The following is a 72,089-nucleotide window of genomic DNA, read 5'->3' on the forward strand; positions in this document are numbered from 1 at the left end:
TTACCATCTCCTTTATATAATTTAACACTGTAATAGATGAAAGAGCAAATGCAATGAAACAAAAGACATCATTGAAGATATAATAAATTGAAAAAAGAAAGCAAAGCAATCTTTATTTGTAGATATTAAGGTAGTATATCTGGAAAGCATTAAGCATCAATGAAAAAATAAAACAATTTAGTAAGATTTCAGGGTATTAAATTAGCATACAGGAATCAAATGCTTTCATAGACTTAAAAACAATTTATATGGTATAATGGTAGAGAAAATGCCATGTACAATAACCACAAAGATGATGAAATATGTAGGGATTAACTTTAAAACTAATGTGAAAAATCTATTATGAAGAAAAGCATAAAACACTCATAAAAGATACTAATTAGACTTGAACAAATGGAACGGCATCTCTTGTTTTCAGATAGATTCAACATAATAAGTAAGTCATTTGCCCCTAAGTCAGGTTATAAATTTAATATGATTTTCCCCTCAAAAGCAAACAAGCAATTTCTTTTAATGATATTAGACAGGCTGACAGTAATATTAATATGAAAAATAAATATTCAAGAATATCTATAGAAATATTGAAAATAAAAACTACGTTGGGTGAGCAGTCCTTTTGGATATTAAAACATACCATGAAGACTATAATTACACAATGTGATAATTAAGCATGATTAGACAGAGACCTGTGGCATCAAGTCAGCTATAAAAATACAGACATAAGTAGGGAACACAGTATACAATACTATGATATGATAAAGGTAGCCTCTGAAATCACCAGGCTCTTTCTTTCCACATCTATGAAATGATAAAAATAGTACTTGCCCCTCCCAGCCCGGATTGTTGTGAGAATTGAATGATGTATTTTAGAGCAAGTCACCTGAAAATAATAAATTATTATCATAATTATTATTATGAATTGGAAAACCTCAGCAGGAAGTCCTCTTGCATTTTCTGCATTTCACAAACTCATTGGACACCACAACAAAATTATCTGTGCCATAGTCCACAAAGTAAACTATGGCTTTCTGCAGGATAGATTAGCTAACAGGTTACAATAAACCAGCGTTGATGATCTTGGTGAAACTGACATTGCAGTATCTTCTAGATTTTTGAAAATATTCTTTCTATTCAAATAGAGAAACCCTTTAGTGAAAGTGCCTTTGTTTACCATAAAACTAAATGGGATGCATTTTTTCCTCACAGGTAGTCTTCTTGGACTGCCATAACAAAACACTGTACACTGGGTGGCTTAAGAGAAACTGGTTTCCTAACAGTTCTGGAAGCTGAAAATTTGAGATTGGGGTGCCAGCATGGTTGGGTTCTGGTAAGAGCTCTCTTTCTGGCTTGCAGATGGCCACCTTCTCTCTGTTTCCTCACATGGCACAGAGAGGGGACATGCTCTCTGGTGTCTTATAAGGGCACTAGTGTTATCACGAGGACCTCAACCTCATGACTTCATCTAAATCTAATTACCTCCCAAAGACCCATCTCCTAATGTTATCACATTGGGCATTAGGTTTCAACGTATAAATTTGGGGAAGATAAAATTCAGTACATAGCATAGTCTATTGCAAATCCTCCACATACTAACAAAACTGGTAAAAAACTGGGACAAAAGGATGGATGTAAGGATGCCTCATCAATTTTTCATAAATCAAGGTTATAACATACCACTGTAAAGCAATTATACTCCAACAAAGATGTTAAAAAAAAAGGTTAAACAGTGTTTCTTCCTTTGACAAACAGAAGAAAATAGATATCATTTTCCCTAAAGATCAATTTTGATAGAGTATATTTTAATGCCATCCTATCAACAATTTTGTATTAATTTTGACCCTTTATGTACATTGTTTTTGAAAATATCTTCTTAATTTATAGTATGGGTAGCTCAGAATATTAAACATGCTATACTGCAAAATAATATTTGTCTCATTACTTTTGATTATATTTGCATCCCTATGGTTAATCCAATAGAAATCCACCTCACCACAAATTCCCGGTGTCTACAAAAGTTCTTTCCTCTTCATGCCATTAGAGAAATCCATTTTTTAAATCTCCACCTAAATATTCATTTTCTTATCAACAAAATTTCTCACGTAACTTTCAGAAATATGCTAATTATTTGAGTCATTATCTACATTTTAGAAATCTCATGTGCATATAAATGAATTTCATTCATTTTTTCACTATTTTCTTGTTGAGAATAATAGAGAGAAGAAATTAAAATTTACTGAGTTTTAATGTCAGAAAAAGAGCATGAAGCAAACCTAAGCTTCACAAAGAGTCAAATCTTTTCAAAGATATGCTACGTCGTGAGCCTGACTCATACTTACATGGTTAAATTTGTTTCATTATAATGATTAAATATAAAACTGGAAGATTTGGTATTATTGATATTATTGATGTATTCTAAAATATATGCTACTTATCACATCGGGTGTATTTTTACTTTTCTTACTGCTGGTAAAATAATTCTCATGAATCATGCCTTTTATTGTATAAAATATATCCAAAATTCAATTTGCTTAATGTAAAAGTGTTCGGTATTCTGGAAAAATGGTATTTGCATAAAGACTGAACAAGCTAGACTTCTATCATGAGCTACATAACCCCTAATAACAGTGATTACAAGGATTTACTTACAGCATATAGTTCATATGCTTTTGCAATTTAATAAGAGTATTGAATATCTTAAAGCTTTTGAGTAAATGCTATTTTTAAAGTGTTATAGAAGATTGTAATGTAGTTTACTTAATTGTCTTTCAAGTATCAATTTTCTGCATCTTGCTTAAACAGAACCAAAATGAAGAGTTTTTTTAATATCATCAATGCAAGTTCAGTGATGGCTACCACCAAACTTCTTATATATGTAGGAAAGATGAGTCATGTTTTAGAAAGGGTTCAGAACTAGCTTGAATAAACCAAAAAGTAAAATAGAAAACAGGAATCTTTCACATTTATACAATCTAAAGGGTCACCACATTTTATGCATATTTAAAAAGCCAAGTATCTGTACTGAGATTATATTTATGCACTATATTTGAGTACCTTTTCTGAAGGACAATAGCTTTGCAAGAGAATAATTTCCTATTTTACCCTTAAACTGCTCTCTTGAAGTCACTACTCAGGTGGCCAGGAGATCTAATTATACTCAGACAGTACCTGTGTCCCAGTCCCTAACTGTCACCCTCTAACCTTAACTGAGGAACATTCCTTTGTCTTTTGTGACATCACATCCACTAATTTAATAGAGAGGGATGTTCAGAGCAGATGAAATTACTAGATTAAATGCTTTTCTGCTGTTTTTATTTTTTTCCTTTAAACACTCTTCTGCTGTTTTTTCCTTGGCATTTCTAAGGATCTCCCCCCATTCATGAGGATATTAGATAATTTAGATGTTGGCTTCTTAATACCTTTATAAATTGAGCCAAAATTGAAGATCTCAAGGATCAGGAGCACGAAAATTTTACCATACTATGTGACAGTCCTTAGGGATATTTTGGCTGAAACCCGATCGGTGGGTGATGCCCAATGACTAGTATTGGATTTGTGGCTCTAAAGCGTAATTGCTACTACCTGGAAGTTATACAAGGATTTGCTACCTTGGTAAACTGACTTCACGCAGTGTCCTTTTTGACATATCAGTTTTCCCTCTTGGATGAAAGAAATCACTGGATAAATTAATTCAAGAAGGAGAAAAACTGAGCCTCAGTTGGGAACCAGGAGCCTAACTACTCATGAAGAATTCTGAACCGGGGTCTTCTCTCCTCAAGTCTCTTCTATTTGATGCTTTACAACAAGCCAAGGAAATAGGAAGACATGCAATGGCTTAGAGAATAGCATAAAGAGCTAGAGAATGCCCCCAATACTACAGATCTTTTTGCCTGATAGGATCACAAATTGGACAGGCACATGTGCTATTGAGGGGATCATGTGATATTTTAGGGAAAGAGTCTTAAGAAAGCTGTGGCTACATCCATGAACTCCTTTCTTGAGTATTACTATTCTCAAATATTACTAAAAACATCTGAGAAATAAACAAACAATAAAATTAGAAAGTTGGGCTAATCACCCACATCTGGTTCTGTAGATGCTTTAGACTGAGCATGAGATCTTGTTATGTAGCTTAATATGGGTACTCTTGGCTCTTGATTTGGAAATGTACTACAGACTCCAATTATAATCTTCCTTGTATTATTTGTCCACATTGCAATGTTCAGATGTGTTATCTCAAGAGTCTTAAATTCTGTTGTGAAATTACTGCTGTACCATCATGTGATCCAACAAACAACCTTCAAACAAACAGAACGAAAAAACCTGGGATCTTACAACTACCCCTGGAAAATGTACATACGTGAATATCACACAATAAATATCTGTGAAGATCTGGATTGATCACATTCTCAGCTGTTAATGGTCTATTCTTTAGATCAAGATGAAGAATGATCATGGGAGGAATTGGGGGTAGAATTGATGGGAAGGGGCATTGGAAGCAGGGAGACACTTAGAACCTAAATCATCTACCCTTATATAGTTTGCTATGTACATTAACACAACTTCACTATTCTAAAAAAAATCTTGCCCTTTGTCTGGTAGGAGCAACAATGGAAATTATTATTCTTTTAGGAAATTTTAGCAAACCTATTTAAACAAACATCAGACAACTTTACTTTTCAATAGATAGCAGCAAATAACAATCAGAGTTGCTGGAAAATCTCACCTTGAAAGTCTCACCACACTGAGTCTACCAATTCAAAATTATTAAATCAGGAGGCTTACAAATCCTAATCATGCCCCTGCATGAAAGACCTGCCTTAAACATGACCCCTAACAAAAGCTTCATAAATATCCCAAACTTGCTCTCATCTCATTCTGAGATGCTACTAAGACTCTGTTAAATAATTGACCCCATTTACGCTATAAGTGATGCACTGAGCTTTACTTACCAACAGATCATTTTGGTGGTAATTTTGAGAACTTAGCATTTGACATATTCCAAGATAGATCATTTATGGAAAACTAAAGGAATGTAAATTTTAAAAATATACAGTTGAAATATGTTTTCTAACAGTGGATTGATGCTTCTTCATGAATATATAGCAAGAAAAAGTTAAATAAACTATCTTTTTTAATTTTTCACTTTTTTAAAGTTTTGAATAAAATTTGGTCAGCCTCAGGGAAATATATTTAGTGTTTGTTTCTACATATTTATATAATTAAAATCATTTAAGTCTATTAATAGACTTTTCAAAGCCAACTTATTCTCACATATTTGGGTCCTACCCAAAGACAAGAAAATGGTTTTGTTAAATGATGAAAATTAACTCATTTCAGTAATAATAAAAAGGAGAGTCTATAAAATTTTAAATGTACAAATAAAAGGAGAAAGGAATTTTGGTGCCTACTCAAAAGCCTTACTTATTTGAAATGAAGGAATTAAAATGTAAATGAAAGCACTTTAAACACAAAATGCTACAAAAATAAACTTCAGAGATGCAAGATAGCTACTGCTATTTCTCAAATTACAAATTTCTGTTTCAGCATCATGCTGGGTCCTGAGACTGCGGCAGTAGATAATAATGTGTTAGAGTGAAGGAAAAGAGGTTGATAGCAAAATAGATTGTCCTCCCAAAAAGTGAAAGGACATCAAACTTAATTTAGTCATTTGTTTTGAGCCCAGAAGCTGTTATGTGTGTACTTTCAGGATCTAGGGAAAAAAATATTGAGGGTAGTGAGATGCTCCTGTGACCACATTAACTCCAAATATGTACAGAAGTCTATGCTGGCTTATTTGGTCATGAGAACTTACTAAATGTTCTTAGCCACTGAAGGAAAATTATTTCAAAGTTTTTTTTTTTTCTCAAAATGTTTGTTTCCGAGATTATACAGTCTATATACTCTATACATTCTTGTGTGGCTATACTTTAGATATCTTTTACTTTTAGATAACACTGTGTATAATTAAAGCTATACAAAATGAGTCTTAAATATGTTGTAAGTAAATAAAATTAAGTATTCCAGGATATTAAGCCCATGATTTGGTCAAGGAACTGAGCTAATATTGTCATTAAAATGATCAAGCCATTGTCTTCATTTTATGAAAAGTTTAATGAGTTCCTAGTAAAGTGTTATCTCATGCAAATAGGTGATTTAGTTTATTTATACGATGCAATGAATGTCACTAAAGTTGAACATTTTTGTGGCCTTTATTGAATCAAAATAATTATATAAGGCAAAACTGTCCAAATGATGAACTAAAATTTTTTCCTAGATTTGCTGATCAAGTTTAATTCACACAAGGGAAATATCAGCAAACGTGAGCATTTTATATAGAGTCTATTGAAACTTCTTTTAGCTACTTAATTAAAGAAAAGCTGAACAGTATGGAGATAAACACATTGACATTATATGCCTCCGCTTCTCTTGAGGGCACTGAAGTACTTATCTCTAGAACACAAATTGCAGCAGTTAGAATTCTGTTAAAAATGAACTAATACTAACTAAAAGTTCAGATATGACAGATGTGAGAAATGAAAGAATTGAACAATATTTAACTAGGCCAACAAATCCCAATGCTTAATTGCCAGTGTATTGTTCTATTAACAATGAGTCAAAGATTCATCACACAAATAAATCCCTGTAAAATGAGGCCACATCTGTAAATGATGATTTGATAACTTGCCATATTAAAACCATTTTCTCTAATTTAAAGTTATTTCTGTGAGCCTAAATTTAACGGAAGGAAAAATTGGTATCTCACACATGATCCTCATCTCTAAATTACTGAAATTATACACAGGAGAATTACAAAGAATTCGGTTTTAAATATGCAAAATGACAATGTAGAGAAATTGCACTCTGTTAAAGACATGACTAAAGCTTGTCACATTGAGAATGTCAAGAGACAGCCTGGTGCCCTATTCCTCGGATCACAAAAAGGAAGTTAGAAAAGGACATATATATTTTAAGCATCTAATGAACCCTTTCACTTCCTTTTACAGATACTCTTACTGAAGCTCATGGAGTCACAAACCACAGGGATACCAGAAAATTAATGGCACTCTTGGGATTGATCTTAGCCTTCTGAGACCCTTACAGATAAGTTTCCACTAGGTCATGTAACCTCACAAGCTGAGAAAGATTTACATACGCTATTGTCAATATCCGTACTTTCTCTTTCAGTTGAATATCATGGTACATCATGTTCACCTTCCTTCACACCCCATAGGTTGGTTCTCATTAGAAGTAAAAGCAATAATTGAGAACTTTATTCTCATGAAGAACAATATTACAAAGTTTCAAGATCTCATTCCGTTACAGAAATGCTGACACATCTGTGAAAATTATATAATTAAGACTAACCTCAGCAGTTTCCAAAATAGATTTCAAGAACATGATAATTGTGATAATTGTATGATTAACAAATATCCAAAAATATTGGCAATGCAAGACAAATGGTTAACATTTTAAGGTGCAAAAGTATTAAATGATAGTGAATTTGCTTCATTTCTCTGGGTCCTTATGTTTAAAATCATTAAGTTGGTCTAAATGTTTTCTAACTTTCCCTTGGTATATCAGTTGGTTCACGATTTATCCCCTAAATTAAAAATTTAATGAGAACAGCACTAACTTTATTTACCAGGTTTGTTGACATTGAGCTGTTGTATATTTTGTGATATCACATGTTACTCCTGCTGTTTATTTCCATTTCCTTTATAATTCAAAGAAAAGTAAGAGAAAAGTGAAATAAAACTAGATTCAGTTTGCTGTTAAACTGGTTTACCAAGCAATGGAAATCAATTTAGCTTCTGTTACAAGCAGCAACAAACATCCACACATTTCTCTGGATTTAACTTTTCTGAGAGAAAATCTGGTGTTCAGAAATTTGTTGCTACCACAGATATAATCCTTTTTTAATTTGATTATCACAGATATATTCGTGGGAAGCAAAGTTTACCCCTTGGAGTAATACAAGTTGTATTCATGTGTGTGTCGCTTCATGAATAAAGAGAAAACTTTGCTTCAGAAACCCATGAGTTTGAAGCAAAAACCCATTGTAACAAAAGTTAAATTGTTGCATTAACATTCTCTGTCTTATTCATTGCTGAGCATAAATAGAAAACTAAATGATTATTTGTGATAACAGTTGAAAATCATCCTCTGTAAAAGAACACAGTTGCTCATTACATGACACACTTCAGATATAACTGGATGATCTTGTATTTCTGACTACTGTGTAGTTTTACATGAGTCCTGTTGTGTAATTCTTTAGAATTATTTTAAAAGACACAACACTTTAGAACATCTTGGCGGAATAGTAAATAATAATATCTTTTGAAGATTTGAATTCAATCTTCTAAAATACTTGGTCATCATTATTAGTATTATAGGTTTTGTTAAAGCCAATCGTATTAATAATAGCACTTAATGCACTAGTGCATGAAATGGCAGTCATATTATCGGGTAAACAAAATTATCACAAAATTAATATGTTAAATAATAGACTAATATTTTCTTGGCTTTCCCAATAAAAGTAGTCCTTGTCCAAATTTCAGATGCTGTAATGGATCAAAGAATAAATCAAGGACTTAGTTTCAGGTAAGTCTACATATTTTTTTTTCTTTTTTATTAGACTTGCTATGCCACTTGCCTATTTTTCCATCTTTATTGAGATATAATTGAAATATGACATTGTATAATTTTAAGGTATACTATGTAGAGATTTGGTATATTTATATATTGTGAAATGATTACCACCATAAGCTTAGTTGACACATTAATCACTTCACATAATTACAAATCTTTTGTAGTGAAAACTTTTAAGGTCTATTCCCTTAGCTACTCTCAAATATACAACACAGTATTATTAACTATAGTCATCTTGTACATTACACCCTAATAACACATACATACTAAAAAAGGAAGTTTGTAACCTTTGACTATATTCATTCATTTCCCCCACAGAGGAACTAATCACTATGTGAAGAGCAGAAGAGTGGATGAAACAAGTTTATGTAGACTAGAAATTTTCAAGAGAATCAATTTTGTATTCTCATTTTTCTGCTCAATTTTTTCTTTCTTTATAGGCTTTTTTTTTTTTTTTTTTTTTTGCGGTACGCGGGCCTCTCACTGTTGTGGCCTCTCCTGTTGCGGAGCACAGGCTCCAGACGCGCAGGCTCAGCGGCCATGGCTCACGGGCCCAGCCGCTCTGCGGCATGTGGGATCTTCCCGGACCGGGGCACGAACCTGTGTCCCCTGCATCGGCAGGCGGACTCTCAACCACTGCGCCACCAGGGAAGCCCCTATAGGCTATTTTTGATTAGAAAAATTCAGGTCTTTCTTAGTAGGATTATGGGATCTATATTATTATTTTAACAGGAAAAATAGACATATTGCTAGAACTAATCAGTCTGAGGAGATGATAAAGACTTGTTTAGAAAACACCTCCACCATTCCAAATTAGATTTACTATCATGGTAGTCATCATTTTCGATTCACAAATAATCCTTTTATGAACTATATTTATTCTGTTCATTTTTCAACTACTATCATATATCTGATCTAACTTTATTGGTTTCCTCACAGGGATTGAACTAAGTTTTATTTGTTTATTACTTTTTTTAGAATTTGAAAAGTTCCACTCTAATATAGCATTTCTTTAGTGCAGTGGTTCTCAAAGTGTGATCCCCCCAGGTGGCAGGAACAGAGTTAGAAACTCAAATTCTTAGGCTCTACCCAGCAAACTGAATCAGAAACTCTGGGATAGGGGGCCAGCAATCTGCAGTTTAACAAGCTCTCCAGGTGATTCTGATGCATGTTCAACTTTGAGAACCACTACAAATAATTCATCCATACACACAAAAATACTCTGAGAAACAATATGGGGGTGTTTATGAAATTTAAAACTCCTTTAACTTAGTGCATTGATATAAATGAGGGAAAAGGAAAACAATAATTTGTGTTGATACTTATGTTGGGGAAACATAAGCTTATCCAAATTCAAGAGAACTTCAAAAATAATTTAATGATAGTAAGGTCATCAGTAGACAAAATAAATAAACAAAATTCTAGAAGACCCATAGTTTATGAAGGAGTGAGAAAAGATTAAGCAAGGAAATGGAGAAGGTTTTAAGTTAGGGTAGTTCTACAGGAAAATACATGTGAGAGGGGAGTCAGGTTACCCTCCAATCCTGGAAGAACTTCATGCTTAGATAACTCACAGGATGAGAGTAAGATATGGATTTGAAAGAGGGAGGCAATTTAAAGATCTTCATATGAAATGACTGACTTTCAATCCATTTTTCCCATTTCTTAAGAATATATGAGCCCATATGTGTCTCATATATTGTTTTAAATATTAAGTCAATGCCACATCCTATAAGCATTCTATAATTCTGAACTCACATGTCATTTTAGTATGCTTCTATTATAACTTTTCCATAGTCCAATAATTATTTTCTTCCATGCTTATTTTCCCTAATGCTCCATGAAGTACAAAATATGTGTTTTAATTATTTATTTCCTCCTATCCTAGCACAGTGGTTAAGATTTAAATGGTATTTAATAATTCTTCAATGAAAGTGGGAAGAACAAAGCGAATGTAGAAAGGATGAGTACGTGTTTACAAAACAGACAAGACAGAGCCTGTGTATATACTTGCTGCTCTCAAGTGAGAACAAAAAATGCCAATAGCCATTGTCAATTCAAGGTCTTGCAAGGTCTGTAGAGTGGAACGTAGGATTCAGCCCATTTAATGGTGACCAAGTGACTTAGACTCACAAGTTAAAAGTAAGCCTGGGCAGACAATGTTAGCAACATAAGATTAGGTATTTAAATGAATGTACATGGGTGTATTAAACATACGTACATACACATGCACATATATGCATATTTCTAGTTCTCCTTTCTTCTTGTGACTACTCTAACTGAAGTCATAATCATTTCTACAGCCACTAACTGTGGAAAATAAAGGCCATAATCAACAGTTGCAGATATGAATACAATAAATAGAAGCTAATTGTAATGCAAATATCCTTGTATAAAGGCTGAGAATAACAGATGGCAACATGATCTCTAGGATTTATTTCTACTGAAAAGCAAATCCTAACGGTGCCTCTCCTGGACATCTTCTTTTTTCATACTAAATGGGATTAAGCAAATTTCATTAGCTGATTATATCAGTCTCTAAAAAAAAAAGAAAGGATAGGAATGTACTTTATGCATTTTTTGATGAACTTTGATTTTAACAGGCCATTCATAAGCAAAATACAAGTGCACTTATGTTTTAGAACTTGCGTATGTATATCTATCCTAATCCGTCCTATTTTTTCTATCCAATTAAATTGCTTAACCAGGAGTGAAAGAATTCTAAGTTCTTTCTAGTGTGGATCATTCATCACTTTTCTATTAACGATAATAGGATAATTCATAACAATCAAAGAAAAAATATACTACTCATTTTTTTATCTTTTGTGTTTAAAAATAAAAACCACTTTTAAATTTATTATAGCTCAAAATTTTTCCAAAATTGAAAAATCTGTTTAAAATTGTACATGTATATCATAATGAAATATGTATATTTAGTTTCTCTGCCTCTATGTGTGTATGTGTATAGGTAAATAGATAGATAGATGATTGATAGATTTCTCTCTGCCTCTATGTGTGTACACATACCCAGACACACACACACACACACACACACACACACACAGACACAAATGAAGAAGGAAGGAAGAAATAAAGCCTGATGCGGGAAAAAGAAAAAAAGAGAGAGAGGAAGGAGGAGAGAGAAAAGTGAAAAGGAGATCTCTTTTTTATAGTACTGCAGAACGGGAGAATTTTGTTACTGGCAGAGATTCTAGAGTGAATCTTCTCATCATACAGAGAAGGACGTTGAAACTTTGAATCTTAAATAATTTGTCCAGGGACTTGCAGAGTCAGTGGCAGTCCAGGTGCAGGAAGCTTCTTTGTTTTTAGCTTCCATTCTGCATCCACAAAGATGAAGTTACATTTTTTTATGTGTGCATCAGTTTGTTTTTCTGGAACAGTACTGTTTAATTACTGTCTACCTAGTCTGTATTTATCAATTGTTGAAGTCATTAACAGTATATCAATGTCATATTCCATAAAGTCTCTCAGTTGCATCACTGTACAAGCCACATTCTGACTTGAATTGGAAAAAAATTACTTAATTTCTGTAATTTTCAAAAAAGCCTTTATTAGCCATTTTCAAAATATGACTGATTTTTTAAAAAAAATCATAAATGATCAGATCTGTCATTTTAAATGTTTCCTATTTTAGAATCCCACTCTAGTTTTAAATGTTTATTTTTAAGCTCTATCTCTCTTTTCATAAGTGCTCCTTTTGTTTTATTTTGAAGTGATACTGGGTCTCAAGATATTGGACCGGCTTCACCAGAGAACATTTTCAAGGTCTCTTGAAACTGTATCCCCTGGATAAAATTATTATTACTGGATACATTTGTGTATAATAAGGGGAGACAGATGTATATGGCATCTGACAGTAGTAATTCCTTGAACTCAAAGTTATATCATTTTCCAGATTTAAATTATAGGAAGGAGAGATGGACAGCCAGCTAATAAATGGCCTGTTCTTGCATTTATTGTCCTACAAATCACAGTGAACTCATAAATAATTTAAATTTATAATTCTTGGAGTGATAGCTAAATTATCATTGATTTATCCATTTGTTACTAATACAGTTGTTTATATGTACTATACAATTCAGACAAGAACAAAAATGCATAAAGTACAAAAGTAGTGCAGTTTCAAAAGAAAATTACGTTGCTATATTTTATGCCTGAAATAAAATGATAAATAAGTTAATTAATATTTGGGTACATATGACATAAAATATCTCAACTTGCTTTACAGAAACACCTCTGTACATCCAAAGCATTCACACTTGAAAAACATGTTACTAGTCTCTGTTTATCTGCCCCAGGAAATTTGTCTTTTATTATTAGCTGATTAAAAAGCAATGTGTGTAGTATATAGTACTTATTGTAAAAGAAAAAGTAAATAATTTGAGGGGATGTATTAACAAACTCAAACTTAAATTCTAATATCTGTTTATATCAACCATTTAAATTTTATATCTTTTTCTTAATCTTTATCTCTTTGTCTTTTAATTTTCATGAAAATCATATGTGCCAAATAATGACCATATGCTAGTGAACAATTTCTTTATTAGAGCTCTGTGGCCTCTTTAAATTCATTAATATAATATTTTCACATAGACAGCAATTCCTGCATTATTTGTATGTCCAACTGTATCAAATTCATATAGAATTACCCATTATGAAGTCATCATGATGTCTTGGTGTTGGTCTGTTTGGGTTCATCTTGTTTCAGATCCTTTGTGCTTCCTGTACCTAAATATCTTGCCTTCTTTAGGTCTGGGAAGTTTTCAGCCATAATTTCCTCAAATACATTTTCGATCCCCTTCTCTCTCTTTTCTCCTTCTGGGACCCCTCTAATGCAAATGTGTGGGGTATGTTTAATGTTATCTCAGAGATCTCTTAAACTGTTTTCATTTTTTTAAATTTGTTTTGCTTTTTGCTATTCTGATTGGGTGATTTCCATTATTCTATCTTCCAGATCACTTACATGTTCTTCTATATCACTTAGTCTACTAATCATTCCTTCTAGTGTTTTTTTTTAATTTCAGTTCATGAATTCTTCATTTTTGATTTTTTAAAAAATATTTTCTACTTCCTTGTTAAAATTCTCACTGTGTTCATCTATTCTTTTCTTTAATTCAGTTAACATTTTTATTACCAATGCTTTGAATTCTTTACCTTTTAAATTGTTTATTTTTGTTTGATTATTTATTTTTTAGAGGTTTTCTCTTGTTCTTTCAATTGAGAGCAGTTCCTCTGCATATTTATTTTGCTTAACTTTCTCTGCCTCTATAAATTTAGTTGAAACTTTTACCTATTGCAGTCTTGAAAAGGTGTTTTTATGTGAGAGCATCCCTGTGCTGACTGCATGTGTCCAGTGGTTTTGGTGGGACAGCTGGATTTGACATGTATTCAAGTCATGTCTTTCCTCAGTCTGTGCTGGCAGCTATCACCTTGGTAGGAGATGGGGCTGGTGATGAAGGGGCTAGAGCTGGAACTGGGTGGGATGCAGGGCTTCCCCTCTGCTCAGTGGCCATTGCTGCCATATCAGGTGTGTGTCTAATCCCTAGTTGCGGGATCAGAAGCCCTGATGGTTGGGCCTGGGCTGGCTCTGTTCCCTTTAAGTGTGTGCCTTTCCCTCTCCCAGCACCTGAATCCTTGCCTCAGAGGGAACAAGTGTTGAAGTAAGGGCGGCCCATGTGGGCTCTTGGCTTGCATTGGCCCTAGACAGAATTGACCTGTCTTCCCATGGCCGGGTTTTCTCCCCAGTCGTGGTAGCCCTAGATCCTGTGTTGTATTGTGCAGGGCTGAAGCATTTGCTCGGCCATGGCTGGAGCTTGTGCCGAGGCAGTCATGGGGAATCTGGCAGCCACTAGAGCAGTCCTCTAACCACCCTCTCTGCCCTGCCCCTGGGGCAAGCCAGTGTGTGTGTGCTCCTCACAGGCAGAGTCAAGGCTTCCCGCAGCCTTCTTGTTAATCCCAGCAGTCCTCCAAGCAGCCAAGGAGGCTCCTCTCCCCTGTAGGACCCCACTACTGGGGTGCCCAATCTGTGACTCTTGCTGCTTATTCCCCAGGGCAGGTCTCTGTCCATGTGTTCTCCCTTTTTCTCTGAGTCCCCTCCAAGCGGCACAGGTCCTGACCCAGTTCCTTTTCTTCCCTTCCTAACCAATTACATGTGGATCTTTTTTTTACAGCCATGGCTGTTCAGGAGTCTTTCCGCCAGTTTCCAGTTAGTTTTCAGTAAGAATTATTCCACGTGTAGATGTATTTTTGTTGTGTACATGGGGGGAGGTGAGTTCCATGTCCTCCTACACTGCCATCTTGATCTATACGTCTTTGTCTCTTTCCCATCTTCTTGCTATGACTAAGCTAATCTTCATGAACTGCTTTTTACAAACTATTTCTCTTGAAATAATTAGTCTTGCAGATGTTAATAGAATTCTAGGATTCAGTAATTTTGTGAAACACTACCTGGTAATGTTTTTTTTTTTTTAGTTTTTATTGAATTTGTTACAATATTGCTTCTGCTTTATGTTCTGGTTTTTTGGCCATGTGGAATCTTAGTTCCCCGACCAGGGATCAAACCCAAATCCCCTGCACTGGAAGGTGAAGTCTTAACTACTGGACCACCAGGGAAGTCCCTACCTGGTAATTCTTTATCCTAGAGTTTAACATTGTACAATCTTCCGTTATGGGTATGAGAAATCCTTCAGTGAAGATGCCGATTTATCTTTGTCTAACTTCACATTTCTGAAACTCTTTCTCAATCCTTGTCTTGGAAATCTGTTAGCATTGTCTTGGATTTGAAGACATCAATACGAAAACATATAGCTTATTTTGCATTTTATTGATCTCATAGGAGAAGAGAATGAATGGCATTTAAAAGTTTCAAAATATTTGTGCTATTAGAGATGAAATATTTGAAAATATAAACTTATGAAGAAGTAAATGCTGCAGTTGCTATTACTATTTATGTTGAAATCTCATAGTGTTTGATGCATAAATTTTTAAGTTGCAAATAACAAGTATAGAAATAAATATGCCTATTGGCTTCCAAAGTTACTAATAAAAATTTGACTATATGTGAATGATTAAAGAAAATAGCAGCTGATGACTGCATAAAGCAAATGAATCTGCAGAGCCATTAATCTGTATTCTACTTATGCTTTTGTTTTTCTTTGTGATAATTTACTAGCTTCTACGTGATCATAGTTTACAATTTTCTATCAGTACAGAGAATTGAAAGAAAAGCACAGCAAATGCAAGGCACAATAAATTTAAGCTGTGTATTTTTAGTTTTTTAAGGAACCTCCATACTGTTCTCCATAGTGGCTGTATCAATTTACATTCCCACCAACAGTGCAAGAGGGTTCCCTTTTCGCCACACCCTCTCCAGCATTTATTGTTTGTAGATTTTTTGATGATGGCCATTCTGACTGGTGTGAGATGATATCTCATTGTAGTTGTTTTGACTTGCATTTCTCTAATGATTAATGACGTTGAGCATTCTTTCATGTGTTTGTTGGTGATCTGTATATCTTCTTTGGAGAAATGTAGGGGGAAGGGTAAACTGGGACAAAGTGAGAGAGTGGCGTGGACATATATACACTACCAAATGTAAAATAGATAGCTAGTGGGAAGCAGCTGCATGGCACAGGGAGATCAGCTCAGTGCTTTGTGACCACCTAGAGGGGTGGGATAGGGAGGGTGGGAGGGAGACGCAAGAGGGAGGAGATATGGGGATATATATATATATATGTATAGCTGATTCACTTTGTTATAAAGCAGAAACTAACACACCATTGTAAAGCAGTTATACTCCAATAAAGATGTTAAAAAAAATTTAAGTTGTCTTACGTAGAGTGTAGGAAACAATAAATAATTATGAATTCAAATTATAAAATGTAAGTACATTTTTATTTAGCAATTCATTTTCAATGTGAGTAAAACAGTCTGCCTAATAAAAAAAAACATTTCCTGAGACAGGTGTAAACAGCTCCTAGCTCAGTACACAAATGTAGCATTTGTGTTCAACAAACATGTTTAAGATTTTGAAAGAGTTTTCTAATTAATGGACTTCTGTTTGTAAAAATAGCAAAAGCATTGTCTTCAAAAAGGTGATAGCTCAATTTCAGGAACTAAAATAGTTTGTCTCTTAATCTTTTCACAATGCTTATATACACAGTGTTTATTGATGTTGACAGTTAGACTTTAATTGGAACTTACAAAAAATCTTCCTCTTCATATAGTAAATAAAGTTCTTTCATAGCTCTGTTAAGAGTTGTAGGTAAACCTATACAAGTCTTTCAGTTAATTATTCTTGATTGCCTCATATTTTTGAAATGTCCATCTTCTAAGAATGATAGAAATGAATACTGTGTATTTGCTTGTCCCCCCAAAATAACAGTTTCCTAATCTGCCTAATTAAACTTTCATTTTTATTAAATCAATGAAACAATCATCTATCAATTTTCTTTGGAATCTCTTCATAATAATGAGCTATTACAAAATTTTAAAAGCTTTTTTCATTGTGAATTATACACCCAGACATACATGCCAGAAGCACAATTTTTTTTGTAAAGAAAAACTATCAATTCTTTATCTCAAATATCAGCATTCAGAATATACAATAAATATTTAAAATATTAACAGTAAGTATTTTTATATATTGATTCAATGTGAAACCTTACATAGGGTACCAAATTCGTTGGTAAAATGAAGGTAATAATTCTTTTTTTTTTTTTTTTTTTTTTTTGCGGTACGCAGGCCTCTCACTGTTGTGGCCTTTCCCGTTGCAGAGCACAAGCTCCAGACGCACAGGCTCAGCGGCCATGGCTCACGGGCCCAGCCACTCCGCAGCATGTGGGATCTTCCCGGACCAGGGCACGAACCCATATCCCCTGCATCGGCAGGCGGACTCTCAACCACTGCACCACCAGGGAAGCCCGAAGGTAATAATTCTTAATTCAAAGGACATTTATGTGGAGAAGATAGGGTCCATACACAACATATCAAAGTGCCTAATACATAGAGGGGCTCAATTAATGCTAGTTTCCTTTCCCCTTCTAATGCATAGCATAATTTTGAAAATAAACTGCTCATGATTTTTTTCCCACATCCCTTCTTTGCATGTTAATAGTGGCTTTGATCTTATTACCCATTTTGGACAGTTATTGCAACTACAGAATTACAAGCCATTTAATCAATTCAGGTAATCATCTGGATAAGTTGTGTACAGGATTCTTATAAAATAAATAACTGACTTTGACTTGATTTTTTTGTTAGTGAGAGGATCAAAATGCCTCAGAAGTAATTCAGGATTCCAATACCACTGATTTGGCATTTAAATTAGGTGAGAATTCAGGTACAGGATGCTCTGACACAGAGGAGATTTTGCATTGTAAAATGCAAGTTCCGTTAGAAAACTTGTGTTAGAGGAGACTCCACAAACACGGTCTGGCCAGGATTTTTTCAAATGCTTTCCATTCTTTCACTGTCAATTCAAATCCCACATTTTTTTCAATTTTAGATGGTGAAAAAGAGGATGCCCTGCAGGGATTTAGAGGAAGAAAATGGGAAAGTGGAAATGGGCAAAGATCCTTCTAAATGAGATGACCTCAGGTCTCAGTTCACTCTTCCCTTCACTCTCCCTTCTTCCCCAAATACTTTGATGGAGGATTGGTCAATAGTAAGGCTGGAAGGGGAAGCAAGTAACCAGAACAAAAAGGATATAAAGGATCTTGTCCATTACATTAAAGAACACAGAATTTCTAACAAAGAGCAATGAGATGAAGGGTTTATAAGCAATAGACTTACATAATCAAAATTGTGCTTTAGGAAGTCCACTTTTTATGGAGAGAGGAAAATGGTTTGAAGAGGACGATACTGGGGAATCAGAGAGAGGTTACCACACTAACACAGGGATTAATGTCAGTTGCCTGCCCTTAGTGGCATGATGTATGGAAAAAAAGTGTCACCAATTGATGTTTAGGTCAAAGAGGTAAATGGTTGTTTAGGTGGGGCTTTTGGTAAACCTTTGGCTTTTTAGAAAAAAAAGAGAAAGACTTATAAACTGTTGGCAGCTCTTTTACCTGCATTCTTCTGAGGGAATGAAGACTTCCCTGGAGGCATAGGAATTAAGCTGAGATCATGATGATATAACAGATACACTTAGGATGGCAGATCTTAAAGATGGGAGGAGTCTGGGTTCCCAATGTCAGTGTTGAGCCATTGTGTCAGTGCTGACTGCCTACTTCCTGATTTTTAGTGATGTGAGACCAACTAAACCCCCATTTGTCTATGTCACTATAACTGGGCTTTTGTTTCTTATAGCTGAAATGATTTGATACAATCATCTAGATGTTTGATTGTACCATTCCTTGACATGAGCAAGACAGGAGAAGCAATGCCTAGCTTCACCTCTGTATGCTACACCAGAATGAGTCTAAATACACTTTCTGTAGAATGGTAATTTAGGAAGAAGAGGAATGGATGGTTTTTCAGTGCCAAGCTTGTTCATACCAGCTCATGAAAGCTTATTTTAAATTTTGGGGAATATTGTAAGTTGTTAGTAAAATGCAGTCATTGTTAAAACTTAAATTTTATTAAGTTATATCAGAAACAAATACAATAAATACTTAAAATGCATCACCTTCACATTATTTTACTCTCTTCTACTGCTCTCTGTTGAGGTTATGCACATCTATGGAATATATATGGTAGACATGTAGTGAACTGCTTGCCACCTCTTCCCAGCTCCACATTCAGTGACACCACATTGCTGGCTTGAAATTGGTCAGGGAGGGAGTATTTACACCATGGAAATCAGAAGAAACTAAATATCAGAGACTGCTTTATTGGGTTTTTTTTTTTCTGATTGTCTCTATTTAAGAAACAAAATGTTAATAATACAGATTAAATTAAAAATTATGTTGCATCTATAGCATTACATGATGAATAGCACACAAAATTGAGGAAATATTCTTTCAGAATTTGAACACTACTATCCAATTCAGCAAAGCAGTCACTCCTATCATTGACAAATGGGTGAACTTCTGACGCGTTTTAGTTGTTTCTTAGTTGTTTCATTTTCATCTTACTTGTTAAGAAACAAAAATATCAACCATCGATTCATGTCAGAACTACACACAAAGATTTGGTTGTTAAACCTTTACCAACATGCTACTGTTTCCTTTCCACAGTTAAACTTTACAGGCTGAAATTTGATAAGTGTTGCAATCCACATAGACTTTACAATTTTTCTTCTTACTAGACTGTGTTTCAAAGAATGAAATGCCTCCAGGAAATTTACACTGCAGTCTGTAAACAATAAGATGGCCTCCATTTACATTTGTCAGTGTTGGATAGACAAGCTGACATTCAGGTTTATTCTCCTTAGAAGCGGAGATCCATGTTTCTACAAACCATCCTTTTTCTGCATAGTGTTAGGCCCTGTGAATTGTAGAGACCATTGTAATTATTAATGTATATGTCCTGAAATCAATAATTTAATCAATTTTATTTACCCTATACCAATCTTAGCTTCACACTTTGGAACATGTCTTGAACTCACCACCCTTTTGCCTGAGCCTGAACTTTTTTTATAGCTTAAATCATTCAAGATTGTATTCTACTTCTGCTGTACAATGTGAGGTTCTGAGAGAGGTTGCTGATTTTTTTTAATCTTGGAAGTGATACTATTTTTGAAATTGGGAAGGTAAAGCAGAAGAGAATAGAGATAGCAAGAGCATGGCAGAGAGAATATCAAAGAGGAAACCATAGTAAATATATATATATATATATATATTTTTTTTTTTTTTTTTTCCGGAAGCCCCTAGAGTATTAAAAAAAAGTTTAGGAAACCTGGAGGATAACTGCTTTTCTAGTAGGGTAAACCTCATTTTTATTATCACACTGTGGCTGGAAACAGAAATCTTGTTTATTAACTTTTACATTTAAAAATTGTATTTATTCTGTTGTCCCAGACATTTTTGCATGTGTGCCTGTGTGTGTGTGCTCTAGTGGTATCTCAATAAGAGTCTCAATTTCTGGTTCTCTTTTAACTCTTCCATCAGTTCTCTTTCAAGGAAACCACCTGGTCTATATCAGTTTCCATCATCAGAGTCTGAGTCTTTTACATCAATATTTTGGTGTTCATTGTTTTCTTTCACTTTTGCCTATCCCTGATTTTAAGTGATTCAGTGTTCTTTCAACCCCAGAACAAATCAGGCCATTAACGTTTCTCATGCTATGGCAAACCAGCAGGCAGTGGATGACATAAGGCATTCATAAGTAGATGAAGCAAAAATAACAAAATTATAGCAAGTGTTGAACTTAGTGGTAGACACATGGGTATTCACTATACTTTTCTTAGAAGAGCTCTGAAAATTTTTTTTAAAGATTTTGGAAAACTATAGCATCACTTATTTACTCTCTTACTGTCTTCTGGGATATGTATATATAGGTGCCCATTGTTACCGATCAGCACTTCAATTAAGAATCCAAACAATGCCTTTAAAAAACAAGTTTTTAAAAAAAGTAGCAATTTCTATTGTGATTTATGAATGAATGATCAGAAAAGGATTGCAGGATTAAACCTTTAGCCTTCTTCTTAGAAATGGAATAGAGCTTCTTTGCCCTCAGGTTTCTGGGAGTGCAAGCAACTGTTTAGATTCAAGTGTACGGTGGAGAGCAACCTCTGACAGCAGCCCGTTGCCGCCTCACCCAGAGAAAATGGCAAAGAAGCAGAATTAATCACAACCACTTTGGACAAACTCTGGGTGCAAGCAGGTGTAATCTGACTCTAAAGGACCTCACAGGTTCTACTTTCTGAGGCTTCCTCAAGGACTCAAATTTTTCTCTCTGAGACTTGAAGAGAGGCCCCTCTGCTGCCTCCTCCTGGCTTGATCTAGACTTGCAGCTCCTGTCACTGGATGAGAACCCTCTACCTCAAATACACGGATTACTCCACCAGCTTGACTTCCTTCAAGTGGTAGCTTTCCAGATTGGGACTGAAAAAGGGGGAGGGGTCAGAGATGTATCTTCAAACCAGTATATTCCCAATATTCCCTGAATTTTCTAGAAACATTTTACAACTGATTTGTTTTTCTCTATTATAAAGAATATCTTATGAACCCAATGTGTCTTTTAAAACGTTACCTTTCTCAATACTATTATTTTTACTACAATGATTATGATTAAAGTTTCCTTATGCAGATGCTCCCTGGAATATTTACCACAGTCCAACCCAAGAGAAAATAGAAAATCGCTGACAATATTTTTAAATTAACTCCCTTTACCTGGCTTTAGTGTTTGAAAGCAGTTGCCTGAAGCTCTTGAAAAGGGAAAGTGAGATAAGTGAGTAATAGCTAAAGAAGTAATCTTATTTAAAACTGAGGAAGCTAATTGAAGTTATTTGCCTCTTAGATTTCTGAATATTTCTTTTGTGTTAAAATAAACAACATATTCACAGGGATGGAAAACCAACAGATTCTTGTGTTCATAAAAACAGTACAAGGATATTGGATTTTGAGGCAAAGATCCTAATGTACAAGAGAGACTAAAGTCATCATACCCTTGAAGTTTCACTGATTTAAAGTGTCTACTTTAAAGTTTTCACATTCTCTCCATTAAGTAAGTAAATGAACAAGTTAGCCAATATGACTTCATGGTACAATTTCTGTACTTCAGGGTAAATAAAGTCTTTCTACTCATAGGCACCATTACTTTCCTAACCAATAATTCCTTTATTCATTATTTGAGTTGGTAACATAAAATAAAATTTAACCTTTTATCATTTGAAAATTTTCATTTCAAGCAGTTATTATATACCAAGACACTTAAAATAATATGAAGTTTAATTTTTTTCAAAAATTCATTCTTAAGGCTTCCCTGGTGACGCAGTGGTTGAGAGTCTGCCTGCCGATGCAGGGGACACGGGTTCATGCCCTGGTCCAGGAAGATCCCACGTGCCACGGAGCGGCTGGGCCCGTGAGCCATGGCCGCCGAACCTGCGCGTCCAGAGCCGGGAGAGGCCACAACAGTGAGAGGCCCAGTACCGCAAAAAAAAAAAAAAAAATCATTCTTTTCAAGAACAATTCAAACTTTTAGAAGTCTTTACCTCTTCATTTTTTGCTTGGAATTCTTTTCAAGTATGTTTATATATATATATATATATATATATTGGCAGACATATTAGAGATAATCTGGTGCAGTACTTCTCAAAATTTACCATGCGTAAGGATCACCTAAGGATCTTGGTAAATGTAGATCCTAATTCAGTAGGTCTGAGATGGAGCTTCGGATTCAGCATTTCCAACCAGTTCCCAGGAGATTCTTATTCTGCTAATTGTCAGAACATACCATGAATAGCAAGGATTGATTTAGTACAGTAATTCTCTACCTTGGCTACACACTCAAATTACCAGGGGAGTCTTTTTAATTGGATCTCAGGTGCATAGTATTAAATTTAAAATAACCCGTGGTTCAAGACGTGATAATATCAATCCAATTTTGGTCCATTATTATTAATTTATTCCTGAACTCACCACTCAACCCAAGGACTAGAACAGTGCTTATTATTTACACTTGTATATGTAATGCCTCCCTTATGCCAATTCCTCCAAACCTCAGAGAGAATCACCGTTTTGAATTTTGTGTTTAATCACTCTTTTGCTGTTTTTCTCTTACACACACACCCCTAAACAATTATTTAAATTTGCCAATTTAAAACCTAAAGTTGTAATCCCATTACAGATAACCTCTAGGTTCTTGCATTTTTTGACTTAATATTATGCTCTAGTTTCATCCCTGTTGACTGTAGTTCATTCTCTCATATCGCTGTAACATTCATTGTGTGCGTAGGACACAACTTGGTCATTTTCTCTCTTGCTAACAAACATGTGGATTGTGCCTAGATAGCTTTTTTACTATTAAATTAGTTCTGCTATGAATATTCCTGAAAATACCTATGTGCAGATTTCTTAGGAGTTGAACTGCTAAATTCTAGAATACACGCATGTTCAACTTTAAAAATTAATGCCAAATTGTTTTCCAAAGCGGGTGATGAACTTACACTACCAGCAGAACTGTATAATTTACTGAGTTGAACCACAAACTAGCCAATGCTCATTTTTTCAGATAGTTTAATTAATCTCATTGAGCTATTTAAAAATTGCACCTGATTATGGTCTCAGTTTTCATTTCCCTAGTTTTTAGGGAGACTGAGTATCTCACTTTGTGTTTCCTTTTTAATTAAATGTTAATTTTTATATCTGCTTTATTTTCTTAGCACTTTTTAAAATAAAATTTCACTTCATATGTTTGTGACATTAATTCTTTGTTAGTGATAGGTGTATCAAATACTTCCTGTTTATAGCTTGGACTTGTAGCTGCTCTAAGATGTATTTTGGGGACATGTACTTAACTTTAATGTAGTCAAATACAATAAGCAATAATTTTTGTTAGCACTTTTTTAATCTTATTTGAGAAATTATTTGCTCATCCATCTAAATTTTAATATAAACTTGTCAACTAAGTCCCCCCAAAATGCTGTTGGCATCTTCATTCAAATACCATTCAGTCTATAAGTTACTTGGGGAGAAAGGCTAATAATGATTGTATCGGTCAGGTTAAACTAGACTTTGCCCAAGAAATAAGGATAACAACACAACAAAATTTCATTTTTCTGCTGTAGGCTCAGATATCTCTTCAGGGCTACTGACCTCTACCAGGGATTCAGAATTCTTGGCTGCATTAATCTTGTGGCATCTAGACCCTAAGATGAGGTTTCAGGGTTTATCAGAGCAAGAAAGTAAGTAAATAAAATGAGAATAGAAAATTGAAGACCAGTGCTTAAGCATTTGATCCCCAAAATGATACATGTCACCTCTTGTCTTTCACAGTATCTTGTCACATAGATCTATCCAACGTTAAAAGGGAAGGAAAATAGCATTCTGTATTTTCGGTAACTGGGGAAAAAAGGAAATATTAATGAACACCAATACTATCTAATAGTATCATATTAAGGTATACTATAAATAAGTATGGTTTATGACCATTAATTTTTGTTTCTCTTTAATATCATTCTTTAAATTAAATCAGAATTTCTGCAGGTTTGGGCTAGGTATTGATAATTTTATATTTTTATTTCAAGTTATTGAAATGTGTACTGGTGAGACATAAGAAATACTAGTATAGATGTGTAACTATGGAATGGCAATTTGAGGCACTCCATGAACGTTTATCCCAACAAAGCAGCTGTAAATGGTGAAAAACAGTAATGACAATAACAACAATGCAACAAAGTCTCTGGAAATTACCCTATGGGCATATAGCAAATAAAGAAGCATTTACTCAAGAAAAATAGTGAATCTAGTTAAGAACAGAGAATTATGCTAGTTGAGTCACAACATGTTCCTTCTTCCCTGGCTCACTGTAATGTAAGTTCCACTCTACCCAGGAATTGACAAGAAGATGGAACTCTGGCCTCTCCCAGCCACTGGTTATGAGCTATGGTATCTCCCCAGGAAGGACATACTGCCATCATTTCTCATCCTCCCCTCTCCTTTCAGAAGTTAAATTCCAGGCAAGTGAGAGTAAAAAGTTGGGTCTCCCCTTCCTCCACTCTGCCCCCACTGGTAAGGTAGAGGCTCTACCCTAGTCAACTGAAAATACTGGGGCCCCAATTTCCCTTTCTCCAGTTTGCTCGTAGGGTAGAGATCCCCACCATGAGAAGTAAGCCAAGAAAACCACACACTACTGCTCTTGCCCAGCTCCCTGTTTTGTAAAGTTAGTGTCAATCCAAAACAGAGGACCACTATTTCTGTCCCCAACTCCACAGCAGTGGCAGAGATTTTGCAGGGGGAAGGAGGCTAACCATAAGAACAGAGAGATTCAAAGCTTTCCCAAGGGAACTGACTTTATTTGCAACAGAGTATGAGGAATTTAAGGGCATTCTCAGAAACGATGGAAATTTTGGCAGTAAGCAATTAAGAGGAGGCTTGTAGCTTTATGAGCGTCACAAGTTAAACCCAACTAATTGACCAGGAGAACTGGGGAAGGAAACAACTAAGAACTCACCTAGAGTTAGTATAAACAAACAAAACAAAAAAACACCTTAAAAACTGGCTTCAAAACCATCCCTGCAAAGCAGCCAGATTTAATGGGATCAGAAGGTGGGACACTTTTTATCCCTCCAGACCATGGTAGGAAACAGTAAATCAATCAGCTGGCAATGAGGGGAAGTTAACAAGTGGGTATAATACTGATGGAGGCAGGCATCTCAACAGAGGGATCAGGGGAAGGGAAACAAAATGAGCCCTCCTGCTAAAACCTCAGATGTCTGTGTGCATGCCCAAAGGCTGCATTCTCTAAGGAGCAACCTCAGAGGCTGCGCAATGCCTGGGAAACAGACTTTGCTAAAATAGTCCAGCAAAGTCAGTAAACAAATCAGTAAGCAAACAAAAAAATAAGCCACGAGGAGGGCAGTGGAGTATCCAGAGTTGCCACAATATGCTATGAAAAGTGACCAGTATGACCAAGTCATCGGAAGAAAGCAAGCAACAGAAAAGAATGTTTCATAAAAGAGAGATCAGAGATGAACCCTTGGGTGGCGATGAGGGAGTCACAAGCTACATTAATGAGGACAGTTGCCCTGTAGAGCCACTTGGAGCCACAGAGGCCTTTACACACATGGAAAAAAAATCCTGGTTGCATGTGCTATTCTGTGGTTATTTGTGTAATGAGACATAACAGCCTATCATAATTAATGCAGCATCCTCTGTAATGGCCTATATGGGAAAAGAATCTAAAAAAAGAGTGGATATATGTATTTGTATGACAGATTCACTTTGCTATATACCTGAAACTAAAACAACATTGCAAATCAATTATGACCCAATAAAAATTTTAAAAAACAATTTAAATTAATGAAAGAAAAAACAGAGCAAGGAAAAAAAATTTGATAGCAAAAGTAGCAAATTTCTTAATCTCTTTTACAAGATTCACACAAATGCATAGAAATTATGATTAAAACCATTCCGGGGATCTAAATGTTTACAGGAAAGTATTTAGATTACTTTTCTGCTTAATAGTGTTGAATTTGGGATTGTTTTCCTTATTTCACTATTTCTCTGTGTCTGAGAGACATTTCACAAGGACACATGGTTTGTCAGTTTGCTAACCCATCTATTATCTGCAGGATTATAAGTGGCACCCATGATTTCATTTAGTATACATTTAAACTGTTCATTCCTTTGTTATTGGTTTTATTAATTTGATTACTTTGATCTTTAATTCATTCATTCATTCAACAATCTTGATTGATCATCATTCATGTTTCAGATGCTATTTTAAGTCCTGAGAATATAAATATAGCAATAAATTAACTATCACTAAATCCCTTCTTTGTACTTGAAACAGTTTGAATGTAATCACCAGAAATTATACTATCAACTAGATTATTATTTGGATTTTTTGGCTATGGAATCTAAGACACAAGAAATAAAGTAACTTACATAAATTCATACAACAAACAAGGAACAGAAGTAAGATTCATATGCATGCCTGAATTTGAATTCCATACCCTTTTTTTTTATGCTTATAGTGACATGCAACCCGGATTGCAGAAGACACCAATCCTGGATTATACCTGCTATCCTACTGTAATTATTAAAAGTGTTGCCTTTGATGATCAAAACTGGATGGTTTGAAAGTTAAAATACGTTACACTAGCTATCAAAGTCATTATTTATAGGGTAGAAAAAGAGTGTGGATGAGTTCAGAGATATTCTAAAGAGTGATTAGTGCGAAAATAAAGAGCAAGTTCAAGAGAGCTTTCTATCTCATCTTTATATTTTTTTGCACACCAGATTGACAAAAAACTTCAATTTAAAAAATTTAAAAGTTTCCTATGCAGAAGTTCCTTGACAATCAAATAATATCCACAAAGTCAAAAACTGAGCAATTTTGCTATTGAAAGCACACACAAATGGAGTTAATAGTGGTAAATCATTCATGATTTTTCCCATCTTATTTATACACTGAATTATGCAAGAGTTCCCAGATGCTGAGGTCGTCTGGATATGTAGAAATGTACAGGATATTGACTGCAAAGAGGAATATCCCTGCTAAATAAGCATAATCAATCCCTGAACATTGCATTTAGTAAATTTATGAGCCAACAAATGTATCAAGAATGCAGCAAAGTAGAATTTTTTTGGTGACTACAGACGTCACTCAGAGGATCAGTTTGTTAAATTCTACATCAATTCCACAGCACTCTGGGATTCATTAGTGTTTTATAGAAAAAGAATGAAATTTACATATTTGTGTCACTGAGATATTGGTAGTTTTTTTTATTTTGAAGTAAATTCAATAGTTAGTCCTTCCTCTTATAAGATACACAATGAGGGTTGTGTTCCAGCAGAGGAAGTATCCTATTCTAGGAACCTCTATTGTAAAGATTTCTAATCCCTTTCCTTTAAAAAACACAAAATACAAAACATTCTTAATAATTATTATTAAAATCATATCATGTTATCCCCAGCTACTAGTTGAATTTATGAGACAAAATGCTAAAAACTGATGAATTAACTTTGTTACCATTTTCTACAGTTTGTAATTAGTGAAATACTTATGAAATAAAGACAATATGATCAAAGGTAAGAAAAAATCTCTTTAAGTTATTTTTTAAGTCTATATTTTATATTTATTCCAGTTCTTCTTATACCTAGCCTAAAAATACAAATAAATAAAATTATATTTTTCCAATGTAGAATTTATAGTTTTCCTAATACAGATCACAATCTAAAAAATGTTTTCAATCTTCTATATAAATGAACAAATGAACAGATAAATAAATAGAAGTCAGAACTGTCAAGTGTAAAAGCACAGACAAATATGGGTTCATATCTTTGAACTTCTAAATAGTAACAAAGTCACCTGGGGAAGTTGTTTAATACCTTAAATTGTCAGTTTTCTCATGTATAAAAGGGGGATATTATTTCCCTTTCAGAGCTGTTAGAAAAATGGAAGGTAATTTAAGAAGAACACTTAGTACAACTCCAAGCACACAATAGCTGCACAATAAAGTTTTTGTTTTATGTTTAATAAATGAATTTTTGAGTAATGTATGTGTCCTAGAAAGGATATTAGACATTATTAGAACCTAATTAATAAAGCATGCATATATAATTTGAGTGTCAATTTGCCAGATACTTGTTATAGTATTCATTTAATTTTAACAATTTTAAAGACTATTATTAAAGCTATTTTATAGATGCATAAATTAAGTTGCAAAGAAAATGCTCTGTAATTATTAAATATTGAAGACATAATGTGTATCCAGATTATTTTAATTAATGCTTTCTTTTCAATCTACCTTTGCTACATTCAATGTGTCCTCAAGACACTTTGATTTTAGTTGACCTGAGAGACCATATACACAAAATATTACATTTACAGTAAGTGTGATCTGCTTCATAAAACATGTAGATGAAAAGAAAATGCTATCAGAAATCATAGCAAAGAAATATAATGTCTGGTTGGGGGAGAGTTATTTATTCAAAACTATTTTTCTGTTGTCTCCTACGTGCCAGGAAACTCTTTTAGATTTTAGAAATACATCACTAAACCAAAATCCTCACATACAGCTAAATTCTGTGGTATATAAACATACTAACAAAAACAGATAATTTTAAGTAATGATAATTCTTATAGAGACAAGTTGATATGACAGAAAGTGATTATGTCAAAAGGCAGGGAGTGAGCAGCTTACATTTAAAAAGGTGGTTGGGGAAGGTCTCCCTGGAGGTGTATTATCACAAAGACTTAATGATGTGCACACCCGAGGGAAGAGCAGTCTAGGCAGAGGGAAGAGAAGTTCAAGGATCCTTGTGGGAGAAAAAAAAAATCTGTTTTAGAATAAAAAGAGACTGAGGATAATTTAACTGTAGCAATAGAAAAAAAAAGAGAGAGAGATGAGGGCAGAGAGATGGCATGCTGAGCCATTTTTTAAAAGACCTTACCAGTCATCCTAAGTTGAGATATTAATATATGTGAAATGGAAGTGAGGTAGAGAAAGACATGACTTGGTTTGATTTTTAAAAAGTCAGGTCGGTTGTTGCACAGAGAATGGACTAGGGGTATGTGTCAGATAGCAGTCTCAAAAGTGAATGCTCTTAGTATAGAAGAGAAAGATGATCATGAATTGAACCTGGGTGGTAATGGAGATGGAAGGAGTAAGTGGACTTCAGATAGTTGAATATATATTTTGGAGGTAAAATATCTACAGGACTTGCTGATGGGCTTGTGGAAAGAGTGACAGGGAGGGATACTCAAATATGAATGCTGGGTTTTACCTTGAGCAGCCAAGCAGAGACTTTTGGCAGCTTCTTGAGAGATGTGGCATTTATTTTGAATTTAGAAAGATGAAATGGATTCATAGTGGTCAAAATGTGGGTATTCCACAGGAAGAAGGGTGGTATGAAGTAAAGGCATCTGGGCAAGAAGGTAAAAGTGTATGTTTTTAAATTAAGCAAGACAGTTTTTCATCAATATATCATTATAAGATGCCTTAGGAGTTGATACATTTATTCAGCTTTCCTGGTACTGAAGGATAAATTACCAGGGAGTTTTTTTTAATGAGAATTCCTTGCTTTCAAAACACCACAATCAGCTGTTTGGTCTGTTGTTCAGATACCTGTTTATTAACGCTAATACTTATAATAGTTAATATTGTTAACTCATAAGATTTCGATTACTGTACTGAGCACATTAAAACAACAGGGAAACAGGCTTAGAAAATTAATAACTCAAGGTACATGTTAGAACTGATATTTTGATGTTACAATCTAAATTTTTCATTACTGTATTTAATAACAAAATACAACCTGAGTTTTGCAAGTGACTCTGGCAACAGAACTGAGAAAACTGGAGCATCCTGAGGAAGAGACTGGTGCCAAAGATTCTAGTTAAGATGACTCAGTGATGTGATAGATACTTTACTTAACTTGATTGTGGCAATTATTTCACAATGTTTACATATATCAAAAAATCATGCTGTACACCTTCAATTTTTGTCACTTCTACCTCAATAAAGCTGTATAAAACATTAAAAATTATGTGTATTTATATGAGAAAAATGAGGGGATGAACATACCAATAAGGGAACAAAGTTAAGGAAAACAGATATACGCCAGGGGGCCAGATATGAGATTTGTACACTTGCAGGGCTTGAGATTATTATACGATATAATTAACATATCGTAAAATAGAGTCAAGCAGGGCTGGACACTATACACTGATTAACATCACATGATAGAATCATGACCCAGACTGAGCTTATTCAACCTCAGAAGGTATTTATCTAATCTGTAAACTGAAATGAATGATTCTGGATAATGCACTATTCTAACCTTTATTTTAGTCTGAGGATGTGTATGAACACACCCTCTGCCTCTGTATACGGGAGGCAGGGTGAAGGAAGCTGTCTGTTAACGATGAAAAATAAGTGCATTTACAGGAAGTCCTTTGAGTTTCAGGTTGAGCACACCTCCAACGAGCTGGAGCTTCTCCTCACACTTTGGCTTATTTCCCTAAGCTTGTTTAATGTTGTGGGAAGTAAAAGACTGAAATACTCAGCTGGGGATCTTTGCCATGCATCAGAGCACAAGACATTTCTCACACTCTGGGTAATTATTTAATATAACCATTTCTGTAGGTATCATTAAGGGGGAAAAAAACCCTGAAAATCAGTTATTTTGCTACAGAAGAAAACTACTACTGTGCCCATATACACAAACCCAATTACTAAGAATATGTTAAATTAGAATTTGATAAGAATGATAATATACAAAATAATCCCACAAAATAAAATCAAAGCCTTTGTCCCGGGAATTCACCTATTTGCTGATCGTAAGCAACACCAACACAAAAACGGACTGATTTTTCATAATTATTTTTATGTTCATATTAGAAAGATTGATGTCCTATAGAGTTATGAAAACTGATTCCTGGTCCTATATAGATTTAAAATGACCACTGTAAATTCTTTATTTTTACTTGTAATTTATTCTTTCTGTGCTTCAATTTTTTTTTTCTAATGCTAAACTTAAGAGAATGAAAATCAGCTCTACTGGTAATCAGATTGTGACATTTCTAACAGGATATCAACAAGGTTTCAAATTGGACAGGGCAAGGGAAAACAGAAAATAATGTTTCTAAGAGGATATAACTAAAATGACAAACACATTCTTCTGAGTGACTGCTGTTTTCTCACTAGTGATGTTCCCAGTATCATGTCATTCTTTCTTTCTCCCAAGCAATAGTCCCTGCTGCTTCTCACTATTTAATCCAGAGCTGGTCTCTGCTTTCCTAATCCCTCTTTAGAATTATTAAACCCAAATTCACAGCAGTAAAACCCAGTTCCTTCTACTGGAAAACAAAAGCTCCACTGAAATACGTTGTTCTCCCCTCGCTACAGAAAAATTTTTATAGCCTCTCTCTCTAACACAGTTTCTGGGGGTCAGGAATCCGGAAACAGCTCATTTGGGTAGTTTTGGCTCATTGTCTGTAGACCAGGGCTACAATCATCTCAGTACCTGACTGGCGCTGGAGAGACTCCTTCCAAGCTCACGTATGTGGTTCTTGGCAGGTCTCAGTCCCTTACTGGCTATTGGTTAGTTGCTTTAGTAACCTAACATGTGAACATCATCATACAGCTGTTCCAAACACAGCAGCTTCATTTTCCCAGAGGAAGTGTTGAGAGAGAGGGAGGGATAAAGAGGGAGAAGAAAGAGGGAGAGAGAGAAAGAGCAAGAGAGAAGCTGGAGTCTCTTTTATAACCTAATATCAGAAGATATATATCATCACCACTGTCATATGCTACTGGTTACACAGAATAACTGTAGTACAATATGGGAGAGGATGGCACAAGTGTGTGAATACCAGAGACAGGGGTCGTCTGGAACCATCCTGGAGCTGGCTATTAGTCTGCCTTCTGGTCCACAATGATTCATGTTCTTCTCATGTACAATAAACACTCAGTCCCTTCCAAGGCCCAGAAACTTCTCTTTAAGTGAGACCTGAGGTCCAGATGAGGCTCCTCAGAGATAGCTCATTAAATATGGCTGCTTGAGTACAGGCGTCCAAACTGTGAACCTAACAAAATTATCTTTCCCAGACACTTAACATACAATAATAGAACAGTCATAAAATAATCACTCTACATGTTACCTTTTAAAAGGGGAGAAAATAGTACACATCAAGGAGTTACCAGTCCCTGGCAATTCTGAGATAAGTTTTGGCAATTGTTGGATGTTTTTTGATTAGGTCTCAAGTACTGGACGATATTCTTCATGGCTATTGGTGCTGCATATGGGCTCTTGATTCCACTATTGGAGTCATCCTTCTGTTTTTTATGAAAGGTAGTACATTCTTCCAATAAATCTCGGTTTTATTCCTGCTGGAAGAATTTAGGGAGACTAAAGGCCTCTTTTTAATTTTTCACTTGTTCTTTTTCCTTTCAGTCCAAGCTGGAATCACTTCAAAACATATCATTCTTTTAAAGCTTTGTGGGTTGCCTGTGAGTCTTATCAATGTCCACTTCATATGGAAAAAGCCACACTCACATATCCATTTGATATAAGCTCCTTTTCATTTCTGGCTTCTGCTGAGAAGGTTGAGTGATAAAATCTTTAACACTGTGGGAAGCTCTGTTGTCTGATAGACAGGGACTACAAAGCAGATCCTTCATCTTTTTAGAAGGACATTTGTTTAACTGAATAGTACCCTGAGACCTTAAGAAATGATTTTATAGTTACATTGGCCCCTCATATCAATAAAGTTTTCCAGTGGTCTGAAGAATAGGAAATTCATTTTTAGCTCATACTTTTGTAGCCCTTTATGAACTTGTCTATATTCATTTCCTAGAAAGAGACGTGGTCTTCACTTTTTTCAAATAAAGAGTACCATTGTGGAAAATATCCATATAAAATCAAGGCACTTTATTGCAGTCAATAAAAAAAGACACTAACAAAGGAAACACAATTTTGTATTTAATCATTTGGATTTTTTTTCAGAACTTGCTATTCGATTTTGTATTGCTGAATCTGTAAATAAAATGCAAAAGCTGTAATAGTTTAAGAATAAAAAATTTAATATTAAAACAATATGTTTATTCTGAAATCTTGATGATAATGCAGATGCTGGGCTCAGAGAACTTCCCTTTTAGGGAGATTTTGATGGGTTATGAAGATGGAACATGGATATACATAAGAAAGATCAGTATATGAAATGGTTGACTATAGGAAATACACTGTCCTAAGTCATCCAGCCTTTACTACTCATTTGTTATTTTCCTGTTTATATCTTTTGGCTTTAGCCCCACATATAGCCACAATTTGTTTAGTTCTCTCAGATTTTGTCATTTCACATTCATTTTCTCACTCATTAAACAACTGTCACCCTATGCACAAATACACTTTGACTTCTTCAAATCACTGTTAGCATTGTCTTCATGCCTTTACATCATTTTGAACCACATGTCATGCCTGATTTTGGTTTTAGCCTTCTATCTTAGTGCTAAGAGCATTCACCAATGTTATTTCACAGACCAGATAAAATAAGACATGGCACTGTAGGGCCATTGCCCAGCCTACTCACAGGCACACACGGGAACTTTACTGTTTGGTGACATTTTTATGATCTGAAGTATCTGTCACTGCTTACAACATTACCCCCTAAGCTCAAAATCAGCCTGGATCCTTGTGCTTCCCAGAAGTAGTTCTGTTCTGCACCAGTTACTCTCCAAATTAATCTGTCCATGACAAGTCGGCCTTGCTCATGACAGTGCTATCATTAGTTTTTCAGCTGAATGAAAGAACAGACGTTCATTGACAGATTTTTCAAAACATAATTTTACACACATTTTGAGACTTAACTATATATTCTGACCTTTATTTAGCCCATTTTTATGAGAAATGCTGAATCTACCAATCAATATTCTACCACATTGGACATAACAGGGGCCCAAATAGTTACTTAATGAATAGTGACCTAACTAAACTTTTGATAAAATCTTATTGGAAAGATGGAGAAATCTAATTATTATGTGGGTTATTTCAAAGTGAGACTAAGAACCTGAAACAAAGCCTGTTCTGTTATCCTTATATCTTCACAGGGCTTTAAACTTGAGTTTTCAGAAACAATGAGAGGTTTTAGTAAAATATTTAAGTCTATCTTTCATGTAGGTGATATAGTGGTCACCATGTACTCTTAGTTCTAGATGCAAAAGTAAAAGCCTAATTGACAGTTGACTAACTTTTCTGCATTGAGTCAAACATAGATAAAAGTCCTCTTAGTAAATCATTAAAGTTTATTTTCTTCACTGTACAGAACATGTATGCTCTTTCTAACTTTACTGTGCTCTGTCACTCCCCAGCTTCACAATATGCTTCAGTGGCTCCACATTGCTTATTTAGATGTATACATGTACCTTAACATAACAAATCCATTCTCCACTGCATTGAGGTGCAGACATAGACTACATTTCACACACTCTTTTTTCAATTTTGTAGGTCCATGAGACTAAATTCTAGCTGTTGGGGGAGTGTCAAGGCCTGAGTTTTTGTGGAGACACAAGTCCCTGAATAACCAAATGGAGGAGAATGGCTTTGAAGATCTGAACTCATCCACTTCGAATTGAGTTTCCAGAAGGTATAAAAAAGGAAGACCTGGGAAGTCTTACAGAGGTGTTGTAAATATAAGAACTTCCTGACCATGAGGTTCATCCAAGAGTAGAGATGACTCCTGTATAGGGAAGTGAAATTTTCATGCTGAAAGGTGTTCAAACAAAATCTAAATGACTATTTCTTAAACATACTGAGATAGTTTCCTGCTTCCAGGGAAAGATGGTAACATGTTAGCTATAAGTTCTTTTATGATTCCACATTCTGATAATGTATCCTGGTTCAAAGGAATTTTCAGACTCCCGCAAAGTCTACTTTCAGTCCGCTCCTGTAGCCAAAAGCCCCTGGTTCACCCTCCGTTTCTACTGGTTATGTGCCTCTCATGCTGTGTAGTTTTCTGAGCAGTATTTGATCATCCTGTGTTGGGTGGTTCTTCTTCTGACCTGTTTGTGTAATGCCTGTTCAAGACTCATGGCTGCCCTTATTATTTATCACCTCTTATAAATCTCTATTCATTCTGATTTCTGCAAAATTTCCTCACTTATCCAGTGCAGTTGAAGATCTGACCCATATGATTCTCCATAAGTCTTCCATTAAGTTTTAAGATGTCAGCCAATTTCATTTCTGGTGAAGACCTTCTTCCTGGTTAGTAGATGGCAGCCTTCTAACTGTGTCCTCATAAATCAGGGAGAGAGGTCTGATGTCTCTTTCTCTTCTTATAGTGTATTAATAACATTATGAGGGCCCTATTTTCATGACTTCATCTAAACCTAATTATCTCCAATGGTCTCATCTCCAAATACCATCACATTATGGATTAGGGAATCGACATATGGATTTTGTGGGAACACAGTTCATTTCACAGAAGAAACTAAGCAAGATATATCTATAAGATTATTCCATGATAAAACTGTCATCATGGCAGCAATTAAACTGTTCCAAGTTTACGTAAGCCTCACCAATCTCTTTATTACTAAGTATGCCCAGGATCACAATGAACAATGACTATTCAAAAAGCAGAATTTCTGTGATTACAAAAAAAGACATCATCTTCAAAACAGACATATTGAAAATTTTAGTGTCTTTTGAAAACCTTGAAAATGTGAAAAGAAAATTGCAAATTCCTTGTTTACATGTCTCTCTCCAGTCTATTCTCCACAAAGCATCCAGAATTATCCTTTTAAAATTTAAATATTATAACACCTATGCTGTAAACCCTCCAGAGACTTGTCATCATCTGTAGATTAATTCAAATTTTAAATCATAACTTTAAAAGTCCATGAGATCAGATCCTATCTATTACTTTGTTCTCATTTTCTCCCACACTCCTTACTGAAGCTACACTGGCCTCCTTACTGCTCCTCAAACACGCCAACCATGTTGTATCCCAGGGTCCTTGCACTTTGCACTTCACCTATTGGGAAGGCTATTTCCTCAGGAATTCTAATATCTTACCTCTTCCTATTATTTAGATTTCCACCAAAATGTCACCTCCTCAGACACCTGCCCTTATCACCCTATATAAAGTAACAATTGCCCTCCTTCGCACTGCTCTCTATACTTATCTGCTTTATTTTCCCCAAGTACTTCTTTGTCACTAACTGCTGTATTATCTATTTATTTAATGTCTATATCTTCCATAGAATATAGGCTTCAAAAAAGAGAGGAAATTATTTTATTCACTTCTGCATTCTCAGTGCTAGGAAAAGTGACTAGAATGCAGTGAGAACTTAAGTAAATTACATTATTGTACTCAATACTTGACTCCACCCTTTATGTGCAGGCTTTGCCATATGATTTTGCAGTTTCTCCCTCTAGAGATGGAATATATTTTCCGTCTGCACTGATGTTGAGTGTAGCTCTATGACTGGTTTCTGCAAGTGAAAGGCAGATGGAAGTGGCAGTGTGTCAAGTCTAAATCTTATCAAGGCATGCAGTGTTCTCTCCCCACTAATCTCACATGCACTTCTACCATCTCTGGGAGGAGAATATGCTCACTCTGGTCCAGAAAGGACGAACGATGCATAAAGCACACTGAAATGCAACTTGTAACTTATAGGCGAGACCCAAAGAGCCTAGCAGAGATAAGCCAACCCCCAGCTGACCACAGATGCACCAACAAGAACAAATTACTTATTATTGTTTTAAGTATTGAGTTCGGGAGAAGTTTCTTATGGCTCACTATTGTGGCAATAACTGAATAAAACAATAATCGGTAAATATTTTAATGCCAATCAATCAAGTTTTCAAGATACTCTTAAAGCTTAATAATCTCTCCTCTGTTTTATTATTTTGTTTTACATAGCTCAACTAATTCATTAAATAAACAGCTTGAAGAGCTCTAAGCAAACACAATATAAATGATATCTGGAAATAAAGTGATTATTGTAAGTCTACCAATACTTTTTTAAAAAATTTTATTTATTTATTTATTTTTGCGGTACACGGGCCTCTCGCTGTTGTGGCCTCTCCCGTTGCGGAGCACAGGCTCCGGACACGCAGGCTCAGCGGCCATGGCTCACATACCCAGCTGCTCCGCGGCATGTGGGATCTTCCCAGACCGGGGCACGAACCCATGTCCCCTGCATCGGCAGGCGGACTCTCAACCACTGTGCCACCAGGGAAGCCCCTACAAGTACTTTTTTAACTTCATAACTTAAAAGTTAATATCTCTAAAGAAGAAAACATAATAATATTGTATTTATTGGGTGGAAAAAAACTTTTTTTGGCATTGTGCATTTGGAGCAGTGACATCCTATGCAAGGAAGAGAGTACACAAGACAGTGAGGGGCTCATCAGGTGGGGATGAGAAGGCTCTTCAAAGTGAAGAATCACATCAAGTTAGTGGTTCTCAAAATATAGTGTAGATTAGAGTCATCGAGTGGGCTTCTTAAGAACACAGGTTGCTTGGACCAAATCCCTGATTTCTGATTCTGTATGTCTGGGATGAGGCCCTGGACTATGCTTTTTCAGTATTCCCAGTTGACATGAATGCAGTGCAGCTGTCTTGGGAACCACACTTTGACAATCAATCACTGACTTCTGAGGTCTGCTCATTGAAAGATAAGTAGAAAAGCCTGAATATCTTTTTGCTGAATGTAGAAATGAAATTAATGATAGCCCTACTTTTTAAGGTATATATATATATGTGTATATATATATATTTATATGCCTTCTTTATATTTTCTCCTTCCTCTTCATCATGAATTGATGTTACTGAATCACTCAGCCAGTAAAAATTTTTGACAAGCCAATTTTGCCCTGTAAAATTACTAAAGTAAGCTGTCTTATTGGCATGAAATTAATGCGTAGGATCTCTTCAAAAATGGAAGGATGAAGCAATAAGGATTTAAGTTAAAAATTACACAGTGAAAATTGAAATAGTAATATAAAGTCCAGGGCTGACCTAAAAAATATTTTTATTCATGAGGACTTCAAACTTACTAGTTTGCATAGCTCTGGCAATGTGATGTTATAGCGTAAGGCTTCCATATCATTGATTGTGTACTAAGAAAGGAACAAAGGAAGGAAGGAACAAACACCATTTTAGGATGTATGAGAAGTACATAGGATTAAATACTACCCTGCTCTGTACTAGATATCAGAAAATTAATGGGATATCACACTCATTTCAGAGTTTTATATTTTAAGATCAAAACAGGAAAAGTTAATTTCTTCAAAGGAGCAAAGCTAGTCTGGGAGTAGAGTTGAAACCGTTAATAAACAACACTTTAAAAAATAAATGCATTCAGTCTGAAAACTTCTGTCCACTGACAGAAAGGGCTTCCGGGAAGAGGTAGGGATTGGATTCTAGAGGTAGCTGAGCCATTACTTTACAACCATTGAATCAAGACATTTAATTCCGCGAAAGCTGCAGGCAAACGCTAATTCTGAGAATATTTATGACTCTCTACTAACATTTACTCTTATGATGCTGTCAAAACAAAATAGTTTTATGAAGTGGCATTTTGTTACATTTAAAAGAGTCACTTGAAGCTCTCGGTTGAGAGTGAAGTCATAGTGTTTACATTCTGAGGAAATTGTTAAAAGCTGAATGTTAAGAGCTGAACAAACATATAATCAAGACTGTGTTTTGGATTCTACCCATCTCTGTGTGATCATTTTTATACTGTGTTGTGGAGCAGGTATTCAGCTAGTTCTTAGGTTCCCTTCAGAGGGAATTAATCTGTATGTACCTATTTGTTGTTCTGTGGGAGGAGGTAAGTTCAGGATCTTCTTACGCTGCCATCTTGAACTCAGTAAATGTATGGGAGCCACATAAAATATGAAACCTCCATTTCTTTTTCTTAATACATTTAAACTTTCATACAATGTTTTGCTTCAGGGTTCCTGATCAAAGCTGAAAAATTCAGAGTAAAGTTCCAGACTAAATAATCTTTTATATTATATGTAATAATGATTTGCTTTAGAGCTACTGTGTGTTGGATACAACGCTAAGCTCAGGAATTTATAAAAGAGCCCACAAGTTACTGAAAGAGGCAGACATACATGAATATAAGGACAACAGGGAGGCAAATAGTATCTTGGGTGGAGGGAGAAACAAATGTGAGACAAGAAACGCTTTGTTCCCTGAGAAAAACATAATTCAAAAAGAGACATGTACCACAATGTTCATTGCAGCTCTATTTACAATAGCCAGGACATGAAAGCAACCTAAGTGTCCATCAACAGATGAATGGATAAAGAAGATGTGGCACATATATACAATGGAATATTACTCAGCTATAAAAAGAAATGAAATTGAGTTATTTGTAGTGAGGTGGATGGACCTAGAGTCTGTCATACAGCGTGAAGTCAGAAAGAGAAAAACATACACCATATGCTAACACATATATATGGAATCTAAAAAAAAAAGATTCTGAAGAACCTAGGGACAGGACAAGAATAAAGACGCAGATGTTAAGAATGGACTTGAGGACATGGGGAGGGGGAAGCGTAAGCTGGGACAAAGTGAGAGAGTAGCACTGACATATATACACTACCAAATGTAAGAAAGAGAGCTAGTGGGAAGCAGCCACATAGCACAGGGAGATCAGCTCAGTGCTTTGTGACCACCTAGAGGGGTGGGATAGGGAGGGTGGGAGGGAGACGCAAGAGGAAGGAGATATGGGGTATATGTATATGTATAGCTGATTCACTTTGTTAGACAGCAGAAACTAACACACCATTGTAAAGCAATTATACTCCAATAAAGATGTTAAAAATAAAAGAAACGCTTTGTAGAAGAATACATATTTAGTGGAGCTGAGTCTTGGATATGGGAATGGAAGCAGGAAAAGAGATTCCTGGCCCAGGGTCCAAGATACATAAAAGGACAAACGAATGAAAGAGAACGAGTTGTTTATAAAATAATAGTTTAATTTGTTGTAAACACTTTTAAATATAAAAATATACATATTTGAAAGAGTCAATAAAGTTCATTGATCATTCATTTCTTGTAAGAAGATAGATTCAAGGAATTCACAGGAGGAAGAGAAGATTTGCTTTTTCTGCTCTCTCAAGGCTTTCATAGGTTCCACATTCAACTGAGTTGAATGCCCAGTGCCAAAGAAGAAGATAACCACTGCTAACCCAGCATGTTCCTTTGTCTGCTTTTATCACCCTGCTGCAGAGTAACTGAGTCACAGGATTTCTTCCCCAGGGACATACCTGAGGCTTCTCAAATGACTTGTTTTGATATACATATAAATCCTCCTTCCAAGGTAGTTTCAATATAACAATTTATGAAGCAAAAAATAGATATTTATGCTTTTTTGAAATTATTTAACCAGTCTATGTCTTTTTGGATCCAAGCTTCCTGGGCAAGTAGCTTAGCCTCATCTTCCTCATATGTAAATTGAAACTACTGTAGTTTTTCTATCTAAGACAATGTTGAGTTTAAAGCATTCCATTACTTTTTTTTTTTTAATTAAGAAATAGAAAACACTGGTTTTAAATTATGTCACATTTTTAAATTAATTATATTTTATTGTACACATGTTGAAAGTATTTATTTTAGCCCAGAATCTATATCACTCTTAGATATACCAAAAAAACTAGAAAATAGAAGCAAAATACATTAGTTCAATTATTCCTAAAATTTGTTAGCATTTAGAGCCTTATTCCGAAATACTCTTCTGTTCGTAGACATCAATATCCTTACTTGTCCACACAATGTCATCCTTTATGTCATCAAGATCACTGGAGACACAGCATTTTTAAAAAGTAATATTTTTTTAAAAAATGGCACTGGTATCTTACATTGCCTTTGAAATTATGTGAAGCTAGCCTATCTTTGACTCTACTTTTAGGTTTGTTAATGACACATTTTATAATCCTCAGTGTGGTTTTGAAAGTGCTTTAAGGAGTTCTGAAATCACTCAACCAGTGTGTCAGGTAGAATAGTGATCAGGTATTAAGGGGTTAGGTATTAAGTACGTTTGGTAAAGGCATCAGGCTATGTTCTTTGACATTGCACATTAAACATCGCCATGTTATAGGCTTTCATAAGTCCTAAGGTAAAGAAACATTGAACTTCTTTTAAATAAACATTTCTCAAATTTAGTTGTCCGAAACCCCTTGTTTGGGGTTGTGATGTGTGTGTTGCGTTTGAATATTTATGTGAACATTTAGTAAAGCCAGAGCCTTGAGAAGTCTGGAAATGTCTGAGGTACATGGCAGGGCTTATAAAATCTTCTCCTCTTAGGAATCCGTGATCTGAAAATTCTCTGCTCTCCATCATCATATCCAAACTTTTTTTAAAATCTGGTGCTCCATATTCTCCAGGCTCCGGGAGACGTTGAATTATAAGGATGAACACAATCTATCATTAGCCAAGATGAAAGAGCACAAGCTCATTTCTAACACCACTTTTGATGTTCCAGGGGCAAGCAGAAGAGGAAGACAGACATAACCAAAATTTTCTAACTGGGTAAATGCTATTCATGTTATATTCAACATACACAGGAGAAAAATAAATCCTACTATATGAAAATTTGAAGATGCTTCACCAGGACAAACTTGTTCTGTGTTCACAGGCTGTTAAATTATCTGTTACGTTAGGTTACTTATTATTGGGGCAGGATAGTATAATGTATGTAAACACAAGGATTTAGGCATCTGTTAATATTGTATTCAAGTCCTTGGCCTTCAAATTGCTCACTGTATTTGACAGTGAATAAAGTAGCAAAACTTTTTGAGCTTTATTTTTCTCATCTATGTAATGGAGTCAATTATAATACCCACTATTTAAGGATAAAGATTAAATTACTAAATTCACATAAAATGTTTAGCCTCATCTTTGTGCATCTTTGGTTTTGCATAATAGTTGCTATTGTTATTTATTTCAGGAATTTAAATTGGCTTTATTGGGCATTTTTGTAGAAAGGATCTACTTTTATTCAGTCACTCAACAATGACTCTATTTAGTTAGAGTACTACTGTTAGATATTTTTTGGCAAATTAAAAAGTATATGGTGCCTGCCTTTATTGAGCTTAGATGTTACCCTGTGCTATTTCTTTGTCTGTGTTCAAATATATTTTCCTTTTGTTTATTTTTTTATTTGTATATTGTGCAGAATTAGGAATTGCACAGTAGGTGATGAAAATTTGATCACCCTTTCTGAGATGTCAAGGAGAAGAATGATGAGCAGACAGGCTTCTTTGGGAAGAGAATATATGAAGTGATGTCAATTCATATTTAATTCATTCCTAGAAGTGTCAGGTAACATGCATTTAGATATAGAATAGGACCAGTATAAATGTTAAAAATCAAACATAGTGTTGCTTATAATGTCAAAATTTGGCAAAATACTCTCTGACCATATATATGAAATTAATTAAATCAATACGGCATATTTATGCAATGATATATTAATGGGACTGAATAACATATGCTTAACCATGTTGGTTCTTGAGTCAACTGTTTAAATTTGATTTCTGGTTCCAGCACGTACACCTGAGTGACATAAGGTAAGTTAATGAACTCTCTAGTCTTTGTTTTTGTCATCCTGAATAAAAGGTCTCTTATTCATAAGATATAAGTAAAGAAAAAATCCAGAAAATCAAACCATGTGCTTGGCACAATATTCTACACATAGAAGGCAATATCCTTGGCACAAGAGCCTATACATAGTAGGATCATATCCTTCAATATTAAATTAAATCACAAGGAATCTTCACTCTATTGTCTAAATAGGTTCTGAAGAGCATAGATATGGCTATTAATAAGGAAATATTTGGTATAACTCTTTCTCAACTTTTGTAAAAGTTACAGGTAATTTCAATTTTCTGTGTTCATCTCAGGATATAATAATGTTAAGAATAAATCTTTGGTGCTATATTTTTATCCATGTACTTTTCAATGTGTTTATTAAGATCTCCAGTGCCTCCTAAATGAAAGTGTCAGTTATATAAAATTCTAATATGCATAGTCTTAATAACATACCTTTTTCTTTATACTGAGAGCTTTGAGTCATCTTAAATCATTAAATGTAAATATTTGCTTGGAAAGATATATAGGAAATACTATTTCTTGATATTCTTAAGTTTTGAAATCAAAGACAACACATGTATAAACATCTTCCTGTATTTATGGAAGAGTGAGACTAAGAATTATCTGGCATGAAATGAAATAATATCTACTTTACAGATATTACTACTAATTTGAAATGAATATAATGCTATATTAGTCTGTTTAGCCTGCTATGATAAAATACCACTGAGTGGGTGGCTTTAACAACAAGAAGTTTCTTTCTCACAGTTCTGGAGCCTGGGAAGTTCAAGATCAAGGTGCTAGATGATTTGGTTTCTGGTAAGAGCTCTCTTCCTGGCTTGTAGATGGCTGCCGTCCTTCTGTGGCCTCACATGGTAGAAAGAAAAAGCTTTGGTGTCTCTTCCTTTTCTTATAAGAACATCAGCCCTATTGGATTAGGACCTCACTCTTATGGCCTGATTTAACCTTAGTTACTTCCTTATAGGCCCTATCTCAAAATACAGTTACATTGGGGATTAGGGCTTTAACATGTGAATTTCGGGGGACACAATTCAGTGCATAGCAAATGCTACTGGTATCCCTTTACTTCGTGTACAGTCTTTATTATTTTTATTAGTGAAAGTCCTTAAAATTCTTGTAGGCAGAATAATAATCCCCAATGACTGCCACACCCTAATCCCTAGAAAATGCAAATGTATTACCTTAGATGAAAAGAGTCACTTTGTATATGTGATTAACATTAAGGATCTTGAGATGGAAATATTGTTGTGGATTATCCAAGTGGGATCAATCTAATAATTTTAATCCTTGAAAGCAGAGAAAATATCCTGGAGGTAGTCAGGCAGAGAGAGATGTGACCACGGAATAATGGTCAGAGAAAGAGATGCCGCCTTGTGAACTTTAAAGATGAAAGAAGGTGGCCTGAAACTAAGGAATCTGGGAAGCCTTTAATTGCAGCCTCTTCAAAGACTCTGACATACAGAAAGGTGTCTATAGAACAGCCATCTGCCAATGTAATCTATGAAGAGCATATGTTTATCCTTTAAGGTCTCCATTTATTTTCCTGTGTTGCCTCAATAACTTTGGACATGCAATGAGATATTATAGAGTCTGGGTTTCTCCTCCAAATCCAGTATGATAGAGGACACATACCAAGAATGAAAAAGATTTACTTTATCTCCTACAGAAAAGGATAAAGAGAACATTGGTCATCATTTAAGGTATTGTGTGAAACAGATAAAGAAATGCTGTAACATTTAAAATTATGGAACAACTTTGACTTTACCCCTGCACCAGCCAATGAGAAATCTAGAATCTATAAGACCTTGAGTTTGATTGTTAATACCCTAAAGACAAAGCTAAAATACAAACAGAAATACACACACACACACACACACACACACACACACACACGACAATAGCAATGACAATAAAAACTATCAAAATCAACATCATAAAACAAAAAAATTAAATAAAGCTAAGAGAATGTTTTTTTTGGGTGCAAACAAATTTCATAAGTTCAACTATATAATAAATTCAGGTAAAACTTATTTCAGCCTCTTGGTAAAGGTTGCTTTCCAAAATAAAGAAGTTGAATGTGAAAAATTAAATAAATTTTGTTTGTTAAATTCTAACTAGAAACCTTGGTTTCAATGCTGTATAACTTCTGGTGAAAAGTTATCAAATGCACACTACGATGTATAATGGCTTTTTATAGCTGCTTTTTTCTGCAATTCAAGATTGATTAATTACTGTCAGAATTTAAGTGGATATTAATGAGGGCATGTGTAAAAGAAAAAAAACACACAAAGACCTCTAAGGTTTGAATTGATTATGTAAGGACATTATTTCTTGGGCCTCTGTGCACCATGAAAGGGTAGACACAAAGATTTCTAATATACCAATATATGATAAAATAAAGACCTTTGGCTAACAGTATTCACCTTACTAAAAAAAAAAAAACCTCTCCACCTTTCTAGTCTCCTCAGTTGATAATGATTCCATCTCTAGTTCTTCAGTAAAGGAAGTATTGCTTATACATAAAAATTACTATGTATACAATTATGTAATAAAAATTATTCTCACCAGTCAAGTTTAACCATGCGTGCTCTAAGTTCTTTTTAAACTGCTTAAGGTAATGACAGTGATGTACATTGGATAAAAATGATATTCATTAGATAGGGAATGAGGTAATTTCATGAAAAAATTTATTAGTCATATTTAATAGGAACAATTTAGTAAGAGCATTTTACTCATGAAGGGGACACAGAGGACAAAGAAAACAGGTAAGTAAGATACCTGGGAGAGGTTGAGGTTCTAACAGCTGGGAGCAAATAGATAGGTACTTTATCACATTATATTTATAGTTAACTGAGTAGATTAGGTAAAACAATCATGTAAGGATAAGTCTACCATTTGCTCAGCTGCTTGCAAGCTGCCAAGTATGATTGAATATCCTGCCTACTTTTGTTCAGGCATGATGATCAGGGACCTCCATGATTACACAATGCTGACCACACCATCAGAGAGGTCTTATGCTCCTCAGCTTTTTACCCCCCTTCCCTCCCTTAGCATGAATAAAGGTGGTTAAGAGAGAGAACACAATACACAGCTTAGAAAAAAACAACAACAACACATGTCTCTAGCTTTTTTTCCTCCTTTTTTCCCTTTAAATGGCCTAGGAGAAAAAATTTCTCTATGAAAAAACACACTAGAAAATCCTGATTCAAAGTTTGAAATGAAACTAGAATCTGTCAACTCACAATATTCAAGAAACAAATGAATCAGTACCATTATCTTAAAAATTGTGGATGTGTATATTATGCAAAGAAAGAACTAAAATAAATGTTATCTGTATTAGTAAACCAAGTTTCACACTGAAATATGCAATAAATAGCAAACAAATATAATATTTAAACAATATATTGGCTCACGGGAAAACTACCTTAAAATATAGTAGACACAAACTATAGTTGGTAGGAAAAAAAAGCAGAATTATAAACTGAGAAAGTTTGAATTGGGAGAACATTAGAGATCTTCTTTAGAGATTTTGCCTGGTAGGTGAAGGAATCTACTGATGATGGGTTAATTAGTCTATGGCAGGCATTGTTCTAAGCATAGTAATTTTAGTGTCGTCTTTAAACTTCACACAACTATGAGGTAGATTTTATAATTATACCCATGTTGAAGATGAGGAAAATCAGATACAAACTGGCTAAGTAAAAAGTCAAATATTAACCAGAATATTAATCCAGTTGGTCTGATTTCAGGCAATTTTGATTTAACTATTCAGGAGGCTGAACTTACTAAGTGACTTGCCCAAACCCAAAAAATGACTTCAGTAACATATTGGAAATATTTTTATGCCCAAGTGAACAGGAAGAATGGCATTCTGCCTGGTAAAGAATTCAAAGAAACAAATTATTAAAAATGGCTAATGTAATGATCTCTAAATCCTATATATCTAACTATATTTTGTATGCCATGGGTTTTCAATAATCACTATCAGAAAGCAGTTCTAGGCATTTGCATTGTTGAAAGAATTATTTCATTTTAGTGTTATTAATTTAATAGAAACACACTCTCTAGTGAAGGCAATCAATACGGCATAGTATTAACTTTTCTGAGAGCAGATGAAAAACCACACAAAATTCAACTTAATTCACATTAGGTTACATCCAAGATCCTTTTGCTAAATATATATTCAAAAATAAAATATTTTATCACCTAGCATTTTATAACCCAGAAATATTATTATGAACAAATATTTATTTTTCTATGGAGTGGAAAGAAAGCTTATGCTTTCAGTGATGGACTTATACTGATGTAATCTCTTATTTATTACTAAATCAAGATTAGGGAAAACAATTTGATTCCATAACTGTAACAGGGAGGAACAAACCTGACTCCATATTGGATCTATTCCTTTAGCTTTAACCCTTGTGCTCTGTTGCCTGTGCTTAGTCATGCAGGCTCTGCACCTTTGCAAACGAAATGTTGCCTATAGCCTGAAATATACATGATAGCCCATTCTCAAGGCTCTGATCTTTAAAGGTATAATACTTTTCCATTCATATAGAAATTAAAAGTTGCAGAACAGAAAATAATAAATGTCCTGCTGGAGGTTTATAGGAACATTGTGACCAGACCTACATGGACAGCTGTAAGAACAAAGAATTCCTGCAACAACCAACCACACACTCCCTTTCAGTACAAAAGAAGCCTGAATTCTAACTTTGGGAAGATGATTCTTTGGGACATTAGTCTACCATCTTCTCAGTCTGTTGGCTTTCCAAATAAAGTTGCTATTCCTTGCCCCACCAACTCGTCTCTCCGTTTATTGACCTGTTGTGTGGTGAGCAGTACGAACTTAGACTTGGTAACACTATGTGCCAGAGACTTATTATAATAACTTTATTTCTCCCTCTTACAACATTGCCATGTCTGGTGAATAATATTACTTTAAAAATCAACTGTTATTTAGTGATATTACAAGTATTTAAAGTGAAGTCTCTTTGGCTCTAAAGCCCTTCCTATTAATAACATATGAAATAGCCCAGATTTGGTTGAACCTAAAATTATACTGCTAAATTATACTCTAAAAATGTTAAAGCTAAATATTTAATTCTTTCCATAACCTTGAAAAAGAGAGTTCTATTTGTGATATGAACAACTGATCATTCTTTTTATGAGATTTTTTTTTCTGATTATGTCCAATAATAGGGTTTACCATATATGTATCAAACATGCCCTTTAGAGGCTTCCCTGGTGGCGCAGTGGTTGAGAGTCCGCCTGCCAATGCAGGGGATATGGTTTCGCGCCCCGGTCTGGGAAGATCCCACATGCCGCGGAGCGGCTGGGCTCATGAGACATGGCCGCTGAGCCTGCGTGTCCGGAGCCTGTGCTCCGCAACGCGAGAGGCCACAGCAGTGAGAGGCCCGAGTACCGCAAAACAAACAAACAAACAAACAAAATAAAAACAAAAAAAAATGCCCTTTAGGATTTTTAATTATAACTGATACTTCTTTAATTTTATTTATTATCCCTTTTCAGAAATGCTCTGCGTTACCTTCTATAGATATTTTCTTTCCATTTTTATTACAATATATTGACATATAATAAAATGCATGGATTTTAACAATGCAGTTTTATGAGCTTAACAAATGTATAATACACCAGGGTAATAATCACTAAAAACAGCACCAAAATATTTCCATCACCCTAGAAATTTTCCTCATAGCCATTTTCAGTAATTCTCACTGTAAAATAGACAATCACTATTCAGATTTCTATCACTGTAGATTAATTTTTCCTGTTCTAGAACTGCATACAAATATGTACTATTTTATATGTGGCTTCATTTGCTCACCATAATATTTTTGAGATCTATCACAGTGTTGTATACTTTATTCATTTTTATTATTGAGTATTATTGCATAGAATAAATATATCCCAACTATTTATTCATTTACCTATTAATGGGCATTTAGGTTGTTTTCAATTTGGGGCTATTATAAATAAAACTTCTTTGAACATTCCAGTATGAGTCTTTTTATGGTCATATATATTTATTTCTCTTGGATAAAAGAAGTAGTCGTCAAATTGTCTGGTTCTTTGTATTTAAAGTTCAATTTTTGTACACATACTACTTGACCCTTATTTTTTAAACAATTCCTACAATCTCTTTTAACTTATATTTTAAAAATTTTGGATAAAATTGTGTGTATATCTTCCATCTGCTACTTATTTTCTATATGTTCAGTTTGTATTTTGATTATTTTTTCCTTTCTTGACATTTTTTGATTTAATTCTATGTATTTATATTAATTCATCCTATCTCCTGTATTGGCTTTTTATCTATAGTGCTGTGTTTGTGAAATAAAGACATTTTCAAATAAGTGAAATTTTTAACTTATCACCGGCAAACATATAGTACAAAAACTGATAAAGGAAGCTCTTCAAGTTAAAGGGAAAAGGCCCCACGTGTAATCTTAGATGTACAGAAATAGAGAGCAATAGGAATGCTAAATATGTGGGTATAAACAAAAGGTCACTTTTCTTTATCTTCTTATATACTTTAATCAACTGTAACTAAAAATGTAGCAATGTACATGGAATTTTTAGTGTATATGGATTTGAAATATATGACAGCAATAACACAAACTGTTAGAGGATGTATAAGTACATTTTACTGTTGTCAATTTTTCTGTTTTAATGTGAACTGGCATAATATTAATTCATGATTGATTTTAGAAGGTTTAGAATGCATAGTGTAAACTCAGAAGCTCACACACACACACACAAACACAGCATTGTAGATAAAAAGCAAATAGAAGAGGTAAGATGGAAAAAAAAATTTTTGTATTGTTTGTTTGGTTTGGTTTTTACTATATAAATGTAACTGAAGCTACCCTACTGACTCTACTTGAGACTCTACTTTGGTCACAAGACTTGATTTTATTTGCTTACTGGTGTATAGTATGTGATTTAGTGCCCCACTCTGTTCCCCTTTATTGGGCTGTCACAACCATTCCACAGCTGCTTAGTGAGTTTTGGCTGATAAAGTTTCTTAGGTATCCTAGCTCTCTGAAGAATTTCCCTTGGCTCTTAGGAGCATCCTTGGCTAGGAAGATATACAGTGCATGGCCAATGAATTTCTGATGACTGTAAAAAAGAAAAGGCTTCCACCCCATGCCTCAATGCTATGTGTGTCAAGGAGTCCATAGCTCAGAAAAGACCACAGAGACTGATAGGGACAGAGTAAAGGGACAAAGTAGGTAATTAAATAGTTAATACTACTAGAGGATTATAAGTAAAGAAAAAAGTATGGGAGACCCCTGTAAGTTAATGATCACTCAAGAAAGCAGATTTGCTTAACCACAAAACCATGCAGGCTTGTCTAGCAACAAAACCATGCAACGGAAGCATGAGACATGCCCCAACAATAAAACAATGGTGGCATGAGACCCACATAACTGCCCAGTGAGCTGAGTCAGTTAATGATTCTTAGGACATACTTCTCTGGGCACATTAAAGACAAAAATATGAGAAAAGGGGGACATTATACTGAAACCTGAAATGATTTGCCATTTTTAACATATGTTACTGCCTTTTTGCTCATTTCCATTGCGCCATGACAGTCCCGGCTTGATCATGTTGGGACAAGAAAACTCCCCCGCCTGACGTGGAGGAGGAACTGATGATGGAAGCATGATATCTACTCAAGAATGAGGAAGAAGGTGGTCTTTTCCCCTCCCCACTGTAGCCCATTAAGTTCTCACAGCATGACACCTTCTCATGTGCCCACTTGTAAGCTTCACAAGCATCCTATTCTAATAAATCACTTCTTATCTATCACTTTACCTCTTGTTGAATTCTTTCTGTGCTGAGACATAAAGAACCAGAAATCCTTGGAGCCCCCTGAAATGCCACCTAGTGGTTTCAAGACCACATCCTGTATTGTGAGATAATATAATAAACTTGTATTAAATAGCCAAGTCTGAATACACATTGGCAGGTGGTTGTGTCTATTTAAAAACTGAAGCTATAATAATGACAGTTATATTTCTAACATGCCTCACTTTAAGAAATATTGCATAATAAAAACAATTATTTCTATGTGGGTAAAATTCTAAATAGGAATAACAGTATTTTCCTACAAAAATTTTGGGATTTTTTATTAAAGCTGTAAATGAATAGCAATCAATTGTAATATCACTAAGCAAATATACATTTCATACCTTAACATTTTACTCAACCTTAAAGGCTTTCTTTTCTTATTACTCTTCTTTATCTCCAGAATAGCCCCTGTTTTTTCTTAAAGCAATCCTATCATCCTTCTACCTTCATTACCTTTGTTATGATCAGCAAACATAAAGTCAGTCAAACAGAATGGAAGCTATATCCACTGTGCCTGCTATTCAAGTTTACATAAACTAGTAACTAAGTATTTCATGATGTTATAATTTATGATTGTCTATTTAATGAATAAAAAAATGTTTCCAGTGTATATTGTAATCTGGACAGAATTATAACTAGTAAGATAAACAACATGATGATCTCATTCATTCATATCAATCATAAAACAATCTAAGGAAGAACACTGAGTAAAATCAGCAATAAATAAAAATTATTTGAATAGACAACACTTTTAAGTATAACCTGCAAAAGCAAACTGCAACTTGAAAAGATAAAAAAAATATAATAAATGTCAATGAACATTTAAAGTTTTTTAAAGTATAACACTGAAAGAAGCAAGTACAAAGGAAATATGTTTTCTAATACGTGTTAAGAATTTGTGCAAGTCAAAAGTCATAGATAGTTAAGATCAAGATGAAATTGGAAAATTCTTGTCATAAATAAATACTATATAGAGTAAAATTATAATTTTCCAAATAGTTTAGATAAATCATTTAAAATACATTGAAACCAAAATAGATAAATATGCAAAGGATATGAAGCAGAAACTTCACAAAAGCCTTTAATACATACATATTATCATTATCTTTAATATTAAAAAAGTGATAAGAATTAAAAACAATATATTATTTACCCAATTTTAAATATACAGTGACATAATCAACTTGCATTTTTGCCTTTAAAAACATTGAGCTAGGCTGTTGTGAGGTGAATGGCTGGAAAAGGGCATGACTGGGATCAGTAAGACCAGTTAGATGCAGACCTATTATGGGCTTATGGTGTGAAAGCAGAGATAGATCTGTGGCTTTATTCCTGTCCTGCCCCTAGGTTCTTCAGAACATTTTTTTTTTTTTAAGATTCCATATATATGTGTTACCATACGGTATTTGTTTTTCTCTTTCTGACTTACTTCACTCTGTATGACAGTCTCTAGGCCCATCCACCTCATTACAAATAACTCAGTTTCTTTTATGGCTGAGTAATATTCCATTGAATATATGTGCCACATCTTCTTTATCCATTCATCCATCGATGGACATTTAGGTTGATTCCATCTCCTGGCTATTGTAAATAGAGCTGCAATGAACATTGTGGTACATAACTCTTTTTGAATTATGGTTTTCTCAGGGCATATGCTCAGTAGTGGGATTGCTGGGCATATGGTAGTTCTATTTTTAGTTTCTTAAGGAACTTCCATACTGTTCTCCATAGTGGCTATACCAATTCACATTCCCACCAATAGTGCAAGAGGGTTCCCTTTTCTCCACACCCTCTCCAGCATTTATAGTTTGTAGACTTTTTGATGATTGCCATTCTGGCCAGTGTGAGGTGATACCTCATTGTAGTTTTGATTTGCATTTCTCTAATGATTAGTGATGTTAAGCATCCTTTCATGTGTTTGTTGGCAATTTATATATCTTCTTTGGAGAAATGTCTATTTGGGTCTTCTGCCTATTTTTGGATTGGATTCTTTGTTTTTTTTGATATTGAGCTGCATGAGCTGCTTGTATATTTTGGAGATTAATCCTTTGTCAGTTGCTTCATTTGCAAATATTTTCTCCCCTTCTGAGGGTTATCTTTTCGTCTTGTTTATGGTTTCCTTTGCTGTGCAAAAGCTTTTAAGTTTCATTAGGTCCCATTGGTTTATTTTTGTTTTCATTTCCACTTCTCTAGGAGGTGGGTCAAAAAGGATCTTGCTGTGATTTATGTCATAGAGTGTTCTGCCTATGTTTTCCTCTAAGAGTTTTATAGTGTCTGGCCTTACATTTAGGTCTTTAATCGATTTTGAGGGTTTTTTTGTGCATGGTGTTAGGGAGTGTTCTAATTTCCTTCTTTTACGTGTAGCTGTCCACCTTTCCCAGCACCACTTACTGAAGAGGCTGTTTTTTCTCCCTTGTATATTTTTGCCTCCTTTATCAAAGATAAGGTGACCATATGTGCATGGGTTTATCTCTGGGCTTTCTATCCTGTTCCATTGATCTATATTTCTGTTTTTGTGCCAGTACCATATTGTCTTGATTACTGTAGCTTTGTAGTATTTTCTGAAGTGTAGGAGCCTGATTCCTCTGACTCCATTTTTCTTTCTCAAGACAGCTTTGGCTATTCGGGGTCTTTTGTGTTTCCCTACAAATTGTGATTTTTTTTTTCTAGTTCTGTGAAAAATGTCATTGGTAGCCTGATAGGGATTGCACTGAATCTGTAGATTGCTTTGGGTAGTACAGTCATTTTCACAATGTTGATTCTTCCAATCCAAGAACATGGTATGTCTCTCCATCTGTTTTTATCATCTTTAATTTCTTTCATCAGTGTCTTATAGTTTTCTGCATACAGGTCTTTTTGTCTCCATAGGTAGGTTCATTCCTAGGTATTTTATTCTTTTTGTTGCAATGTTAAATAGGAGTGTTTCCTTACTTTCTCTTTCAGATTTCTCATCATTAGTATAGGAATGCAATAGATTTCTGTGCATCAATTTTATATTCTGCTCGTTTACCAAATTCATTGATTAGCTCTAGTAGTTTTCTGGTAGCATGTTTAGGATTCTCCATGTATAGTATCATGTCATCTGCAGTGACAATTTTAATTCTTCTTTTCCGATTTGGGTTCCATTTATTTCTTTTCTCCTCTGATTGCTGTGGCTAAAATTTGCAAAACAATGTTGAATAATAGTGGTGAGAGTGGGCAACCTTGTCTTGTTCCTGATCTTAGTGGAAATGGTTTCAGTGTTTCACCATTGAGAACGATGTTGGCTGTGGGTTTGTCATATGTGGCCTTTATTATGTTGAGGTAAGTTCCCTCTGTGCCTACTTTCTGGAGGGTTTTTATCATAAATGGGTGTTGAATTTTCTCAAAAGCTTTTTCTGCATCTATTGAGATGATCATATGGCTTTTATCCTTCAATTTGTTACTATGGTGTATCACATTGATTGATTTGCATATATTGAAGAATCCTTGCTTTCCTTGGATAAGCCCCACTTGATCATGGTGTATGATCCTTTTAATGTGCTGTTGGATTCTGTCTGCTAGTATTTTGTTGAGGATTTTTGCATCTATGTTCATCAGTGATATTGGCCTATAGTTTTCTTTTTTTGTGACATCTTTGTCTAGTTTTGGTATCAGGGTGATTGTGGCCTCGTAGAATGAGTTTGGGAGTGTTCCTCCCTCTGCTATATTTTGGAAGAGTTTGAGAAAGTTTTCTCTGAATGTTTGATAGAATTCGCCTGTGAAGCCATCTGGTCCTGGGCTTTTGTTTGTTGGAAGATTTTTAATCACAGTTTCAATTTCAGTGCTTGTGATTGGTCTGTTTGTATTTTCTATTTCTTCCTTGTTCAGTCTTGGAAGTTTGTACTTTTCTAAGAATTTGTCCATTTCTTCCAGGTTGTCCATTTTATTGGCATATAGTTTCTTGTAGTGATCTCTTATGATCCTATGTTTTCTGCATTGTCAGTTGTTACTTCTCCTTTTTCATTTCTAATTCTGTTGATTTGAGTCTTCTCCCTTTTTTTCTTGATGAGTCTGGTTTATCAATTTTGTTTATCTTCTCAAAGAATCACCTTTAGTTTTATTGATCTTTGCTATTGTTCCTTTCTTTTCTTTTTCACTTATTTCTGATATGATCTTTATGACTACTTTCCTTCTGCTAACTTTGGGGTTTTTTTGTTCTTCTTACTCCAATTGCTTTAGATGTAAGGTTCGGTTGTTTATTTAGGTGTTTCTGTTTCTTGAGGTAGGATTGTATTGCTATAAACTTCCCTCTTAAAACTGCCTTTACTTCATGCCATAGGTTTGGGTCATCGTATTTTCATTGTCATTTGTTTCTAGGTATTTTTTTATTTCTTCTTTGATTTCTTCAGTGATCTCTTGGTTATTTAGTGTGTGTTGTTTAGCCTCCATGTGTTTCTATTTTTTACAGATGTTTTCCAGTAGTTGATATCTAGTCTCAGTGTTGTGGTCAGAAAAGGTACTTGATTCAATTTCAATTTTCTTAAATTTACCAAGGCTTGATTTGTGACCCAAGATATGATCTATCCTGGAGAATGTTCCATGAGCACTTGAGAAGAAAGTGTATTCTGTTGTTTTTGGATGGAATGTCCTATAAATATCAATTATGTCCATTTTGTTTAATGCATCATTTTAAGCTTGTGTTTCCTTATTTATTTTCATTTTGGATGATCTGTCCACTCATGAAAGTGGGGTGTTAAAGTTCCCTAGTATGATTGTGTTACTGTCAATTCCTCCTTTTATGGCTGTTAACATTTGCCTTATGTATTGAGGTGGAGCTACAACATTTTAAAATCCAATTTTCATTTTCTAATGAAAGTTAAATTTAATCAATTCTTCTAAAATGTCTAATACATATGAAGTCTATTATAATTGGTATCCTTTATAAAAGAGGACACACTTTTATGAGCCACATATAATTACAGTGATAATTATAAGAATAGCAATTGATAATTTTACAGTAGAATATTAATAATTATAATGAAGCACAGCTACTTTTTAAAATACAGTTTTAACGTATGAATTTATATTAGTACTAATTGTTATTTCACTTCTTTGTATCTCTGTTTATCCAGTCAAAATTATGTTTCATTGTTCAGAGAATTGGTGTTTTCAGATATGGTATCACAAGGTGGCTATATGCAAAGCACTTTCTAATAGAAAGCAGTATATCAGAATCCTAGTGTCTGCTCTATTATTAACTAGATTAGCAATGATAGATGTAATTTTGCCATTTAGGGTTTCAGGTTCCCGATGTTTTCTAGATTATGCATTGTCAAGGGAGTAATATTACATCCAGTGGGGTGAATATTGTTTCTTGGGAGCCTAAAAATCTTACTCTATTCATGTATAAAGCACAGTTGTACATATAGTATATAAACTGATATACTGTGTGTCTGCAGTGTTAAAATTTCATTGATGGACAATTAGAAAATAATATGCCTGAAATGGCTTTTTAAGAGGAAGATAATAAATAAAAGGTTGAGAAAAACTGTTCCAGTTGATCCATAATATCTCTTCCATCTCTTACTAGTTTTATTTGTGAGTCTTTGAAACAGTGTTATTAAAGATTTTCATAGCTACATTAAAGTCTTATTTAATTATTTATTTCCTTTCAGGACCAGCTTCATGTATAGGAAGGGGTGAATACATATTTTTATGATAACTTATTTTCTAGAGACTCTCTTATCATTACTATCTTCTACTAGGAGTGATACAAGCTTGACATTCCATACTCTACTGTCTCTCTTTAGTTTAGGTTTTTAATCTGCCTACATCTAAATTTAACCAAGAACTATTGTTGACATCCTAAAGGGATTTTTTAAAAAAACCTAAATCAAGAGCAGGTTATCAAGGGGGGCAGGGGAGAAGATGGTGAGTAGCAGCAACCATAACAAATGAAGCAATGGTAAGAGAATTTACTGTTGTAAATGTGACTCTTCTATAATGGTCGGGGTTCTATCCTGATATATATTTATCTTTTCCTGCAAGGACTACAGGGGTTATTGCAAGTTGTAAAGGAGAAGCCATATTTTGCGTCAATCAATAGGCTAAAGTGGTTGTTAGGCAGAGCCCACACCTGTAGAACACTCAGTAAGCAGCCAGGAGAGAGCTAGTCTCCTTCCTAGTCTAGATCAATGGCTACAAAGTGGAGAATAAGAAGAAAATTTTATACCTTTTATTTATAAGCATTTTTTCTAATTTAAAAAAGTGCCTGTATTAGTCAGGGTTCTTCAGAAAAAAAGAATCACAGAACCAATAGGAGGTTGCAGTTATGGAGTCTAAGTCTCAAGATCTACAGTCAGCAAATTGGAGACCCAAGACTGTTGATGAGGTAGCTCCAATTGGAGTCTGAGTCTGAAGGCAAAAGAAGACTGATGTTCCAGGTCAAAGATACCGAGACAGAGAAAGAGAAGGCTCCCTTATTTATTCAGTCTTTTGTTCTTTTCAGCCCTTCAACAAATTGGATGACCCTCACACTGGGAAAGGCAATCTGCTTTACTCAAGTCTACCAAATCAAACGTGAATCTCATCCTGAAACACCCTCACAGACACACTCAGGAACAACGTTTAACCAAGGATCTGAGCAACCCCTGGTCCAGTCAAGTTGACACAAAAAAATAAGTATTACAGTGCCTATGGAATTACTAAAATATTATATTATTGCAAATCCCAGATGCCAGTTCCTCTACTTTTTCTGTTTGTTTTGTTTTTTTCCCTACTAGTCTATGATTTCAAGATGTGAAATGACCAGTCTTTTTTTCTACCCTCTTGCACTCTCATTCAGAGAGGAAAAAGATTATGTGCCTATAACTCCCATATCATAGAAATTATATAAGTTGGTAATCTTAATGTGAAATCATCATTAAAAATACAGTTGGAAATTTTCCAATCACTGAGTCACCCCTGCCTTATATTTAATACAACAGCTCTTTTATCAGGGAACAAGCTTGTCATTAGTAACTTTATCCTACATTCACAGAAAAGAGACTTGTTATCTGACAGATGTTTGGTGGCAAATGTGATACAAATTGAAACTGCCCCTGTAATTTTTGGAGAGATGCTTCTTCCCATGAGCCACGGATTTTGATTGATTTTAGGAACTACCATATGCTGTAACAGCCTTAATACTGAGGTCTGAGTGATGGATAGTACTGCGTAGACAGGTGCGTTTTGGCAGATGAAAATTGTCCCTGGGGTTTGCACAGAATTCCACAGTGGTACCTAATGATCCTGCTGCTTTCACTACTTGAGTTTAACTTAAATTGAAAAGAGTGTGAATACGTATATATTTTCAAGTTATCTGTGACAATATTGAGCAATGGTTCCTTTTTTAAAAAATATATATTAAATGGAAGATAATACAAATTCATTGCAAACAGCCAAAACAATAAAGATATTTATGTTTGAATTCTGTAGCTCCCTTCCATGAGGTAACCACTGTTAATGGCTATTCTTTTTTGTTGTTGTTGTTTTTCTTCTTCTTCTTTTTATTAATTTTTATTGGAGTATAGTTGTTTTACAATGTAGTGTTAGTTTCTTGCTTAGTTTCTTGCTGTACAGCAAAGTGAATCTGTAATATGTATACATATACCCCCTCTTTCTTGGATTTCCTTCCCATTTAAGTTTGTTAATGGCTATTCTTGATTTTTTTTCCTCTAGGCACACTCCCACATAACACACTACACACTTTTTAAAAAAATTTCTCATGTTATAAATTGTTCTGTATAATTTTTTCACTTTACTATATACTATAAAAAACTTTCATATTTGCATATGTAAATCAACATTATTTATTTTAACTGGTGCTTAATATTTTTGAAAAATCGAACTCTGAATTTTGCTTGACCTATGATTGTGAGGGAGGCTTCTCACCACCACTTTAATGCAGATCCCTGTTTTTAGCTGTTTTACATCTAGGGTGCTTTATATCTAGAACTCACATAAAAAGTATATTGCTAAAGGCAGTTTGTAAACCAAGAGCCACTAAATAATATTACTCACCAGAACACTGATTTTTAAAAACACTATGATGTTATACATTTCATATAGCTGTTTGAATAAATGCCTTCACAGCTATTTTTTACAAGCCTTTAAAATGTACTTCTCAAAAATAGAAGATAAAATCATATTGAGACCTCTTTATTTTTCTTTCTACCTGGAATGCTAGTTTACTCCTTCATTACTTTTAAGTCTCTGTTCAATGTCACCTTTTCAATAATGCATACCCGAATCACTAGACTTAAAAAGGTAACTCCTCCTGGTATTCCAAAAGCCTTTACTCTTTTTTTTTTTACTCATTTTGTCATGGTGATCATACCCATATAATATACTGTCTTACTTATTATACTGTTGCCTAGCTATTCCCATTATAATGCAACTATACAACGACAAGATTGATTTGTGTGCGTTTATTTTACTTACTGATATATGAACAGCACAAATGAGTACCTGACATATAACAGGTATTCATATTGTTTATTTAACAGTACATAATTGGATTAAAAAATGAATTAAAAAAAGTGAGATTCTCCACACTTTCTTCATTGGCCCTGGATGTAGTTTAAAACAAGATTAAAAAATATTTTAGTGATTTATGGGGATTAAAGATGAAACCTAACTTTGGGGTTGTTTTACTATTCTAACCAACTTCAGAACCTTTTGTGTGCATACGTCTCAGAAGTTTTCAAAAGAGACATGCACAAGCAGTTAGTATTAGCAGACTGCTTCATGAGGGTCAAAATAGGACTTTCTTAGTACAATGCTTATCTGCTCCCCTGCTGGGACCAGCTAGAACCTTGGTTAAGCATAGGTATGTAGGTCAAAATCAAAAGTATAAGAGGCGACAAAATGTAAGGGATCTAGGGGGTAAAATTCCTTCTGTCTTCCTGCATTTCTACCTTGGTTCATAAAATAGAGATTTCTATCCTCTTAGAAATATTGGGAGGAAACTTTAACTTTTCTCTGCCTATTCACTCTTCTTACCTGATTGGCAACACTTAGAAGATTATCATTGTAAACATGCACTCTACCTTTTGAGTCTCTCTTTGGGATCTGCCTTTTTTTACGCTGAGCCCATCCTCCACTTGTCCATGAGATGGGCCCACTCTGTGATGCCTTCACTCCCAGAGAAGCTGCAAATGCTTCAGGTGCTCTGTATGTCAGTGGGAGAATGATTTCAATTCAGTAGCGATACTATAAAATGCAAATTTTGTTAGGAAGTCCAAGCTGGGTTCTCTAACTCAATTTTAGTAACAAGTAGCTTGATTCCTATCTTATCTGTCTGCATGGTTTTAAACTGGCATCCCTCAGAAACCCAGAAGAATGGTTTCTAGGAAAAACAAAACTTACTAATATATAATAAAAACCGCACATGTATTTTTAACGTAAAATACAACTAAGCGATTTCAAATTCTATTATGTTTCCAGATTTCCATAATAAACCAGTTTCAGTAGAAAGGCAAGTTGTTACTAACTGAATTTTAAGAGAAGGAAATGAGACAAAGTGGCATTTTTTGGACAAAATTTACATTACTGCTAAATTTTAAAGGAAAGACTAGAATACAAGTATTCCAATAAAATTTTGAAATACCAGATACTTGGAAACCATTCAAATGCATTTAGTTATCTGACCCGAGGATAATGGTGACATTAGTACTGGGGTGGTGAGCATCTGTAGTCAATTCCACAGATGGTGGCTGTCAAGACTTTTGACACTTTGGCCATTTCCCAGTCTCTTGCTGCTGGCAGTCTCAAGGCTCTATGTCTCTACAGACCAAATTCATTCATGTAAATAACCCACTTTAAAGAAATGAAACATCTGACCATAACATTAGTACGAAATATGAAGAAGATGAACTAGAAAACTGTGGGCTAATCACCTGTCCCACTGTCTAAGCAGTAAGGAGAATTTCAGTCTTAATGAGTTTTAACTCTGTTTTTTCTTAATTTTGTCTTGCTTGTTCAACATTAGTTCTCATCTTCACCTTGTTAGAAATTTGGAACTGCTTGATGAAACACATATCCATTCTGGTTAAAGTGCTTCCATGATTTGTTTTCTGACTTTGCTATCTTTTGTTTGTAGTCTACATCTAGATCAATATTCAGAGACATCAGGGTTTCTAGGTCAGGCAATGCAGAAAGCTGACATAATACTGAAAATGTAGTTAATCACATATCTCTAATATTAGAACCCTCAGTGATGCTCTTGACTTTTGTTAAGGTACCAATTATACAAACAAAATACATGTTAAGTATTGGTCTGAAATTGACTAAAACTGAACAGCAATATCACATTTACTATGACTAATTAGTTGAACAGAGCAATGTTTTGAAATGAATAGCAAGTTTTCACTTTGCTTAGGAACTTTTGTCTTCATGGCTCAATGATTATAAAAGTGTAGTTGTCAAGGCAACTGTGCAGAACATCTGCTAAGTAAATAGTACAGTTTCAAATGTGTGAAAGCAAATGAAAAATCCAATCGAGGAATATCTACACCATGGATAAAAGCAACTGTTTTGCTGTTTGCAGCATCCTGGTTGTCACTGTAAAATAATAGTTGTATGTATATGAACAGACCATGCAAATAATACATCCTCACCTTGGTACCTTTATTTTATTTTATTTTTTATATCTGCTATGCTCTCTTCAAGAAATATCCTACTCAATGATACCACCTTACCTCCAAAGGGTTCCTTTCTCTACCAAAATACTGTGCATCACAGAAAGCCAGGCTAAATGACATCTCAGTGGTCCTTAGGCCTTCTTCCTATTTGAACAACATTTTCTAACATTGTTATGATAATTTTTAGCACATTGCTTTATATAAAGATTAATGATATTTGATTTCCCAGGAAGCTAAATATTCTTTGAAATATGCTTAATTTTGATCGCAGCACAATGCTGGCATAAAGCAGGTATCAACTGGCAATTTGATACAAAATAGCTGTCTTGTTCTTATGAACTTTTCAAATGTATTCAATCATATAGATATTCAATTACCCTGATATTATTCCAAATGTAGAAAAGATTGACATAACCAATAATTGTGCTAACGGCCCAATGAGTTAGTCTGTGGAAGCTGATTAGATTATATTGAAATTTTAAAATTCCCAAGAATACATGGCACTAAGAAAAAGAAGGCATTAGTTGGTTAAATCAAAGAGAAAATGTTGGATTACAAGTGAGATGGCTCTTAAGAGACAATGATTAGCATAGGTGAGCCAACAGAATAAGTAATGTTATTAAATTATTGAGAAAACAATTTGTTCATATTTTGGACTGTTCTTATTTGGTGCTATTTATAATTTAGGATTGCATTATAATAACATATAAAACATTTTTTTCTTTTTGATGTTCCTTTTATTTAGAGCTATCAAAAACTATTTATAGATGGTGTTATATAAAGTTATCACTCTAGATAGTAAGGTAATAATTATTGTGAAGACAAAATATTTTTGATTTTTTAAAAATAAGAATAATTTTCTAACCCTCAATTCTTAATGTGTACTGTTAAGATTTGTTTACAAATATAAAAGGTATTTTTGTTTATTCTAAGATAAAGTCTTAAAAGTCAAATATATAATTACTTGGGTAATCATATTTTTCTCTCAGAGATTTTAAATTCCTAATTTTTCAACATTTATGATAATTTATAATTGTATTTTAAACAGAATAATTTATTCCAATATTCACATTTTGTTGTATTTAATTTGGTAAATATTCACACATTAAGGTATCTATAACAGCCTCAATGTATCTCAATTATTATTAAATTGATTGTTGTTATTCTGTATGTGTTAATCAACATGTGCTGCTAATTGCATGGCAACTAAATGCAGTAAATGAGGATTTTTTTGTGTGCCAAAACTGAGTAAAAACTTTTTCTAATATAAATCTATTACTAGATAAAAACTATAATTTTGGCATGACATCTTAGATTTAAATGTGCATTGCTTTCTTAAAAATATAATGTTGCAGAATTAGAAATGTAAAAGGAGAAGTAACAACTGACACTGCAGAAATACAAAGGATCATGAGCAACTACTACAAGCAACTATATGCCAATAAAACGGACAACCTGGAAGAAATGGACAAGTTCTTAGAAAAGTACAAACTTCCAAGACTAAACAAGGAGGAAATAGAAAATATGAACAGACCAATCACAAGCACTGAAATTGAAACTGTGATTAAAAATCTTCCAACAAACAAAAGCCCAGGACCAGATAGCTTCACAGGTGAATGCTATCAAACATTTAGAGAAGAGCTAACACCTATCCTTCTCAAACTCTTCCAAAATATAGCAGAGGGAGGAACACTCCCAAACTCATTCTACGAGGCCACCATCACCCTGATACCAAAACCAGACAAAGATGTCACACACACAAAAAAAACTACAGGCCAATATCACTGATGAATATAGATGCAAAAATCCTCAACAAAATACTAGCAGACAGAATCCAACAGCACATTAAAAGGATCATAGGGCTTCCCTGGTGGCGCAGTGGTTGAGAGTCCGCCTGCCGATGCACGGGACACAGGTTCGTGCCCAGGTCCGGGAAGATCCCACATGCCATGGAGCGGCTGGGCCCATGAGCCATGGCCGCTGAGACTGTGCATCCGGAGCCTGTTGCTCCGCAACGGGAGAGGCCACAACAGGGAGAGGCCCGCGTACCGCAAAAAAAAAAAAAAAAAAAGGATTATATACCACGATCAATGGGTTTATCTGAGGAAAGCAAGGATTCTTTAATATATGCAAATCAATCAATGTGATACACCATAGTAACAAATTGAAGGATAAAAGTCATATGATCATCTCAATAGATGCAGAAAAAGCTTTTGACAAAATTCAACACCCATTTATGATAAAAGTATCCAGAAAGTGGGCACAGAGGGAACCTACCTTAACATAATAAAGGTCATGTATGACAAACCCACAGCCAGCACTGTTCTCAATGGTGAAACACTGAAAGCATTTCCTCTAAGATCAGGAACAAGACAAGGTTGCCCACTCTCACAACTATTATTCAAAAAAGTTTCAGAAGTTTTAGCCACAGCAATCAGAGAAGAAAAAGAAATAAAAGGAATCCAAATCGGAAAAGAAGAAGTAAAACTGTCACTGTTTGCAGATGCCATGATACTATACATAGAGAATCCTAAACATGCTACCAGAAAACTACTAGAGCTAATCAATTAATTTGGTCTAATAGGATACAAAATTAATGCACTGAAATCTCTTGCATTCCTATACACTAATGATGAAAATCTGAAAGAGAAATTAAGGAAACACTCCCACTTACCACTGCAACAAAAAAAATAAAATACCTAGGAGTAAACTTTCCTAAGGAGACAAAAGACCTGTATGCAGAAAACTATAAAACACTGATGAAAGAAATTAAAGATGATACAAACAGATGGAGAGATCTACCATGTTCTTGGATTGGAAGAATCAACATTGTGAAAATGACTATACTACCCAAAGCAATCTACAGATTTAGTGCAATCCTTATCAAGCTACCAATGACATTTTTCACAGAACTAGAACAAAAAATTTTACAGTTTGTATAGAAACACAAAAGGCACTGAATAGAGAAAGCAATCTTGAGAAAGAAAAATGGAGCTGCAGGAATCAGGCACATCAGACTATATTACAAAGCTACAGTCATCAAGACAGTAAGGTACTGGCATAAAAACAGAAATATAGATCAATGGAACAGGATAGAAAATCCAGAGATAAACCTACGCACTTATGGTCACCTAATCTATGACAAAGGAGGAAAGAATATATAATGGAGAAAAGACAGTCTCTTCAATAAGTGATGCTTTTCAATAATACTGGACAGCTACATGTAAAAAAATGAAATTAGAACATTTTCTAACACGATACACAAAAATAAACTCAAAGTGGATTAAAGTCCTAAGTGTAAGACCAGGTACTATAAAACTCTTAGAGGAAAACATAGGCAGGACGCTCTCTGTCATAAATCACAGCAAGATCTTTTTTGATCCAACTCCTAGAGTAATGAAAATAAAAACAAAAATAAACAAATTGAACCTAATTAAACTTAAAAGCTTTTGCATAGCAAAGGAAACAACAAATAAAACGAAAAGAAAATCCACAGAATGGGAGAAAATATTTGCAAACAAAGCAACTGACAAGGGATTAATCTCCAAAATACATAAACAGCTCATGTAGCTCAATATCACAAAAACAAACAACCCAATCAAAAAATAGGTGGAAGACCTAAGTAGACATTTCTCCAAAGAATACATTCAGATGGCCAAGAGGCACATGAAAAGATGCTCAACATCACTAATTATTAGAGAAATGCAACTCAAAACTGCAATGAGGTATCACTTCACACTGGTCAGAATGGCCGTCATTAGAAAATCTATAAACAATAAATGCTGGAGAGGGTGTGCAGAAAAGGGAACCCTCCTACACTGTTGGTGGGAATATAACTTGGTACAGCCACTATGGAGAACAGTATGGAGATTCGTTAAAAAATTTAAAGATAAATTATAATTTGAACTTTTGCAAAAGTAAAACATCTACTCAGGGAGTGCTACCATTAAGAAAATAAACAGCCAAGCCCCAGTGGGAGAAACTACTTATAAACATACATCTAAGAAAGGACTTGTCTGCTCCTCAATAATACAAAGACAAACAACACAATAAAAATGGGAAAAATTCAACTGATACTCAGAAAGGATGATGTATAAATGGCCAATAAGCACATGATTTCATGTTCAACGTCATTAGTCATCAGGAAAATGCAAAGTAAAATCACATCTACCTGAATAACTAAAATGAAAACTATTAATGACACCAAATGTTGGTGCTGAGGAAGAGCGTGGCAAAATATGACCCATGGGCCAAATTTTTCTGCTGCTTTTTTTAAAAATAAATAAAGTATTATTAGAACACAGCCATTTTCATCTCCTTATGTATTTTCTGTGGCTGCTTTCACACTACTATAGCAGAATTGAGTAATAGCAACTGAAACTATAGGTCTCACAAAGACTAAAATATTTATTAGTTAGCCCTTTACAGAAAAATAATTTGCTGACCCATGACATAATAGTATTGGAACTCTCATAACAGTCTTTTTGTTTGGCAAGTAAAATGATACAAACACTTTGGAAAACTATTTTATAATTTCTTAAAAAGCTATATCTACCCTACAACTCAGCAATGTCCTCCTAGCTATTTATTCAAGACAGATGAAAACATATATCCACATTAAACCTTGTGCAAGAATGTTCATTGAAACATTATACATTATAGCCAAAAATTACAAACAGCCTAGGTGTCCATTAACAGGAGATTGGACAAAGAATTGTGGTATTTTCATACAATGGAATACTTCTCAAAAATATAAAAGAACAAACTACAGAAATATGTATTAATCTCAAAAACCTAACTTTGTGTGAAAGAAAGCAAACACAAAATAAAATCCATATTTGTATGAGTTCTAGAAAAAGCAAATTTAGATATGGTGATAGAATTCATATCACTGGTTGCTTCGATGTAGCAAAGGATTACCTTGCACAGGGCACAAGCTAATTCTCTGGAGTGATGGAAATATTAATGATGGAGATTGCATAAACCTAAGAATTTGTGAAAACTAAATTGTGTACTTAAAATTAGATTCTTTTACTTCATGTTTTTATACATAAATAAATAAGTAAGTCAGGTGGCTATTCTAGCCAGATTGGGAATAATATTTTCTAGCTGGATATCTGAATGTCTAATTTAAATTCTATTACTATGAGGAGAGGAAGAATAAATTTAGATGGACAGATAACAGTCTGTATTACCACATTGATAAGTGGTTACCTACTGGCGGGAGTCCAGATGCTGGTGTAGTAGAGGAACACCTAGGAAATTCAAGTTATTGGTAATTATCCAGTTGTTGGGTTAACTGATGAGTTTATGGGAGTCTGGTAGAATATAAATTAAAAATATAATAATAATTTACCAAAGGGCTAAAAAGACAGTATAAATTAAAAAGAGATTGAGAGGAAACATCACATAAAAATAAATATATTCATAGCATTCACAGCATACTGAAATTAAGTTAATCTAAACATTTGAAAATGCAAGTTAAAACATAGTAAGAATTATTTCTTATCTTTCATATTTTCATCAATTAAGAGATTGATGGTACCCATTAAAAAAGGCATGAAGAATCAGGAATAAGCTGACACCATTCATGATGAAACAGCTCACAATTCAACAGGAACCCCCATTGGAATGGGATTGAAACTATGGGCTTATTTGAAATTGTAAATCACTCTAATTACTGTTGGGTTGTACTTCTCATTGATCATTTCTATACCTGTGGTTCGTTCTTATCACAATTTACCATCTGGTTTCAGCTATTATTGTGGGTAATTAAAGCAAAGATCTGTGACCACACTTGGGACAAAGCAGTAAAGAGAACAGCAGCAGACTGAGGGAAGACATGTGTCCAGGAATTTCAGGAGGCAAAGGGCACTGAAAAGAGCAGAGCCCTGTGGAGAGAGGGCAGCAGCCATTTGGAGCTGAAGATCCTGTATCCAGGACCAATTTGTGACAGATGAGAGTGTCTTCCTGCTAATTCAATATATGCTTTGTATGTATTGTGGGAAGAAATAAGTAAATAACAAAACAAGTATCCTCACAGTAAAGTAGGATGAAAAATTGAATGATTTTATTTGCCATGTTAACATATACATTATCTTAAATTTATTAAAGGGATGATTCATTTCACAATGGTTCATTTTAAAATTATAATTCAAGTGCAGAAAAGCAAGTTTAGCAACTGAAGCACAAACAAGAGAGTTGAAAATATTTTTCTAAATTAATTTCTTAGTTTGCGAGAAGAGAAAAGGCAAAACATATATGAAATACCATGAAATGAAAAAGAATTTTCAATGAATAAGGGATGGCATTGCGCTTTGCATAAAAGCCAATTTATGCACCCAAATAAATCCCTGTGTTTTTAGATCCCTCGGTTTGTGGGCTCAGGGATCTAAATAAAGTTCCCTGCATTTGTTCCAAAATAGGGACAGGGAATTGCTAACCACGGGATGTTTATCTGAAACCTCTTAGAAGCACAGAACTGTGAAATCAGTGGGGTTCGTATCCTGAGTGTGTGTTTTGACCAGCTACACTTCACTGGTTTCCTTGTTTGGACTTTTCTGACTAAGCACATGCTTGGATTGGATCTTCTCTCTGAAGCTGTAGTGAGCTTTTTGAAAATAACTTGAAAGTACTCCCCTATATATTCATCAGGATAGCTATTATGAAAACTGATCTTTGGTTGCTCATTCATCAAATATGTATGGAGCATTGATTTTGAAATATATCAGAAAAATAGTCCATGATTTTTAAAAAAAAATTTCTTGGAAGCAACATGGGCATTAAGCTGATTTTATAGAACACGGATGGTGAGTACATAACTGGTGGGCCTCCACCCAGCACAGAAACTCTAACATGGACAAGCACATTCCTCCTCACTGAGGCACAGCCACAGCCTGTCGCTTGAGCTATCTAGACAAGTTGGCATAAGGGAAGAAGACAATTTCCATCCTCACATAGAAATTGTTTTTTGTGGCATAATTGGAAAGAATGTCAGAGATAGTCGTCCTAATTTTTCTATAGAGTCTCTGATATATTCTGGAATCCAGAGAACAAAACTAGTCCAACAAATCCCCTGATGGGACTTTTGGGACTATATTTGGGGCTGTCATAGCAGGGACCATCAGCCTATCAAGGCTGACATCTATCAGGCTTTTTTAAGCTAAACAGTAGAAAAGTGGTATCTGTGTGTATGTATGTGTGTATACATACATACATACATAAGTATATTGTGTACATCTATTATATATGTGCCCATATATATGCACATATGTGTATTTGTGTGTTAGCAATTGGCAAAGCTCTTCTCTGCCTGTAGTTATATTTCATCCTCACTTCTTTGAAAACTTTATTCACATGCCACTTCCTCAGAGAGGAATTACCTTTCTTGATCCCCTTACATGAGATAGCACTCTCTATTCATATGCCCCACTTTATTTTTCTTCATAATGATTCTCATTATGCATTCATTCATTTATTTCATTGCCTGTATTTTTTCTAAAATGTGCTCTCCATGTGGGGGGCGGGGGGTATTTTTCTGTATTTTTTTCACCATTATGTCCCCAAAACCTAGAGTCATACCTGTCATAGGTTTGATACTCAGTGAACTTTGTTATATGAAATATATTGTGGGCAGTATGGCACATTCCCTATTTTGTTGATGGTAAAGCACATTCAAAACATGACTTGCTTAAGGTATACAGCAAAGAAGTAAAATAATCTCTTAAACTTTGCTGCTTCTATCTTGGCACCCCCGAAGCTTAAAGCTGATTTGTACTAGTTGGTTGCTTTTACTCCTGAAAGTAGTACCGGAAAGGAAAATTGAAGTGGAAAAAAGAAAGATTCAGTGGTGTTACCTTGAAAAGAAGACTAATATTTTCATGGTCAACCATAATACGAATAATATAGATAAACTCCCTATGGGTGTGTCCTCAATCCATTTACCTAAATCAGAAGTTTGGGATTAACATATACACACTACTATATATAAAAGAGATAATCAACATGGACCTACTGTATAGCACAGGGAACTCTACTCAAAATTCCATAATAACCTATATGGGAAAAGAATCTGAAGAAAGAATATATGTGTATATGTGTATATGTACAATTGAATAACTTTGCTGTATACCTGAAATTAACACATTGAAAATCAACTATACTATAATAGAAAATAAAAATTAAATTAAAAAAGAAAAAAGAAAGTTTATTAACTCAAGATTGTAATAAAGCAGAAATTTTGGAAGCTTTGCTTTATGCCATTCTGCCTAGCACATGTTATACACTTCTTTCAAATCATTTGACTTTATGGTTTATTTGCTAGCCCCTGCCGTCACTACAATCCACTTAATTGTCACTCTAATTAATTTGCCTTTAAGAAAGATAAGTAAAACTAGACATATATTCCAATTTTCTACTACCTTTTTCTGTCTTTTCAAGTTTTTCACACCTTTTTTTCTCCTTTATGATAACTATGGATCTTATTTAAATGGAAGTTCTCAAATGTCAATATCAGGTCGGCCGCCTTCTGTGCAATCACAGATTGAGAGTAGAATGCCAGAAGATATATTTAGGATCTATGTAGAATGGCAAATATATTCATTTTTATAAGTAAGCCGTATTTGTGAGAATGCTACTTTTCAGTTGACTACAATGTTTTTTCTCCCATTGCGGAGCACAGGCTCTGGACGCACAGGCTCAGCGGCCGTGGCTCACGGGCCCAGCCACTCTGCAGCATGTGGGATCTTCCCAGACCGGGGCACGAACCCGCGTCCCCTGCAATGGCACGCATACTCTCAACCACTGTGGCACCAGGGAAGCCCCAATTCATACTAATTTTTAAGCAGATTTAGCTGACATATGTTGATTTTGCTTACCCAGCATTTGTCCCCTCTCTCTCATTATGCCTTTTTATGCTTCTAATTATTGCACTACAGTTATCTTTTGGAGACCCAAATTTTCCCCATTTACAGTCAACATGGTTCAGATGGAGAAGACGACTCTGGACCTTTGCTCCAAGAGTGGGCATGTGAACTGTGCCTGTCAGCCGTAATATTCCACCTTCATGGCAACAGTGAATCACTGAGGGATAAGTAAAAAGCATTTGCTTGTCCAGTGAGAATTTGATAGAGGGATCATTGAACAGAGCATAAAGGAGAGAAAGTCTGAGTAATGACTGATTCATCCATACCTAAATCCAGAAATAAACCTGAAATTTTTAGTTTGAGTTGAATTTCTTTCATGTGCAACTAAAAAAAAAGTCCTTATAAAAACATCATATAGTAACAAATATTTTTTGCATATATATTTTATAGAGATAGCTATCATTCTGACACCAAAAGGATTGATTTCCATAAAGGAGATTGGAGAAAGGGACATCAGATAATTAGTACTAGGGAAGATGGGATGAAAGCCTAACTTAGGGCAGTGTCCCTGGTATTGGGGGATGGAGACCTTGCCTGTTGTACTGTTCTTTCTCGGGTTATCAGCTCCTGGCTCAAGTCCTAGCACATAGGTGGTACTCAGCATTTACTGAACGAATGGCAGGCAAGGTTATGAATTCGACATAGAGAAGCTTATGAGTTGTATGGGTAATGGTGAAGAAGAATAAAGAACTGAGTATGAGGGCTTCCCTGGTGGCGCAGTGGTTGAGAGTCCGCCTGCTGATGCAGGGGATACGGGTTTGTGCCCCAGTCCGCGAGGATCCCACATGCCGCGGAGCGGCTGGGCCCCGTGAGCCATGGCCACTGAGCCTGCGCGTCCAGAGCCTGTGCTCCGCAACGGGAGAGGCCACAACAGTGAGAGGCCCGCGTACCGCAAAAAAAAAACAAAAACAAAAACTGAGTATGATATTTCTAGTGAGGACCAATGGATCGATAATTAAGGGCATTATTTAAGCTGAGGGAAGAGGAGAGGAATCTAAAAGGGGTAGGATGGCATAGTGGCAAATGAAGAATACAGTTTTGCATATACAAGAGTCTTATCTTGTTGCTTGGCTACAGTTGCCTAAGTTCAAGGCTATGTTTCATTCTTCTTGGCATCCCCAGGAGTTTCTAGGGAAATGCATGACAATTGAAAAAATTAAACAAATATTTGTTTAAAAAATGACAGAGACTTCTGAAGTTATGAGGATCTTATTAAACATCCTACTCAGAATGGAGTTAATTAAACATATATATCTCACTTTTCCTTTTAAGATTGAGCTTTTGCTTTAAACTGTAT

This window comes from Delphinapterus leucas, chromosome 7 (genome assembly GCF_059928025.1).
Source record: "Delphinapterus leucas isolate spDelLeu-1000000601 "Yukka" chromosome 7, BTC_Dleu_Yukka2, whole genome shotgun sequence".
Taxonomy (NCBI): domain Eukaryota; kingdom Metazoa; phylum Chordata; class Mammalia; order Artiodactyla; family Monodontidae; genus Delphinapterus; species Delphinapterus leucas.